The sequence below is a fragment of the Lytechinus pictus genome, chromosome 12 (assembly GCF_037042905.1).
Source record: "Lytechinus pictus isolate F3 Inbred chromosome 12, Lp3.0, whole genome shotgun sequence".
In the NCBI taxonomy this organism is placed as follows: domain Eukaryota; kingdom Metazoa; phylum Echinodermata; class Echinoidea; order Temnopleuroida; family Toxopneustidae; genus Lytechinus; species Lytechinus pictus.
Genome location: NC_087256.1, coordinates 16,606,770 through 16,678,858, shown reverse-complemented (window position 1 = coordinate 16,678,858; position 72,089 = coordinate 16,606,770). Strand labels below are relative to the sequence as shown.

Here is a 72,089-nt window from a genome sequence, read left to right as displayed (position 1 = left end):
ATCTTTAGCCCATTTCGTGCTTGAGAAATTGTTTTTCCCCAATGAGTTATTTGAACGAACATGCGGACTTGATTCTAATTTTAAATCAGTGTCACCTTCAACGTTTGGATTTTAAGGATCAGCAAAGATGTTACTACATCAAAGAAGCTTATGTTTACCTAACACCATTAAATATGTACCATTCGTGCACATTACGGCTTTCCTGATATATACACAATGTTATTTTACATTAATACCCCGCGGTTTCTGCTGGCTTCAAAGATGATGGAGCGTGATTGTGTCTGATTATTAAAGGCTGAAATTGATTGTCTGAAATTGGTGAGACGTTGGTGTACTACCTTGGACATGGTGGAATATTTTGTAAAGCTGGTTAATCTTTCTTAAATATCACTCAAAATTATCAATGATGTTGAGCAAAAAAAATTGAATACATGAGATTATGAACATGTTAAATCGGTTGTGCTGCTTGGACAAGCCAAAATAAAATAAGTTCTTAAGCCCCATCACCACAAAGAAAAGACGAGCAATTTCTGGCAACGATAAAGATATAGGTATAGCAATTAAAGGAGTGTTTAAAGTTTCAAAACAATTATGATATTTTTTTTAGATTCCCTTTGGCTTGTGCCATCATATTGGTTTCTCCGGTCGGGCGATTGCGTAACCGGACCATTCGAGAAAATGGCCCTTAATTCCAGTCAGACGGCAGGTCCCAAGAAAGTGGCTTCTTTCATCCAAGTGATATTCATGACTTGAGATGTTTTGCATATTTAATGAGCTTGATGCGGACCAAACACCTCTTTTCATCAGTCATTGCTGCTCTAATTGTGCATCGAATTTCATGAATTTGGTATCATTGTAAAGAAGAAGAATCATTCTTTCAGGTCATGTGTTTGAATTTATTCAAAGATTTTGTAATATAGGTTAAAATTTTGATCTAAAATATGCTACAAAATAATTATTTTCACCTGACAAAAGCTGCTATTTTCACACTTAATTTTGTTTGAGCCCAAATGATTTTTAAATCATGATAAAGCTGAATATGTATGCTTTAAAATGATATAGGTTTCAAAATAAGAATTGGTTTAATCGGGTCAAGATCAAACTTTTCATTTGCCAAGTACATAAAGCAGCTTGAAAACAAGAATACTGCACTCTGATTGGTCAAAGAGACCATACACTGGCAAATTCCAACGGTTCCAGCGCCTGGGTTCATGGGAAGGTCACACTTCCCATGTGGTAATCTCCTCAAATATCCCGCGCCTGTTGTTCTGTGAACCTTATCCAGCCAATCAGAACTCTGGATTTCATGCCAGTACAAAATTTCAGAAATCTCGTCTTGTACCTTGGTGGGAAAAGTGTGATCTTGACCCGATTAAAAGGTGCCGCATATCATGAGTGGCATTGTGAGAAAGTACAGAAGTTCAGCTTTATGGTGATATAGATATCATTGAGGCTCAAAATAAAAAGTTTTGCACAATTTGCAATAGAAAACCAGAGGAAGAAAATTCAGTTTTGAGGCACATTTTCAGGCCAGAAATTTACTTATTTAACAAAATATTGTATACAAAATAAATGACCAATATGAAAGAGTAACATTTACTCTATCTGATGGTGCAATAATATTTCATTTAACTTGAGATAAAACAGGTAAATTCTTAGAGAAAGAAAATCTCACGAATCACGAGATTTTGCAAGGAGGAGGATTCAGCCACGAGATGATTTGGATGAATCTGGCCTTTTTGCTCATTAGCATAGGGACCTGCGGTCTGACTGATTCCCGAAACATTGGGTCCAGTTTACTCGACCATTCGAGAAATTGGCCCCCTAAAAATTCCCGACAGATCGGGTCCAAGTTACCAGGTCTTTTGTAAAAATCATTAGTCAAATATACAAAAAGTATAGGGTGAACTGGACCAAACGTTACCATGGTTACGGGAACTTAAGGGGGCCCTTTTCTCGAATGGTCGGGTTTCGCAATTAGCCGACCAGACGCGATAACCCGATGTGATTGCACAGGTCATTTCCTTTCGGGTATGATCCCCCGTAAATGGGACAAGAAGAGCATGGAAGCTACTTCAATGTAGAAATATATACGTGAAAAAGAATCATTTCAGCGTTAAAACCCACACCATACCTACATCTCCCCTTGCGTAGAGAACTTGGAAACTCCACATAACGATATGACTAACAGATAAAACATGCAGTTGCACGTAATGATCAGATCCAACCAAGATTGGCGCCGTATAGAAAGCCTCTAAAGTCTAAACAAAAACAACTCAAAACAAATGGTATCTGGATGATTGAAAATGACAACGTGTCGCTTTGCGGTAGAAACAGAAAAATCTTGGTTGGATACGTTGACAATGTTGAAGGAAAAACCTCGTAAAAACTTTCATATGAAAAAGGTAAAATTTAAGTTGACGGAGTGTCTCCAGTCCCGCCTCAAAGGGTTGGGTGATGTTCCTCACGATCTTAATATGCTCTTTATCTTATCTACCCCTTGAGGACTGGAGCAAGGCGCCAGGCTCGCCGGCGTGCAGTTCCGAAGTGAAAGGGTAAGATTCCGTGAGAAAGTCTTGGGAGGCATTACGTTGGAGCCTGAAGTTCTAAAGAATGAGGGATGAAGTTCGATGGGTGAAAATGTACCACACCCCTCCCCGGTATAGTTCGGTTCATCGGGGGGGGGGGGGGGGTAATGTGTAGACGTACTGAAGTGTGTACAGCACAAATGTCTGTGCCATTGGGTGGTCCCAGCCTAAAAGCGAAAGGCTTATCTTTTTTAGCACTGAGATTTTTCTCAACACTTTCATTCTTGTAAAATGTTTTCGCAATCTCATTGATCCATGAATTCAAATCGATTCATGGAAGATTTTTCTTCGGGCAATTTAAAATCTACAGAAGATCTACAAAAGAATTCTGAAATGTAAGAACCCGCCCCCCCCCAAAAAAAAAAAATCAGTATACGTCATCGCTTTGTTCCTAATGCGGAATGGTGCTAATGGTATCAGAGATTACTATTTTTTTTCTTAACAGTATAAATATTCTGACAACTGCAAGTTTTACATCTTCCTTAGATCGCGAGGCTATTAATCTCTGTACTTTTCTAATAGTTGTTTATAAATGCATTCGTTTATTAATGTTGTTTATAGCCATAAGTAAGTCTCATTATACGGAGAATGTATTTATTTACATGAATGTATTTGTGATTTTTGTAAATCTGATTAAAGAATTCAAAGAAGTATATACGTGCAATTAATGACATTGTTATCCTCAATATCTCGGTCACACTGTCGTGCAATCCGTTTCGAACGCCACGATTTGCTTTCCGTAACTGATCGCGACAATTTTTGAACGATTCATTTTCTTTCTGCGGTCAGTACGATTGCCACGACTAATCAAATACGATCACTACGATCAATACAGGATCAAGATCACCGTTTCAGTCGTGGGGCGAATCGTGAAAATGGAAACTAGGTATCAGAATCGTAGCTCATCCTTGATCGCGATCGAGTCGGTCGTATTTTTGTGTGATGAAGTCTTATATAACAGACTTCGTCACTGTCCAGTTAGTTTCGTGTAAATTTATCCTGTTTAATCAAAGTAATAATCACCACCGACCCAATGATTACTCCTCGGAGACTGGATCAATTTTCGGATTTATTTTTATAGGAAGTGGACTTGGGTGTAACAATGACGTCACGTATTTGTAAAACAGTATATTGAAACAAGGACACATGCAGATATATCATATTTAGTGCATTCTGATAACCTGATATTTTTTTTTACCCTGGGAATTCCAACTATAATGAAGTGTCCGAGTCGAAAACATGGAATTTGAACAATGTCGTCTATGTTTATTACACATGTCTTAAAAAGTCAGGATTCTCATCTCTCCCTCACTTGTACTTACTAGCGTTCGGAGTTGAGATGATAGGGTGATAGGGTAGGGTTGATCATACCCACATCTCGATGATCAGAGATCAATCTACCCCCCTTTCCTCCTACAATATCCTCTCTTTGGAGGCCTGCGCCATCAAGGCAGACAGTTAGACATGGTGGATTTCCTCAAGAATGTGAGATACATCCCTGGAGAAGACACGTCTGCAATGATCAGTAGCGTAGCATGGATTCAGAAGTTAGAGGACGCAAGAGCAAAGGGAAAGGGGACATCCAGAGTCGAGGAGTCGAGGAGTCCCTCACTTCATTGATTACATTGGAAAAGGTATACGCAAGTGCGGTGCCTCTGTAAATGTGAGCAGATGCGTTTATGTGTATGTGGGTGTGGTCAAGTGTGCGTGCGTGCGTATGTGCGGCGTGGCTGTATAAGTTTCGCTCTTTCCCCCTTGTCTACCATTTTTGTCGTTCGTTTTGAATAGGGGCTGCGTGCCTCGTTGCCTCTGTCACTGATAAGAATCTGAACATGTGTTGCAAATTTGAAAAATGTTGCCTTTGTTGCGATCGATTTTGATTAAGATCAAACCTATGGAGGGCGTGATAATCAGCTTCAATTCTTCTGTTTCAATAAACGTTTGTTTTATGCGCTCGTTACTTAAGGTATAGCAATTAGACACTTTATGTTTCGGGTTAGGGACAGAAGTTTTGCATTTCACGTAAATGATTTCTTCATTACCATTTTCTGAAACTTCCTGACGGATTTCATTTTGATGAGACCATTCCTTTGTTTTCTGCCGACTGAACTGCGCCATGGGTTACTCATTCATCCTAAGCATTTCTAAATTTTTGATAACTTTATTATTATGTTTTTAAACAAGTGCACACCTAGTTACCAATAATGCATATATCATTTCCATTTATTTGAAAGCAGGATAAAAGAGCCTTACTCACGGGCATAGGTGCCGCGACCGGGGATCGAACCTCGGACTTTCCACGTATAGCCAGGCGCCTTAGACCACTCGGCCATGGCACCTTCTGCTTAACTGCAATGCTTTTCGATAATACACTTGTCTTTAATTGTGGTAATATCGGAATCATAATACATGGGGCCTTCTTGTCTATACATTAATTGTCAGTTCAAGAAAGATGATTTATCTGGAGAAGATGATACCAATATCACGTGTACATTGGATGGGTCACAATTAGGTACCATAATATATATCACCAGGAAAGGACAAATATTGCACGAATCATAGGTGAGTCAAGATTATCATTTTGATAATAATAATAATATACATGTATATATAATGATTATAATAATTCAATACAATATAACATAGATATACTTATGATGATTCACACTTAAGACAGTTTAAGTTACATTTAATGGAAGGGACAACCCTGAAAGCTTGCAACGAGCGCACCGTGAAATGACAAAATACTAAAAATGACCGGAAAGAAATAACTCCCATACAAGGTACAGTGCATACAAAACGGGGAGAAATAAGAACAGACATGAAAAAAATTATAATGAAGGGTAAGAAAAAAATGAAGGCAACTTATATATATTCTGTCAAAAGAAATAGTTAATTAATTAACCATCATCCCACACTGAAACTTGGGAAATCCCTCAATCTGGAGACCGGTCGTATGAAGTAATAATAATAATAATGTAAATCAGAATTCTGTGCAAACGAAAATAAAGTTGAACTTCGCCGCAGGGTTAAGTCTACCTGCCGAAATTAGCGAACGCTGATGACATTTCAAATTGGTGATAACATTATTTATACAGGATCCGTCGAAACACGAGTGCGTCGGAAAGGCTAGCTCAATCGGTCTACTAACTGAGTGAACTCGACACAAATTCGCGTGGTAAATTAATTTTCTCTGAATTATTCCCTCGGTAATTGCTTCAAGTGACAGGTTAGTGACACTGTAATAGTCCGTTCTTGTCTCTACTTTTCCATTATGGCCTTCGAATCGATAGGTGCTCTTTCCAGGTCTCGAGCAATCTAAAGATAATTTGTCGTCCTGTAATGGAATGAATTGGAAATGAACTCTTTTGAGGAAAAGGGTCGTGACAGGCGTAATCTTCCAGTAAATAGATTATGTACACTTCAAAATATGAACAAACTCATGTCTCAACGTTTCCGCTACTGACCACAACTGACCATGGAGGCTGTAGCTGGCTTCCTTGAGGCAGTCTGTTAGCATAGTTAGGAAGCACCTTTCTTCACCCGTGTGCCATTTTTCAATCCTTTCCGTTTCTTTACTATTATTTGTCATAATCCTTTAGTCCAAGTTGTGTGGAATCTTTCTGACGAAATCTTCATTTGCATTATCTACCAGAACAGAAAAGTACTTTTTAATGTTTCTCAATTTCGAGATCTAATAATAATAATAATAATCTATTTTTATGTAGCGCTTAATACATCGGAACGACTTGTCTAAGCGCTTTATAAATATTATTACCAGCACACAATGTATGCACATCCTCCACTCCCTGAGGAGTTTTCCTGTCAGTCACCGGTGAGGCGCACACAGTAACTGGACAAGCTACAATGACAGGGTACCCATTTAGCACCTGGGTCGAGAGTGACAAAGTGTGGATTAACGCCTTGCCAAAAGACGCCAGACAGCGTTGGGATTCGAACACACGATCCTCTGTTTACAAGGCGAGAGTCAGAACCACTACACCACGGCTCTTATCTGTCGTGTAGAGTCCACGCGGTATGTTCTGTGGACCGTTTCATCAACATTTTTGTCCAACAAGTTGTCAGATCTGACATCTTTCCTTGATTCTGATTGGCTTAGAGGCAGTGTTAATATAGTAATTGTCGGATAAACTGGGACTTGTTGGATAAATATGTCCGACAAGTCATTTCATGAAACGCTTCGCTGATCAGCCATCTACTCTATCCCTTTCGTAATCGTAACATGAGAATTTCCAACATTCATGACGCAGGGCCTACAGACACTATCCATACAAATTATGAAGGTTCTCATTGCTAAATCGCGCAACCTTTACACCCCCTTTTTTTTTTACAGAATCATCAGTATGGACACTATTTTATCTAAATATCATGAACAACTTGAATACGGGGTGTTTTTTTTAATCTTCCACCATGCGCAGAGCATGGTCCCTACGCGCAGAGGAACTAGATTTGCATGATTCTGAGAGCTACTGGTCTCTGAACTGATGCCCAATTTCATCGATATAGATCCTTTGTAGGTATACAGTTCTGCAAAGAAGGCCTCATAATATGTTCGTGGCCGATGAACTCAAGGAGTGGTCATGAAGTAATTTAAGATATAATTAGGTTTTCCCCTTTATAGTTTTCAGAAGCAACATACAGGAGAGTGAACGATTATGATTAAACTATATGAAGGATGGTGTCAACTATACTACGGAAAATAATCAATAATAACCGAGGACGACCTTCTTTTTCGGGCAACGTATTCCAGAGTCATCGTAGTGGACACGTTCCAAAGACTTGAATCATCATCTCCTCCTCCATAATCTTGACCGTAGTGTCCTTTTGAAAGAGGACAATGTCCTCTCCATACCTGAAGAGATGATGATCGCCTGATTAGTTTGACAATGACCTTTCGAGGTTGAAAATGGACGAATGGACATTTCTTCATTTGTAATTATTTGACCCCCTTTCCCGGCTCATTAATGGGACATTAGTAGTGTCAGACAACTGCTGCAGAACCACTTGGCATTGCCAGCGTCCATCTATTCTGGAGGGTATGCCTGATGAGGAATTGACCACTGTTTAGACATTGGCAGTATCGGGCGACACTAATGAGGTTTTAATCATGACTGACATCTTTCCAAATAAAGGGAGTGGAGAGACAAACAACTATGCAAGGCATCCACGATCCTTACACGTGAAGGAATTTTGTTCGCAGCTTAGACAATATTTTTTAGTTATCAAATGAATATAATAAATCATGTTGTTCCACGTAAGTCAACATCTACAAGATAAAGCCTATATGTAAAACTTTGGTAAGGTTAAAAAATATGAATTCTAATCTAGCATATCACATTATATCCCAATCTTACAAATGTGTCATCTCGGTAATGTATTGAATGATTAACACTCTTAACAAATAGTGATCGGATGTCTGAAGGCTACAGAGAAAGATTGCCCTAAAAATTAATCTCAGCCCATTCCATCCTTTCCATGTTTGGGAAATGGTGTTATAAATATAAAAAAAAGGAATAAGATAAACGCAGACCGGGCACCCGACCAAAGTAAATTTTAAAGTAAAATCGCAAAATTTATTCAAATATTTTAATAATGTGAGATATACATGTATATACCATAGCTAACATACACGTTATGAATGAGCAATGAATTGGAAAAGTAAGAGGCCCATCCACCTGTAATTGACTCCCCAAAGTGGCGCCATCGATGTTACGGAGACCCTATCCTTGGCAAAAATACAAAAAAAGATGATTTCATAACACATCACATTTTTTTTTTTTACACACTTTCACAGTAGTGTGTGTTTATTCCATCCAGTGCATCGTATGCTGTTCCCCTAATCAGCTAATTGAGAGATTTCTCAGACTTGATAGAGTCTTCACCAAGACTACAAGCATGCCACGCTCTTTCCTATTTCCGCCTCGCGCAATAATACACGTTCCCCTGTTCGAGAAACGCCAAAAAATATTCCATGAAAATAGGTTATGGGGAAGATTGCACTTGTCACCCTAATTTATCCATAATCAATTTGGCTGACCTAGAAAACCAGACCTTGACTCACTTATTTTTTATCAAGGCTACCTGAGCATTTATCCTGACCGATATATTAAATTTCGGGGGTTTTAGGATGTAGGAAAATGTTTCTGCGCAATGGTGTAACAGAAAGTAATTTTGTTTTTACAAATTGATTTGTATAGATTAAGTAGTTCATTGAATGTTTACATAGATTATTAAATCTACATGTTCTTCTTGAATTGAACAAAACATTTGACATATAATTTTTTCTTCAATTCAAGATTTCATTTTTTTTATTCACGTGATGTATTATTAGGCCAAGAGCATTAGTTTTAACATGGACATTTTTATAACAAGCTGATTTTTTCAGGATAGGTCCAGAAATATGTCTACAATAACATACTAAAAGTCCTTATATATCCTCCTTGAGGGTTTTACGTAATCCAAGATGGCGTCCAAAATGGCCACCATTCACAGAAAATGGACATAACCCACTCATCATCCACCTTAGACATCCAATTTTGGTGCATATTTCATGTTAGAGTGAACATAAGCAGACCAGTATACCTAAAAATCCAAGATGGCGTCTAAAATGGCAGCCAAAGCCTGAAAATCCACAATTCATCGATTACTAATATTAGTATCTGTAATTTTGTTTCTATTCATTTCATTTCATTTAGGTTTTATTTCCACAAATCCGTTATGTTACAAAACTTTGATAACTTAACTGACATAACTAAGCTGAGCAACAATTACACACGTATACTATATAAGTATAAATAGCAAGCAATCTTAATCACTACATATTAATACTTGTTTAAGTACATAAAAAACGGAAAAGTGGAGGAAACCTTAGAAGCAGAATACTTGTAGATAAGGTTCCCTTTTTTATACATCACTTTTGATATAACTACTTAGTAATAATACACGTGGCAACATTTTATCAATTAAATTACACCCACAAAAACAACGCAACACAGAAACGTGACAAAAAACAAGGAAAGAAAAAAAGAAACGAAGAAATCAAAGAACAAAAGAAATAAAGTAAGCAGCTGCCATCTAACAGAACTTAAGAAACTTCTGGATAATAAGCTCTGTGGACAAAAATGCAATAGAGCATGCCAATAAATAGCCATTTCAGTTTGTTTCTTTATATCGAAGAAGAAGCTTTGCTTTCAAGTGATGTTTGAAAATATTATAATTTTTTGGTTGCTTAAGTGTCATATCCAAGGAATTCCAATAAACTGGACCAGTATATACTATCGTTCTTTTCCTAAGTACTGTTATCAACCTATGCAAGTGAAAGAATGACGACTGTCGGGTAGGGTAAGTATGCAAATGTTGATTCTTTTGGAATAGTGATGTAAAAGCATGAGGAAGAGCATTTGAGTTCAATTGAAACATGAAACACCCTAAAAAGAAATTATATAAATCATGCACCTTTAATATTTTATTGTTGAAAAATAAAATGTTTATGTGACTTAACCTGTCAGAATGGCAAATTATTCGCAATACCCGTTTTTGAAGAATTAACAATTTATCCAGTTGGTAATTAAACGAATTACCCCATGCAAGTATACCGTAGTTCAGGTAAGGTAGGATAAGTGTTGAGTACAAACCTTTTATAATATGCACAGGAAATGACGATTTTAGTTTATTGATTACCCCAACATTCTTCGCAAGCGTTTTACTTAAATTCAAATTATGCTCTTTCCAGGAAAGTTTATTGTCAATGATAAGACCAAGAAATTTTAACGAATCAGCTATATTTATAACAGTATTATTAATGTAAACATTACCGGGTAACTGTGAGATAGTATTACTGAAAAACATGCATTGAGTTTTATTTATGTTAAGGGAAAGTTTATTTGCGCATATCCATTCTGCAACAAGTCTAAGTTAAATATTAACTGTTTCTAATAGGATATTGGGATTTTTATGGGAAAAGAAAACGGAAAACGGAAGAATCATCAGCAAATAAAGTAAATGACAGGACTCGAGAAGAGTTTTGAAAAAAATAAAAAGTAAAGGTCCAAGGAGAGATCCCTGAGGGTCACCACAAAGTAGCTGTTCAAAAGACGAATTAACACCCTTAATAGAAACGAATTGAGACCTTCCTATGAGATAGCTTCTAAACCACTCCAAGGCCTTTCCACGAATACTATAGTGAAAGAGTTTATGCAGTAATATTTGATGGTCAATGGTATCGAAGGCCTTGAAAAGGTCCAAAAATGACAATGATCATCGTTAGCGGAAGCAACATGATTAATGAATTGTAAAATTGCATGTATCGTGGAATGTTTTGTCTGATACCAAATTGCGAATCTGCGAAAACATTATTACTTACAAGGAACGACATAGTACGATCAAAAATAAGTTTTTCTAACACTTCGGAAATCGACGATAGCAGTGATATTGGCCTATAATTAATGGAGTCTAAAGGATCACCTTTTTTCAATATCGGAATAACTTTAGCGATTTTCATTGCATCCGGTACAACACCTTGACTTATAGATAAATTGAAAATGTGCTCTAGAGGTTCAGTAATTTCATTTATGATATGTTTCAGCAAGAAATTACTAACTTCATCATGTCCTATACTTCGCTTATCTTTCATATGTTTTACAATTCGTAAAATTTCTGATGAATTGGTTGGGTTGAAAAGTATTGAATTCTGATTTTTTTTCTTCAAAAAATTATGAAAACTTTTTTCAACGTTAGGAATTTTCTTAGCCAAATTTGGTCCGTATTTGCAAAGTATTCATTAAAGTAATTGGATATTGATTCATTCTCATCTAAAACGTTATTTCCCTTACGAATTTGGGTTATATCTTTAATAAGACTCCTCCTATTCAAAGCATTATTTATTATACCCCATGTTTGACCTTTTCTTTTCAAACTGATTACAACAATATTTCCTTTTCTCGATCCGTAAAATTCTTGTTAATGTATTTTTATATCTAATATATTTCTCACGACGTTTTGGAGTAGGATTTGCTCTAAGTTTGTAATACATATTGTTTTTTCTGTTAATGGACCTCAATATAGACTTGGAAACCCATGGGTTACGAGGTTCGTGTTTGTAATTTGAAAACTTACACTTCTCCAATGGAATACATTCATCAAGGGCGTCTTTTAGAATGATATTAAGATTATTATAGGAGCCGTTAATATCATTATTATCCAACACCTCTGACCAATTTGAAGTTTCGAGTTTCTCTTTTAAATTAACAATTTTAGGAACCGTAAATTTCCTTATCATTTTTGAGGAGGTAGTTTTGTAGTACCTAAAAAACTATCAATTTTGCAGTAAATTGGACAATGGTCCGAAATATCAGAGAGTATAATACCTGATTCTACCTAAACATGATAAATATTTACAAATATATTATCAATAAGAGAACAAGAGTGTGACGATAACCGTGTAGGTTTTGATATTGCAGGAATAAATGAGTATGAAAGCAATGTGTCCAAAAAATCACGAGAGAACTTATTGTCTTTACATTTTATCATGTCAACATTATAATCACCCATAAAGATACAATGTTTTTTTGAAGGAGAGGATGAACAAGTAAGTGGTGGATTTCGAGTAGAAATTCGGGGTGACTAGAAGATGGTGGGCGATAAATGGTTCCAACAATAATGTTTTTCTTGTTTTCAAGAACTATTTCAATGAAGACTGCTTCCAAAGTTTCATTCATGATATTGAGGTCATTAAGTACATTCAAGTTAAAATGATCAGGAACGTACATTGCAACGTCCCCTCCCCTCTTATTGGTACGATTATTAAATACGAGATTATGATGTGGTGTTACGGGTCAAGTAGTACATTTGGACAAGTTAAAAGGACAGTCAGTGGTAAAGTATGTCCAAAAATCAAAGATTGCTTAAACAATGGGGTTTAAAATGGTTGCTATTACTTACAAATTGACATAGTACATTTAATATCTGCTTGAGATATATGATTGTGGTATCTAAACCATGGTTTAAAGGGTCAAATAATACATTTTTATGTCAATTTTTCAGTAACAGTAGTCAATTTAAACTACATTTTTGGAAGAAATCTTGAACTTTTGGACATACTGGACCACTGACTGTCCTTTTAACCTGTCCTAATGTATTATTTGACTCTTCAAACCATGGTTTAGACACTAAAATGATATCTCTCACGCGGATGTAAAATTAACTATGTCCATTTGTAAGGAATAGCAGCCACTTCAGACTCCATTTTGGAAACCGTCTTGGATTTTTTGACATTCTGGACCAGTGAATCTACTGTTATACTGTCCTAATGTATTATTTGACCCTTTAAATCATAGTTTAGATACCACAATCATATATCCCAGGCAGATATTAAATGTACTCTGTCCATTTGTAAGTAGTTGAAGCCATTTAAGACCCCATTTTTGGAAGAAATCTTGGATTTTCGGACATACTTGACCAGTGACTGTCCTTGTAACTTGTCCAAATGTACTACTTGACCATTAAAACCATTGAATAGAAACAGAATTAAAGATACTAATATAATCAATAGATCACTTGTGGATTTTTAAGCTTTGGCGGCCATGTTAGATGCCATCTTGGATTTTTAGATAGACTGGTCTGCTTATGTTCACTCTAACCTGTATCAATAGCTCTTTTTACACCTTTAAACCATGAAATATGCACCAAAATTCGATGTCTAGGTCGGATAATGAGAGCGCTATGGCCATTTTGGACGCCATCTTGGATTACGTAAAACCCTCAAGGAGGATATATGAGGACTTTTAGTATGTTATTCTAGACATATTCCTGGACCTATCCTGAAAAAAATCAGCTTGTTACCTGAAATTTCCTTTCTTAAGCCTATTTTGGCCTAATGCTCTTGTACTATATGCATATCAAAGTAAAGGCGTTGTGGTCCATTTTTATACTTCCTTAAAAAAATAATCTGAGCGCCAGTGGGAGGATGCGCATAATATTGGAAAATGCTACCATTTCATACATAGGTCAAACTCAAAGAAAGTTATGACATTTTAAAATTTCGCTTGATTTCACAAAACAGTTATATGCACATCCTGGTTGGTATGCAAATGAGGAGACTGATGTGTCATCCACTCACTATTTATTTTGTGTTTTATTATATGAAATATTCTAACTTTCTCTTCATTGACAAGTGAAACAGTAATTAATTCCTACCTGAACATGTGAAATTAGCATTGTTTAATACTATATGGTTCATTCAAGTTGGTCCCTATGGTCGAATCTGTAAAAAAATGAAATATTGTGTAATTCAAATAATAAAAAAAACAAAAGAAATAGTGAATGATGGACATTATCGACTGACTCATTTGCTTGTCACTGAGTTGTGCATATTCCTGTTTTGTGAAAAATAAGCGAAACTTTAAAATTCCACAATTTTCTTATTTTACATCCGATTTTGATGAAATTTTCAGTGTTATGCTAGTTTGATTTTCTCTATTCAAATCAATTTTTGCTGGGGTGGACTTGACCTTTAATATAATTTTCACACATTAGTCCTATAATTATAAGAATTTGATAAGGATATCATTTGAAAAAAAAATAGTTGAATGTAAAAGAAATCCATACACACATGCACCCACCCTACACACATTTTAGCATTTAGCTTTATACAGATAGTCACTTTAATCTGTAATCGAACAGCTGAGGGTCCATTCCGATCGGTATTGATTAAACTCCATGACTTACCACCTGCTAAAATATAATTGCTACTTCACACCCTATAAGTCAACATTGATTAGCATACCTCCTAAAGGAGCATTTAAGATGATGCAGCCCTTTGCTGTGCCGCGGGTAATCCAACATTGAAATGCAAGTAAATAAATAAAAAGTATATTTCACATTAAATATCATTTTGAATATGATCTAACAATTTAATTCATAGTCTAAGTGCTTTCAACATGCTAATGGTCAATATTTTGTTGACATTTAACCTGTGGGGTTAAAACGGAAATTGCATCACGGAGGGGTCATATGAGTACAACAAGGTTATTCATGTTGACATCGGCAGGGGTTGTCGTGCGCGAAAGCGAGCACCCACCCCATTATTGTTCCCTACACAATAAAAGAAATCGAATAGTTTTTTTTTATTGCACACATTAAAGTTCATACAATCATACTTTGGTGGCGTGATAAGTAAAGAAACATTCAAGGGATATGATTTTTTTCATATGATACATGATCTATTTAAAATGAAAGTTGTTAATGCGAGAGAATGAAACAAACTAGTACAAAATGAAATGATGATAGAATCAATTATTTCAATCAAAACTTTGGTAAGTAATTTCATTTCAAGATGTTATAATTGAAACCACACTAAGCGGAACTATTAGTCAGATATTCAGTATAAAAGTAATGCAAATGGGAATTAAACTCGATCCAACAACAAAAATGCCCTCGTTTTGACATATTGGAGAGGTCAGGAGGGGGCGGTCATCCGGTCATCCTCACAATGATGAGAAGAAGAAAGAACATTGGATGCCTCCATAAACATGATAAATCTCTTAAATTTGATTATTTTTCCATTGCTTCATCAAGAACTGACAAAAATGTTAGAAATTGATCACCCTCTCGAGAGTGAAAATGAAAAAAAAACGACCTGTTTTTTTTTATTTTTTTAAATCCCATTAAGATCACCGAGCGTATCTTCCACATTTCCAACGTGTCATGCTGTTGACAGAGCTTTGGATGAACTTTGTCTCTCCTTCTGACCCAATCGCCCATTTTTATTAACAGCACATTGGCCATGCAGAGGAGGAGCAAGCATTGGCCAAACACTTGTACAGATACCTAGTAAAGGTGGAATTTATCAAAATTACGCTAAAGGTTACTCTGAAACGATCTCCCAATTTTACCTCATTTTTCGAGAGGAGGGTGGACGATTTGTTGACCTACCACTTGACATGAAGTACCAATGAGGACGTATTGTATTGGCTGTATTAACATGTTTATAGCACAAAATCTAAGATGTTTCTGTTGGAAGTCAGGGGCGATACAGGAACATTTTAATGGGGCAGTCAAGATGACATAACAGTGACGATGAATTTTTTCTTAATCCAATGATATGGATATGTCTCAAACCTCCACTTGTGTTTTTAATACCTTTCTTTCGTTTTTTCCCCTTCATTTCTTCTCAACCCCCCCCCCGCCTTCCCCCATTTTTATTCAATATTTGAAAGTCATTCGAGCGCAACCCCCCCCCCCCCTTACTCGCCACCCCTGGTTGAAGTTTGGTTCCCGGCATGCATTTTGAATATGAAAGATGTATTTGGAAACTGTTTACACGTTTATTATCCAGTGTTACGTATGGAGTTTACAAACATTCACACGAAAATGGAAAATTATGAGAACTTTAGTCAAGTCTGACTCATGGTATTGCTTCATATCTAATCACATTCAAATGAGACTTCCGAATTCAAGAATTTCCGAAAAATAATTAAAAAATGATAATACAATATTTTTTTTTCAAATATAGTCTAAACTGACCAAACTGTACACAAAACCTGAAATTTTCTTTGTATATAGATGAAGCCTTCTCGCTCGTTCCGCATTCTCACAAACTGAAACTGAAATTTTCATGCATTGATTATTCAAGGCATAATTTACCTCCCAAATAACTCATAAAGTAAACACATGAAGCATATTAAAATGATTAAGAATAAAAATCTTAGCCGAGATGAATAATTGAAGGATCTGGATGTGTACACTGCTAGACTGATGGTCTGATGATGATGATTTGAGGTTTCAGGGCTTCCTTATTGTATTCACATTCAAGAGTCAATATTTTGAATTTATTCATATTAAAACTAACATCACGGACATTTTGCAAATATTTCACATCAACTTTATATTATTATCTTATTTAGTTACTTATTCCTATCATAGCTATCATATTTAGCTGACGTCGGCATTCAGTGTTTTCACGTGAAGCTCTCCAATGTTTTCACGGACGTCAAAACCAAAAAGTCAGGCGCCCTGAAAATGAACCCTAATATAACACGAAGACAGTCTAATCATTTCTGACGATTTTTTTCAATTTCTTATCATTTATCTGAAATTCCTCTGGGGGAATGTAAACATTGAGGAATGGCGAACCAGGTCAAGAATGCCATCCACTATTTTGATAAACATGTCATAATTGGACTGACTTGAGTTCAAAACCTATAGACACAATTATCAAGGCACTGAATAACAGTAAATATTGATACGCGGGGTTCAGGGGGCTTAGGGCTGAATTCAAGAGGAAATGTCACACGCCATTTTTCAACAACACAGAGACATAATAGGTAGCAAGAGGGGACGTCATATACAGAGGGCAGGGGTGTCCCTTCCAAAAAAAACTCAAGCTATGAAAAAACAAGAAAAAGATCCCCCCCCCCGGAAAAAGGATGAATAAACAGAATTGTACTGAAGGAAAGACTAGCCAAGGGAATTATACGACACCCCCTTTTGTTTTACTGGTGAAACCATGGTGCCCTCATGGATACATCATGCCCCCCTTCAAAATACAATGCCCCCTCCCCTCGGACGTAGCATTGCATTGCTCTTATGCCCATGAACAATTTATCGTATCTATATCAAAAATATATTCAATAAACTTTGACCTGCAAAGAGAAAGCAGTGACCGTTTGTTTTATTAGACGACAATGATTTCTGGCATTTATTAATTTTACAAAATTATATCTTGAGTTCCATGGAAAATCTCGCCTTTTCTCAATACCATATTTTGATCATACCTTCAACATAGTTCTCCCAGAAAATGTATTTCAAATACATTCTGATTACGCGATAACAGAATGCGATTTCAACATCACATTTATGTTGCCTGGGGCTGGAATCCTTGTTCGAATTAATCTAGATACTGCGAGAGTTATCCTGGATCTAAGTTATAGATTAAGTGAACATTGAAATGAAGATTTCATGGTTATGGCATGGATGATTGATCGTGTACTTTGTAGTGATCAGGGGGCCCCCATGTCTTTAAATCTCAACTCGTTTATCACTCCATTTCTGCCATCGAAATGAAGCTAGGTTTGGGACGAGCGATGCCTTCCAGTCCGAGAAAGGAGGCGATTATACTAGACGGGGTATGTAGCCCCATCTATAATCACCATCGTATTTCAAGTGTATCAGTTGGAATTAGCGTCGCGGTGTAGCGGTTCTGACTCTCGCCTTATAATCGGAGGGTCGTGTGCTCGAATCCCACCACGGCTTAGCGTCCTCTGGCAAGGCACCAATCCACGATAAACCCTCCACACCCAGGTGTTAAATGGGTACCTGATAGGATGGAAAATAATGTAGCATGCAAAGTGACTGAGTCTTACAAATCTTGCCATGCTTGTTGGAATGCTTCCCAGGGAATGAAGAAAGTGCGTATATCCCATGACCGGGATAACTGTAAATATCTTAAAGACGCCGTTCCGATATCTTAAGAGCTATTATAAAAGCAGATTGTTATTATCATCATATCCCACGACTCTTGGCCTAAACTGTTCTCTTTCCCATCGACACGTTCTCTTTTAACAGAACTTACTGCAAACCACTGTTGAGCGATACTGATACCTATACATGTATATATTTGCGTCATGATATTTGTTCACATTGCCCATTGCTTCGTTTATTTCTTGTAATTTTCTATGTTGCTGACAGTCATGTCTTGCGCGCATCAACTGCTCCAGGGCATTCTTCATTCCGCTTTACGCACGGATTCATGTAGCCATTGCAGAATGTACAATGCGGCAACGTGCATCCAAGGGTGGCGCCTCTTTAGCCAATTACAATGGGAAACAATGTAGTGGTGATCGACTTCTGGTGAGTGACGCCATGTGGGAGAGGATAGATTTCCGTATTTCTGGAGCAGTGGGAACGAAGCATTACGGGTAATACGTTGGCCTTTTTTTACACGCGATGTCGATGCAAATTAGGCCGTTGACGTGAGCCATCTCTCAGGCGTAAAATAATTAAGTGAAGGGGTGACCTTTCTCGCTTTATATGGATTGATCCCAAACGGACCCAGGACATGAGGGGTGAGCGAAAGGTCAGATCTTCCCATCTTCAGGGAAACATACATCTTAAAGATAAAATTGCGCTCGAGATGCTCTACTTTATCTCGGAAGAAACGATGCAAATTTCATTTTTAAGAATCCCCGGCTCATCGTATTTTCGAGTAAAATATTCGGAACATCTACCCGTACGAAAAAAAAATCACGCACCTGTCTCTTGCTCGGCATCTAAGAAGTTCATACAGAAGCCATGTGGTTATGTTACAGAATGATAATGCTAATCGTCTAATTTCTATATTATATTTTAAGTTTCCATTTGAGGTGTTTAAAATATCATTGTGATTATGGCACCTACAAAAAAAAGAGAATTAATGAATTTCGCATGTCATATGTTGCTATTTCTAAACACTGAATTAAAAATAGTCTTATTTTTCATCATGTCTTGATGAAATTGATAATAGAAGTCATTGGTTTCATCCTGAAGTAATCCCGTATAATTGATGAAAACTACCTTTACTGGACGGGTCCACCCCCACCCCTCCCCAATATGCGATTAAACTGATCATTTTGAGTATCTCGGCTACGTGCCGGAAAAATAACTCCAAAAACCTATTAAATGAGGAGCCTATCATCCAAAATATATTTGTCACTCATGAGGTGACGAACAGACGAAAATGATATATTAACAATGGCATTCATGGAACAATTTGATAGGTATGGTATTGATAAAAGCACGAATCAATAAACAAAATAAACTTGTACGTTCTTGATTGTACATAATTTAAAAAAAAAGGTCGCTCGAACTCCCAAAGCAGATGCGGTCTCTTCTTGATGAGAGCAACATGGCGACAAAAAAATTTCATGAGCTTGGAAGAGTATGATTGGAAATCGATTATAAAACTATCATTGAAGTGTTGCTGAATGATTAGGGGGTGCAGATTGTGGTTTAAGGAGGGGGAATACAAACAATAAGTAGCTAATATTAATTATTTGTATTTGTCTACTTTCTTAATCTCATCAAACCAAGCAGTGGCGTAATGAGCCGAAAATTTTGAGGGGGCAAAATATGGCGAATGGGGCAAGTGCTCGAAGGTCCCAAGCGAGAGAAGCGAGTGAGTGAAAATATTGAGCTCTTTATAATGAAAATATGATTTTATGATAGATTTTGAAATGATGTGCAGAAATGAGCTCATATTCCAATCTTTTTTCTTTTAATTCTTTTCTTTCCCTTTTTTGTTTTTCATTGTCGTGGAATATTTATATTACTGAACAGAGATCATTAAATTCTCGTTCATTCTCGTTCTATTTCTGTGAAATTAGAATACATATTTTTATTTGCTTGTACATCATTAGAAAAAAATTATCTTTGTCGATTCTTTTATGGAAATAACGTTAAACAAAGGCACAAAAAACTGTGTGGTCATCGAGTGAACTGCTTTAAACTGATTTTGTAGTATTCATTCATAAGACATCGACCAAATAAAACAAAAAGGCCAGGAAGAAGATATTCCGATTTACATTAGTTGAGGGAAACTTCGGGCACATTCTATGTACTGTCATTAAAATTCACCCACACTTTGCTGGTGGCCCCATGAACGAACATGTCCGTTAGAATCAAGCGATTTAAAAAGATTATCTGATATTAATAAATATGAAATATTATTCAGTTGGGCCCGTATTCTGATGTCGGGTTTGATTTAAACTCTGGTTTTAAGTTGTGGTTTAACTATGGAAAGCCAGTTGTTACATAAATCTCTATCAGTAGACGTTCCAGGTATCAGCTCATTTGACTGGGAATGATAAGTAAGTTGTCTTCACCATCAAAGAATTAGTAAAGAGCACAGTAAACATGAGAAGAATTCACTGTAAACAAAATTTTGAATCGTTTGGCTTCCCATAATTTTAGCACAGAGTTTAGACCATGGTCTAAGTTAAAACCGACTTCAGAATACGGACCCCTGTGTCTTCTTCATTTCTTTTCTCACGAATTTTAAACCCCCTTCTCCCTCTCATTTTTATCTCCACTCCCCCCCCCCCCCCCCATCCAAGTCTAAATTTCTTTACAAGCCCATATACGTATAAAAAGAAGGAGTTTTGGAACACACAGAGACGACTTGCTGGAATATTGAAAACAATCTGTTGTTTATAGCTGACAGTTTTGTACTTTTCAATCCAAGATGATATTCCTTTTCATGACACATTCCTTAGTCCGCCCTCGCATATTGACTTACTGTTGGATCATACATTTTTACGATTTCTAGCTTCTCATAACATGACAAAATAATATCAACCTGTTTATAACAACTTATTTTGACAGCGGGGACAATGAGGGGCCATGCATGGATATAATAAATTCGCTTTAATATGTAATGTGGTTCTTTGTTTTAAAAAAAAGAATGTAGCGTCAGCTATTAACATTGGAAATGATGTTATGTAGGAAGAGGAGAAGAAGAAATGAAGGGTCCTTCAACTCCATTATCCCAACCTTCATCCTACAATGTTTTCTTTTATTAGCAGTTTTATTTGCGATATAGCAATAACTTTACAAAATCTGGGTAAAAATAGAAAATGTCAGACAAATGGGAATGGCCGGCGTCGGAGTCAAATATGCATGTCGTCGAGTGACGCTTGGTATATATATATAAAAAAAAAAAAATGAACAAGTGGAACGCTTCTGGCAGTCTCGCCTGCATTATGCAATTCGATAGTGCTGCCTTTGAAAACAGCTAATGAATAATTACTCACAGAAGGAAACACTAATATGATAATAAAACATTATATCCGTTGCCCCAAAAATGACCTTTGACCATGATCATGCGACCTAAGACACGTGCAAACAATCATGCATACTTGATAACCCTTATGTCGATGTTTCATGAGCTAGATCCATAAACTTTGAAGTTATGATGCCAATTCAACACATACTCCCAACACGGCCAGAGTTCATTGACCTTTAAATGACCTTTGATGTAGTTATCCTTCATTGGAAGCACATACATTTTTTTTCTTCATGAGAGTGATGCATGGACAACCTCTTGGCATCCCTGAATATAGGCTATTCCGAGTTCAAAACCCAGAAGTAGGTCGGGTCAACATCCTGCAATATTGGAACCCTCTTAGGCAAGCAATCCACCAATCGGGCGCGATCGGGGAATAATACAATCAGTACGCCTCATGTTCTGATAATAACGAGAATATTACTGATGCACTTAACCATGGTCATGATGGTGATAGAAGTATTTTGTGGAGAAATCAACGATAGAAATGTACTTCAGTTAATATCTTACGATATGTAAATCAGGGTGTTATAGGACTCTAAATGTGACGTTCTTATATACTATGACCCCTGGCTTCAAGTTAGGACGTATTGTGTTTTCCTTCAATATTCTACAGTTCCATAGAAATTCAATAAAATTTTATTTTCAGGGATTTGTAATTGTCTAGTGGACAGGGGGATCATAAACCAAAAGGTGCAGAATTCGAATATTGCTAGGCAAAACGGTACATTGCACCAACCACCCGGAGGGGGGGGGGGTTGTCAAGTTACAAAATAAACTACCCCAAAATGCCGGGCCTATTTAATATGCAATAATTACACAAATCATTAATATTACGTGTCATCTTTTCACATTTTTAGTTACATTTAGCGACTGGCATAGCCAAGGACACTGGGAGCCGTGGTGCACTCCGTCACATAAAAAAAAAATTACAGACAAAAATAATTAATATCCTCGATTTTATAGTCGCTTCACTTTCTCGCACACATACAACTGAGTGGCTCAGTTGCAAAGTTTTAATGCTTGAAATAATGTGTCACTTTGTACATTTGAGTGTGCAGAAAATTCTAATTTTTATGTACTCATAAAAAAAAAAAATACATTACCGTTGAAGGGAACGTATGTATGTGGGCAATATACTGACATAAACATTTCCTTCTCCACCATCGCTTTCTTCGCTCCCTCGCACTGCGCCCCCCCCCCCCTCCGTTGAAAATTCGTGGGTGTGCCCAAGCTCCTTGGTGTGCCCGTATGTCTTAATTTATGATGAAGGTGTTCCAAAGTGTTGACGATCTCGCAACTAAACCGACAATTTTTGCATTTTTGGTAATAACTGAGGTCAGTGTATCATCGCGTCTTTGCCACAATACATGTCGATAGATTTCTAACAATTTTTTTCTTTTCATGTAATGTAGAAAGCTCACCCTAATACCCCTTGTCTTTGAGAGAGTACATCGCACCCGAAGAGATGTGAATCTAAAATCGAAGGGAAAAATACCCCTCCGGCCACGGAACAGTTAATATGATTTCAACACAGTAGGGACACTTTGTTACACAGCGATATGTACAAGTAGTTCAACTTGGAAAGGTCAACGACCTCCATCAACGATCGGATCATTTTCGGGAATGCGATAGCAAAACTTCCTGCAAGCGACCGCTTGACCCGGGAACGTTGTCCCCTTTTGGCAGGTTCCTCCGATTTTTTTTTACATTGAATGGAATGAGATAAAATTAAAGAAATAACTTTATTCAATTTGTCGGGTGTAACTACCTCCAAAACTCTCTAACATGTATGTCTGCATAAATTCTAACTATGTTAAATGTATATTCTCTTGACTCCTCGAAAACCAGGGGGTGGTTTGGTTAAGTTGATCGTAAGGTATGCACAACTCACGGACTTTGGAAGAGGGGGGCTCTGAAGCACCCCAAATATTTATCTGGGGGTGCTGCGTGTGTTATTCAATACAGGCAACACCCCCTGGAAATGCAATAGGTATGCTAAAAAGTAGAAATTTAACACAAATCACCTTTATTTTTAGTGAAAAACCTTTTTCTGTTTTTTGTCTAATTCTACCTGATAACAATCACCTTTATTTTGTAATAAAAATCTTTTTTGTCATTTGTTTTTCTTACAAACCAGCACCCCTCTATTAAAAAATCGTTCCCAGTGCCCTGACACAACTGAACACACGACTGGTGACATTATCTTAGGACAAATGGCGATTTCCCCTCTTTTTGAATGGGAGTGTATTTCCCATATAAACTCTGGGGCCCGTTGCAGGAAGAGTTGCAATCAATCGCAACTCTAAAAATCATGCGCAACTTGATTTCCAACCAATCAACAGTGCGCATTTGGGACTTGCGATTGATGTTTTGACTTGCGTTTAAAAGCAACGCTTTCTGCAACAGGCCCCTGGTCAAACTTTGAAATAAACAAATAAATACATATGTATGTACATGTACACGTATTTGAACTTCAGCTAATGGGAATCAACATGATTGAGAGATTCCGATTTAGAAACCTAGAAGGCACGAGAGAGTATGGTTAATTTAATGACTTTTAAATATGGTTATACATTTTTATCATAAACCAATCAAAACATCCTTTGCATACTCTGGAGTGAATGTGTGTGTGTGTGGGGGGGGGGGTCATATCCTAGCATCTTTATGAAAGTGGGGGTATAATTTGTACAAAACTTATATATAGGCATACCCTGTACTTCAAGTAAAGTGTAAGATGAGTAACTGAATTTACTTCAATAATCGTGATGTATCCATCTCCAAATATAATCTTAAATATTATTCAAAATCTTTCCATTATGCAATATTGGTTTTTTTTATGTTGTGGCCTGTCATGGCCTATAATCATTTCATAAAGCACCCATACTCTCCGACGATAATTTCATTTCGTTTCATTTATTTGACCATTCAAAATCAACATAGTACATGAACATCATGAAATAAGTATCATACAAATCAATCATTGACAAACAAAATAACAATTAAAAAAATGGCCAGGACCCAAAAGAAGCAAAACTGCTTATAAACTGGGCCCTACATAAAAATACATGTAAAATATTAGAGTATAGTCTGTACACATACACACACCCACCCACGCACTCACGTACATACCCATCCTAATACCTGTACATCCACGCATTAATCCATACACAGCAAACACATAGCTCGAGAGTGATACAAGTAAGCAAGTATAAAAAAAAACTTTAGAAGGTGAAATCCTACTCAGCCATGGACAACAGTTTACTAAATACAAGTTTCTTATACATACACATACATCGATTTATCGTAGTACTGGATCTTATATCGAAATTTAGATTATTCCATTCACGTACCCCAAAAGAAGATAAAGAATTATAAAGTAATGTTGAATGACAAAGAGGAATGTGTAAGTTTTTGCTTTAACGAGTTGGATAATTATGAAATGCAGAATTTGGTTGAAACATACCAATAAAAACAGGCGGTAAAAGGTTTTTGTGAAATTTGAACATGAACATGGATGTATTAAGCTTTATTAAGTAAGTTACAGGAATAATTTTCATTTTTTACAACAGTGGCAAAATTGAGGATAAATTATGACTATTTGTAATTAACCGAGCTATGCGTTTCTGTAACTTATAAATTTTGTCTAGTTTTGTTTTGTATATATTTCCCCAAATAACATTGCAATAATTTAAATGTGGAAGGATTGTTGAATTATAAATTTTCATTAATATGTTCCTTGGGAGAATATTTTTTAATTTATACAAGACACCAGTACTACGAGAAATTTTATAACAGATATAATCAATAAATTCATTTTCTTCTAAAGTGTACGTTGTTGATAATTTACCCTTATCATCCTCTGTAACATATGCCTCTTTATTCTAAACAACTGAAGCCAATCAACTTTTTAGATGCTCGCCTTCTCGCTGCATTTCTCCAATAGTTACAAATCCCTTGGAAGACGATTTTGGTCATCATACTGCTTTCCAACTATTGTAACTTGCTTGGTCGATTCGCTCGCTCGTATAGTGATATTTACTGTAATTCGTTACTTTATATCCCAACGAATCCATTTCATTATAGCCTTGAAAAATCGCGAAAGGCCTTTAACTGGAAGATGGTAGCATTATGTACACAATTACAGTATACTCACGTATACATTGCCCGTGGTATGAAAATTAAAAACTAGTTGAAAGAGGTTTTCGGACACTATGCATTCTGTCTTTCAAATATTAAAAATTTGCTCGCTCGCTTCGCTCGCTCGCATATCTATGTTAACTGTAATTCATTAAACTTACACAACAAATCCATTACCATATAGCCATTGGAAAAGTTGTTCTAGTCCTTTAACTGAAAGATGGTAGTATTATGTAAACGGTTTTATACCCCGTATACAGAGCACTTGGTGTTGGGGTGTCCCCAAAATTTAGAATTTTCATGTCAATATATTGCCCCCCCCCTGCTCAGACCGGATTTACGCCAGTGCTAGAAGGGTCACTAGTTGTGAGTAGACTCGTGTGTAACTTTATAAAACTTACTTTTATCCCAATTACCTTTGCATCACCAATAGTTACACTTTCATTTTTGTGAGTTCTCTAATATAAACTCTGTGCAGAAAGTTGAACAGAAATGGGGAAATTGTGCAACCCTGACGTACTCTAGTGCTGTAGTGATATAACCTAATATATTCACTTATCTATTAGTTATAATGACAGCTATCTGATGATATCAAACTTTCTGAGAGTCTTGCCATCCTCTTTAATCTTGCAATCAGCTTGCAATGGAGAATATGTGTAAAATTATTTAGTTTAGTATGTCGTCTTTTATCTCACATATTCACAAACACCATACTCCATCATACCATTCTAACGTCTGAACCAAACTCAATTCGTTGTGATAGAGCCGTCTAATCTTGTCATTGCATTATTGTTATTTAAGTCTTTGATTGTGTTATTTATACTGTGGGGTTTTTCCCTGATGTCCAGAAATAATCACCCCCCCAAAAAAAAAAAAAAAATAATAATAATAATAAATAAATCTATGCATTTAATATCTCCTCTTGTTTCTCTCTATGCAATGTCTTTCATACAAAAAATATATGTTTTGAGCTTTACTATTGATGACCTTCCTTTTTCATGACTCGTGTGACTGAATAACCTTTACCCCAGAAATAAAAACCTAGCCGAATGTAAAACATATGTTGGTGTTAAGACATAGATTGATTTCATGTGTTTCAATTATGTGCAATGGGATGTGGTGAGTGGCGAAATGTAAAGTAATTTGGGTTAGTCGCCGTACTTTCGATAGCTGAACCTACGGGGGTGACGTCATTTGGTAATTTCTTTTTGACCTGTGTAAGAGTTCAAATATTAGGCCAACGCCAATCATTCTAATACTCTGGAAAGCATCATATTGACAAATCCCGTTTCAAAATTACGGTCACCACCTATGGGAGTATTGTGTGGACTATAGTGGCACAATGGGCCAATAATAGGCCACAAATATGTGTCTTTAATTAACTAATCCGCGAGATATTAAAGGAAATTCGATGAAAGTTATGATATTGAAAAACACATGATTTAATTTATTTAAAAAATCACTCGTATGGTTTTCTAAAGAGGTAAAACAGGTCGAAAATTTGAAGGAAAAAAATCCTGACTCTACAAAACAATGGTTCCTTCGTAAACAAAGCATTCTCTAAACAGCTTCGACCCCGAGTATACACGTAGCTGGTTTCCATGGCAACCAGAGCGTAGTTCAATGACCGCATATTTCCCGAGTCATATTTTCCTCCACGTTTCATCTCACTTTCGTGACGACACAGAAACCAATAAAAAAATGTAGGGTTTTTTGTGTAGTGCCCGAGGGTTCCAATCGTTTGGCCCCCACCAAACGTGACAAAATGATGCAGATTTTGATTAGCATACAAGGCCCATGGGGGTCGTTGGAACTTATCCCTTACTAAATTGTAGAACCCAGATGAACTCCCTCCCACTTTTATTAGCGACATGACGCCCCTGCGTATGCGTTCTTGGGGTTAACCATTTGGGTCGACGCAGATTCGCTTTCGCTTTTTCTTTGGAATCAGATTTCATGTTTGTCAACAGGGAAGCTATCATGCGCAAGTGACTGTCAGGTAGTAATTTAAGGGTAGGAATTTGAACATGAACATACATCCATGGTCGTTCACAACTTAAAGGACAAGTCCACCCCAACAAAAAGTTGATTTAAATAAATTAAGAAATATCCAACAAGCATAACACTGAAAATTTCATCAAAATCGGATGTAAAATAAGAAAGTTGTGACATTTTAAAGTTTCGCTTAATTTCACAAAACAGTTATATGCACATCCTATACAGTATGCAAATGAGGAGACTGATGACGTCATCCACTATTACATGAAATATTCTAATTTTCTCCTCACTGTCAAGTGAAACAAAATTTGATTCCTCCATGAACATGCGGAATTTGCGTTGTTTTAATACTTTGTTTTAATGGTTCAGTCAAGTTGGTCCTTATTGTTAAATCTGTAAAAAAAATGAAATATTGTATAATTCAAACAATAAAAAACAAAAGGAATAGTGAGTGATGGACATCATCGACTGTCTCATTTGCATGTCACTGAGATGTGCATCTGTATTTTGTGAAAAATAAGCGAAACTTTATAAATTGTCATAACTTTATAAATTGTCATAACTTTCTTATTTTACATCTGATTTTGATGAAATGTTTAGCGTTTTGCTAGTTTGATTTTTCTCTATTTATTTAAATCATCGTTTTTCTGGAGTGGACTTGACCTTTAAACAAAAAGTGTTTAAAAATTAGTATGAAATAAGAGTTCCACATTTTTTTATCAGATCAGCTCCCTTCCTCTCAGTACTCAGCGCTAGTATTAGCACGAAACATAATTTTTGCCCCAGATCGTTTCTTTTGGGACCAGAATACATGTACATTTATTTTAGTTGTCGGAAACATTTTTGTCTTCAATGTTATCCTTGCCTGTGGATCTACGATTTGCAAATAAGACTAACCATGATAATTTATTTAATGACTTTTGATGCACATCGCAAATGACAGGTTGCTATATCATGTTACACTCTCTCTACTTGACAATATATGATTGTTCTACATTAAGTGACAAAATTCATGTAATCCTCTTTAAAAAAAAATGTTTCGGGAATGCACATTTTCGATCGAATGCGTTTATAATTTGAAGCAACATATCTTTTGGAAAGACAGGGGGCTGCACTGTACATAAACAACTACCAACAACATTTCTAAACCCAAAAAAATGATTCGGGAATGCACATTTTCGATCGAATGTGTTTATAATTTGAAGCAAAATATCTTTTGGAAAGACAGGGGGCTGCACTGTACATAAACAAATACCAACAACATTTCTAAACCCTTTGAAGGTGCCTATTGCTACTGAGGACAATAGTTTGTCAGGAGCGCTGTATCCCCACGAGTATGCCATCTTTCATTCACCTGTGCACATTGGAAAATTATGGCCCCTGTACGCCCCCATTTCACAAGTATGTCCGCTTCCGTTTTCTGAATTCCAGAGCAACGTGACCCCGTGTCATACCGGACATGGGAAGGGTAGAATGACATTTTCTTCTCGTTTATCCTTTGATATCTGATGAGTTATTGTTATTTACAAGCTATAAATCACATTGCGTCCCACGGTTGATGGATTGAACTCAACATTTTGTTGTTGTTGTTATTGTTTTTCCCTTCCTTATGGGTCTTGATTTGCATCACATCCGAATCTTTATAATGAATATAGACTACCCCTCTCCGCCATCATATTTATCCCTTTTCTTTCAATAATTGTGTGATTACTTTGTGTGTTGATATATATATCATAAATTGATGTAACGAAAATATGATCACAACGTATAATGATATTGACGGTGAGTGGTGTAATGCCGGGCCAAGCATTTTGAGGGGGCCAGACATGGTACAGGGGGCAAAAAGTGTAGAAACATGCGACCGAGCGAAACAATTACGAATCTCATATTGACATGATATTCGGAATATGATATGTAATTTCATCCTTTTCCTTTCCCTTTCTTTCCTTTTTCTACTTTTTTCTTGTTCTAGAAATTTTTTTGAGGGCCCATTGCCTCCAAGCCCCCCCCCCCCACCATTCCCATCTGCATGCCAGTTGTGACAGTAATAATAATGATCGTAAAATTGACACGTAAAGCAATATTACGGCGTATAGGATCGTGGGTATTTTTTGAAAACCTAATAAAAAAGATGGATTGCTATACTCCGGAAGTGTAACGAGTACTGTCATTTTTTAACTAATATTCCTTACTTTTTTGCTCGTAACGTATTACTGTTCATTTTAGCTAGAATAATAAGTACTTCTGATCCTTAATTATTTTGTACGGTAGTGACAAATAGAAAACTATCAGAGAACACTGATTTTTACAAATGAAAAAATAGACTTGAACCGTGAATTAAGATTTTAGAGTTGGATTCTTAGAACCCATAGCATCTTCATTCGCATCGTCATCACTTTGCGCGGTTACACTTCGTAATTCCGAAGGTTCGTAATTTCGAAGGTTCTTTATTCCGAAGGTTCGTAATTCCGAAGCACGTAAATTGCCTATACCTCGATGTTCGTTAATCCGAAAACGTAAAAGGGTTCGTTAATCTGAACATTTCTGGCGTTATTCCGAAGGTTCGTTATTCCGAAGGTTCGATAATCCGAAAACGAAATAAGGTTCGATGTTCCGAAGGTTCGTTAATCCGAAAACGAAATAAGGTTCGTTGTTCCGAAGGTTCGTTAGTCCGAAAACGAAATAAGGATCGTTGTTCCGAAGGTTCGTTAGTCCGAAAACGAAATAAGGTTCGTTAATCATGATCGTTTTCGGACTAACGAACCTTCGGAATTACGAACCTCATTTCGTTTTCGGATTAACGAACCTTCGGAATTACGAACCTTCGGAAATACGAATCTTCGGAATAACTGAACCTTCGGAATAACGAAGCTTCGGAATTACGAATGTATGCGACTTTGCGCATTGTCATATTAGGGTAATGTTGAATTGGAAGGGGAGCAATAGATCCCCCGTCATCTCCCCCTCTTCGCCAATGAAGAGACAATCACTATCCATCGGCAAATTAAACATCCGATATTCTTCATTTGAACTCGATTTGAACCGTCAATAATAATCTCAAAACAGAGTATGTTGCCAATATTATGTGGACATTTATTGAAGTCTGGGTGTGCAGATGTTTTTTAGCGGAAACAAAGATGACAGGGGAAAATTCAGAGATTTATCTAGAGATATCTTGATATGTTTGATAGTTTCAAATCTAACCAACCTAATCTAATCGTAGATATTGTGATATTGACATTATGGTGGGTGAATCGGTGCCGATTAAATTTTCAGAAGAAAAAAAAGTTGGAAAATGACGGACATTCTATTTTGCCTTATTACTGCCAATTTGATATTATTTATGTTCTTTCTTCTTCTTTTTTTCATTTTTAGTGTGATTACGATTTTCAAAAATAATGACCATTTTATCTTTATTCAAATAAAAATGCTCGGAATGGAGCATATTTTGGTTACTCTTGCTTCTTACCAAATTAGTGTGATTTGAATGTTGTGGAGATTGTGGATTCTCGGAAAACGTTTATCTCGAACCTGAAAGGGATGTGTTTCACTGAATGATTGATAAGAAATTGATTCACCAATGCAGTGCTCGACTTACAATAACGTACAGATAACTTACTTCTCAGTAAGTTTAAACAACGGAATTCAAATTTTAAGAACACGATTCTGCTGAGTGTGCTGTACATAATCTACACAGAACATATTTAATAATTGGAGGCATATTCTTGCTCACAAGAGACGGAATTATATTTGACTGTACCACTAGAAATGTTTCCGTTAGCAGTGGTGTGTGTGGGTGGGGGCAGGGGTGCGTGCTCTTTCAGGGGCCGCATGAAGAAAAAAAAGACAAAATGTGATGGTATTTACAAACAAGACCTGGTGTCAGAAGGTAAAAGGAACATGGTTTCAGAAATGCACTTTTTTTCGAAGGCGGCTATCAAACAATGTTACATAAATTTGAGATCTTCGTCAATTGATTGATTGATTGCTATGATTTTTCAGGCCTATCCAATGGTTGGATATTCGATGATGATGATAATAATAGTAATAAAAAAAAAATAATAATAATAGCCATTTATGAAGCGCCATCTATCTAGAAATATTCTATTCCGAGGCGCGTTGTTACCATTATTACCCCGGCTTTAGCTCGAGCTGCCTTTCAGCGCTCATGCATTCAAGGAATTAATCCTGCCGGGTACCCATTCACCTCACCTGGGTTGAGTGCGGCACAATGTGGATACATTTCTTGCTGAAGGTAATTACGCCATGGCCGGGATTCGAACCCACAACCCTCTGTTTCAAAGTCAGAAGACTAATCCACTGGGCCACAACGCTCGATGTGACAAGTGATCAACAAAAATACAAGGTATACAAATTGAGCAAAAATTCTGATGACCAGAAATAGTCACATATAGCTCAATCAATAATTAAATGAATAAGTAATTGTCATTATTGTAGATCTGCTCATTTATGACAACAGAGAGCCTGGAAGCGAGACTAGTCGTGTGGATATGTGACCAGTGGAAGACCCTTCTTCTTCCTCTTGTATTCTCACGAAACGAAAGTGCATCTAAGTCCAAGGGCAATTTATAAGGGATGCTGCCAAACTATGGGTGGGGGAGGGGCAGGAAAGGAGGTGTCAGTAGGGGGTATCAAGGGGATGGGAGAAAGGAAGACGGAGAGAGAGCGAGAAAAAGGGAGAGAACTACATAGATTGAGAGAGAGGGGTAAGACGCGCGCACACACACACACACACCCTCTCCACACCGTTTCACACATAGGGGAGAGGCGGGGGAAGTGAATAAATACTCGTTATTTAGTATGCCCACCTGCCCACCATTGAAATGACGAGACTACGCGGGGAGATTTCGATGGAAAAATGTGACAGGGTATGTTTGTATGTGTGTGTGTACGCGCGCATGTGCACTGCAAAAACTGTGGTGTTAAAACTGACACCAGTTGGTGTTTTAATAGAGGACCACACCCTGAGGTGTTAAAATTGCAGCCTAGAGATTGAACATAACACCAAGGAGTGTAAATGTAACAACCAAAGGTGTTGTAATAACACCTACACGTGTTAAACCAACACTGTCAATTTAACACCGGTGTAAAATAATTGGTGTGGTCCTCTATGTACACCCGTTATAACCAAAGTTTTTCAATGTGGGTGTAAATGTGACTTTTGTATGGACGTTTGTGTGTAAACAACGCCACTTCCACGGCCTGTACAAATAAAAATAAACAATTACGCGGGGAAAAAGGGGAACTATATTTCAAAGTTTAAATATACCCATGGTCGCACGGGCCTAATCACAACTGGCAGGCCATAGATATTCATTCGAGCCAACCCATTGCTCAATTTTTAAATTTGATATTGCTGATTGACAAAAATGAATGAATATGACTGACAATCTAACACTGATTCTAGGGAGGGTACCTACTGAACTTACTTTTTCCAAATTGGAAAGATATATCACCATTATGAAACTATATTTTTACTGGCGGAAGAATTAGGGTCATTTTACTCTCTCAAGTGATGAATTTGGTCCCGGCAGGTGTAGTCTTCATAAATGCGGATTTATTTTTAAAATGAGCCGGTCGAGGTACCCTTTTCTGGTCAGATATGGAATGTCGGACATTTATCCTATCCACTGGTAGTAAACATTCAACCCTCGAATTTCCTCCTTATTTTTTATGAATTATTTTTAAGTGCCACTTTAACACACGAGTCTATGGGAAATGAATTAGGCCTGTGAGCCCCCATACAAGGAACATAAAAGAATTCGCCTGCATTACGAATTGGAAGTGGCGCGATTTCAGCGCTTTCCTTCGTCATCAGAATGTTGGAAAGGCCACGCGCTTGCCCACGGTAAGAAATGAACTTTAGGGGGTTTTTGCTCAGGGAGGTACGGATGATTCGAAAACACTATAAATGTATTCAAAATGCCGTCAAACAAAATGCTGGAAGGGCTCTGTCGAAAATAGGTAAACCACGGTTCGTCCTATCCCTACTGGAAAAAAAATCCGGGTGTCCCACAGTGCGTTCCACAGCGTGTTCACAATGTGGAACACAATGTGAAATCAACTTCACATTTTTGAATTTGAGGATTCCAACAGTGTGAATCACATATTCATTTAGTCGAACATGTGAACACACTATGAACAGTCACACTGGCGAGGTGTCCACATTGTGAAAATATCTTTCACACTGTTGAATTAATAATAACATTATCATGTTAAGCAGGGCCCATTACTATTATTATTATTATCATTATTCTTCTTCTTATTGTTATTATTATCATTATTCTTCTTCTTATTGTTATTATTATCATTATTATTATTCTTATCACTATTATTATTATTACTATCATTATTATTATTATCATCATCATTATTTTTGTTATTATTATTATTATCATTATTATTATTATTATAGTCCACTATGTGAACACACAGTGTCACAATGTGTTCTTTTCAGCAGGGTATGTTTCAGAGCTGCCGTAAAATTGCAAATATGTCAATTTTCCAGAACGAAACTGCTGTTTTGATTCACCAATTTTCGACAAAGACATCTGCGTTGTTCTTTATCATGACGGGCATTTTACAATAAATTTACTCCATTCTTGAATAAAATGTTACGTCGGTGAGCGAGAACTCTCTAATTAAGCGATGAATTGACATAACCATTGTTTAAGTGAAGAATCCTCTCTATTTTCTAGCCTCCATGACATCACATTCGACACTTTTCAATCAACTCTTTTCAAACTTCGATTTTGGGGATGCGCTGATTGATAACGTCCCCACGTATTACAGGTACATTCATCTGTATTTGCTGGTCTTTACCCAGGTATCTCCGAGATGATGGAGAGTATGTATGTGTTGAAGCGTGTGTGCAGGATTGGTGGCGCAGTATAGAGTCACAAGGGAGGCATTCGGACAGCTTAGGGCTGGGGTGGCTGGAAGCGTTGTGAGGATAGGATATCGTACAAAACACTCTGTATAGTCATATGAAGCGGGTCCCTATAAATGGACAGTTGAACAATTAGTATGGTATCTTCAGAAAGATATTTGTTGTCTTGTTTGAATAGATCACTGATTTTTACCGTTCATGGCAACAGTTAATTTCACTCTACCATTTCGATTCCTTCATAGCCAAATTTTATTTTGATGAATTCTGAGTCATAGGATCATTTCTCTTAAAACCCTAAAGACCCTACCTTTTACATTTGATGAGTTCGATGTTATCGTGTTGGCATGTTTTGGCTCGGACTTACACGAACATCACTATTTCTGGCTTGGATGGAGGATTGGGGGCGGACAAAGGGCAATAAATGAGCGAGGGGTGACAGGGACAGGGGGGCGACGGATGCAACACATGAAAATATCTCGACGGCTGCCACGGCAACCCGCCCCCTTCAGAATAGCAAACTACGCCCATCCTCCAGCTGTACCAAACAATATATCCAATCAAATTTTTAAAGGTTTGTGGTGTTTATTTCTCGAGAACGGTTCATTCACATGTTGATGTTGATGATGGTGTTGACGATGACGAAGAACGCATATGCCTTTCTACTGTTGACATGGTGCCCTTTGTTCACAGTCTTAAACTCATGATACAAAGATGATGATACCGATGACAATGATTGTGAAACTGACGATGATGATGATGATGATAATGACGATGATGATGATGATGTTGCTGATGCTGATGGTGATCGTGATAATGATGAATTTTATTTTATAAATTAATTTTTTTTAACGGTCTTACATCATCATGGTCCTTACGATGGTGATGATGATGATGATGATGATGTTCACAATGATGTGCATGAAAATGGCAATGCTCCTAAAGATGGTGGTGATCATTTTTACGAAGATGACTGCAATGGAAATCACTTGCCACGAGCAGGAAAAGAAGTCCACGATCAGGAAAAGAAGAAAGCTTACGAAGGGAAAGGATGAGAAAGGAAAAGGGTAAAAATGAAGAAAAAATAAAACTTTAATACAAAAAATCTATCGCAAATTAAATTGAAATTTGTTTTAAAGCCGAATCTTTCGTTCACTCGCGACTGTTTTTTAAAGATTTGTCTGATATACGCGATGTTGTGCAGCTCATGTTTTTCCTGATTACGACAACGATGGAAATGAACATTGTTGATGATGTCAGTGGTTGAATAAATGTTTTAACGAGGGTATATTATGACGACGACGATGATGATGATAGTACCAAAATATTTTACGATGAACCCTATAATCAGTATCTAATTGATCACGCTTTACGTAGGAGAAGAGTGATTGTAGTTGGGGACTCTGAATATGATGATGCGAAACTCAAAATACTGTTTTGCCTTTTTCTCCGAAGATTGTGCGGTTCTGCAACTGTTTTATAATCATCAAGTATACAGTTTATTAACAATTAGGAAGAATGTTTACTCCTTTTTAAAATTAAATATTTTGATATATTTTCCCTCATGAGCTCCTAAATCATCGTAAAATTTCTGAAGCTGAATATCAACTTCAGACATTTGAACTTCTGACTCTTCATTTGAATCTGTCTCTGAATGGTAGCCAAGTGTATGGGTTAAGAGTTGATAATATTAGATGCAAACGAGTAATCATTTCCGCTTATAAATCAGCCCGTGAAGAGAAAGTACAGTCAAGTCCAAGGTCGAAACCTTGTGTGGGGTGCCAATATGGCCCAGGTTCAGAAGGGTAGGGCCGTTTAGGGGTGCATGAGGCGCCACGATGAGAGGAGTGTCCGAGACGGGACGAAAGGGTGATGCTGGACTTACGTTTCTTTGGTCATCCAGATTTCAGGTTTGCCCATCTCGATTAAGTATGAAGCTCCGTCAGGAATTGTGACATGGAACAATATGCAACCATATTTTAGGAGCTATACCTTTTGCGAATGACGTTAGAACGCTTTGTCCTGAGACTTCTATCACTTAACCGTGTCTTAGGGGAAACCCGATCTACATCGCCTTTAAAAAAATTAATTTGACGATCGCTGAAATATTTTGCATCAGTTTACATCAAACATTTTAGAGTTTCCGCCATTTCATACCTTCTGCTTCAGGTTTGGCCTGCTTTGCCTTGACATTTTGAATTACATATTTTATTTCATAATTTTGCTTATTCATACAGTAGTTTCAATAAAACGATAGTTTTGTAATGGTAAAAGAATCGTATTGTTTTCATAAAGTGCACCATCCCTAACTCTCACTCCTTTTCATCCTCTCACTACGTTAACGTTTCATCCTCTCCAACTTGTTCAAGTCTTACAACGCTCTGATCTGTATTTAGCAGACAGAGGTATACTGATTAGTGGCTGTTAAATATATTTCATTGAGCTACTGATGGCGCTGTTGCGTAATGAAATGACAGGGTTGCAAACTATGTCATGGATCTTGGTGAATATTACCATAAATTTCATCCCCCGGGTCTTCATGTTTGACTGAATATCTAAGTGCTACTCCCCATCACAGCGAGTAATTTCTCGTTTCTGTCCAAGATGGGGATTCTTTGTATTAAATTGCTTATATCCTGTAATCGCGCTAAGATAATTTTTGTACATGTATTTTCTGTTTGACTATTGGTCATAATTATGTACCCATACAGGGGCGGTGCCGTAGAATGCGAATGGGGCGATTGTATATTGTTCAAGTAGTGAACATTGAACAGGAGGGGGGATAAGAAAATAAAAGAAAGGCCTGTCTCGTGTATGTCTTGCCCCTAATATTCGAAAGAGACAAACTTAGATGACTTTTAGGTCGCCTTTCCCTCCCCACAAGCCCTTATATCAGTCCAACACAAAGCATGACACTGCCAATCATCCCATATCAATTACCATCTGTATTCGTGGTATTGATCGGTCTCTGATGCAGGCTTATTTTGTCACATTGAAACATGGTCATTGCTTCCTGTTATCGGTTTCTCAATATCGTTCCATTGTTGCCATACTTTTCCGATTTCCGGTGAAGATGTTTCCTCTTTGAGTCGGAAATTCACTTTGAATCGCCAAATATGGATAAAATGAATATATTTGTACTTGATTCTAAAATAGTCAACCTCCGGATCTACATACCACTTCCCTACATGTGTTCAAAACGGGGTTTGTGTGGATGAGTCGAAGGCATTGAGCCACAAATCTGACCACATCATAATGGTCACATGATAAAAAAAATACACATATATTTTCAAATTAGATTATACGTTTTCTTTTGTGATAATTTCCAATGCAAAAAAAAAACTATGAATGAGCAGAGGGATATCTTTGGCAAAAATATCAGACATTTACATGAGTCAACGATTTGCAAGCAAGTGTGATTCATTCTCAAGACTAATTGCAATAATGAAAATGGTGATGTTGAATAATTGATGATGGCGATCTTCGTAATGTTGATGACAAAAAATAAAATCAAACAGCACGGCGGTCTTATGAGATCGTGAGATTGTAGTCTCTCAAGGAGGAGGACGGGGGGCGAGATGACCCTGTCACTTGGCCTGGCTGCTGTACGAATTCAGAATTATATGGGTAGACGTTCCCTGCCCCCCCCCCCCCGATCGCCATCCATGATAACCATAACAATGTGATTGGCAAAAGATGGAAATAATAATGAAAATTATATTTAAAAAACACCTGTATAACATCTATCGGACGCTGTATTTGCATTCATATTTAGAAACATTAGCCTGTATAGCCGTCATCATGTAAGATATTAAAGTATTTTTTGAATAAAAATGAAAAAGAAACATTATTTGTGTTCTCTAGTCATCCATATCGCCTTATCCCTCTCAAACCTCATGCATATCAGACTAAGTACGACATGGACGTTAATTCTGAACAATTTGAGGAAATTTTATCCAAACGGCGAATAAGAAATGCAATTCAGCCTTTAATTCCTCTTGAAAGTCGAAGAGCACGGCCCCATTTGTCTCAATTTAGAGTTGATTTGAAGTTGATTTCCTTCCAGCGTTCCATTATAGAACTTCCATCGCCCGGAATTATTTTGTCTGATTCATTTCCGTACCACTAGCCGCTATCATTGATATCATATTCTCTATTAGCGGCCCTCTTCTTCTCTTTCCTATTCTTGTTTTCTTCTTTTTGACGGTGATAAAATATTTCATTATCACGTCATGCTTACGGCACTCCCGAAGTGATTTTCTTGACCTGGTCAAAAGGGGAATCTGAGTTTAAGGCTTTCGATATCAGATCACCATGACTCAGTTTGGTTTAAAGGTACTGATGATTGTTCCTGTCATTCAAAATCAATGATATCCCCTTTCTTGGCAGGGTTTTCTGACTTGACGTAACCATGCGTCATTAGATGATTGGCGCATAACGTTAGCGTAAAATGACAAAAATTTGTTACTTGAATGCCGCATTTCCCTGACAGAATTGGACACCGGTTTGTGACAAGGAATTGAAAGGTGACTCGAGACTCCAGTGAAGCGTTACTTTTTTGAGAGTTTTATCCAACAAGTTTTATTTTTGTCCGACAGTTACCATAGTAATAATTCTTCTTAGCCAATCAAAATCAAGGACAATATTTAGATCTTACAATTCGTCATACACCAAAATGTTATTGGAAAACTCCCCAGAATTTTACCCACAAGGCATTTCTGATGCATCAATGTGTATAAGAGAGCGTCAGCGGCGTTTTAGCGCAGAACGTTAATCGAGTATTTAGCAGTTCAACGATGAATATTGTCCAAACTTGTAGTAGGATTGTATTTGATTTCTTCAGAACATACTCATGGGGGCTTTGGGGCTGTCGCCCCCGATGAAAATACCCACAAAAAATTGTGTTTGAATTAGAAATGGTATCGTTTAAATTCCCAACATCATCAATTTTGATTGATTGTCCTGGACGGTGTGGAAAATCTCATTTTCACCTGCCAAATCTCTGACAGATTGAATTATCTTTGACATAAAAAAATAATGAAAAAAAAAATTATCTGCTCTAATTTGACAAACAAAATTTGTGCAGCGGATACAAAACTCAGCCATGTCAATCATGTTGCCTCATCCCGGCAATATTTCATTATAATTAGAAATACCATGAGGCATATTGTAATAAGTTTCATCAAAAGAATATTACGAAAAGGATATTAATCAGTATTAAAAAAACATTAATTTATTTTTTTTGTTCCTTTCTTAGACTCCATCTTTGTGCCTTGGAAGCGATATTTGAAAGTCATTTGAACCCCAAGCCTGGTTTTCGTGTGTATCTGTGTTTGTGGGGGGGGGGGGGTAGGCTGGGGTGTGAGTGTGTGAGATGGTGGGTGTGAGAAACTTTTCTTTTGCATTTGTAGGGCAACTTACACTGAAATATCACATTGTAGCCGAATGCCGTCAAAAGCGTCGAAACATAATCATAACGCAAAGAGAAAAATACCTTTGATTTGATATAAAAGTAGGATTTATTTTTAAAGGAGTGGTGTCTGGTGAAAGAATTTCTCCGAGGATAATGTTACAATATTTTGTTTTGTTTTCATAACAATAGCTTGGTTGTCACGGGTCGTAGCTAAAAACGCAAATGTATAGAATTTGAAGAATTTTTGACAGGATACAAATATCAAAACAGATTTCGTGGGAAAGTCAGGTATTTTGAAGCCACGTTGAGTCTCAAATTTGTTGATGGATGGTGTGCGAGGATTCATAGGATCTGTCTTACAAGGAATTCGCGCCTGATCCAATCAGTCTCAACTATGGAGAGCTATTGATGTCATGATTCTTCCCACAGGAGTCTTGTATGTATTTTAATTCGTGCACAAAACAGAACAAGCTAATTGGTGAAAGCAATGACGCATGCGCGATAATACGACGGATCGTCGTCTCAGTCGAACGGCGATACATCATGTACGGTGGTGTTGCTCAATTTCCATATACGATTTATTTGATCAATTGCAATTCTTTGTAAGATATGGCTCTAATAAACGAAAGTGTGAAATTTGGGTCTGTGATAGTTTTGTACATATATTTTCACAATATGCAAATTACTATGACGTAACACTCGTTGCCAATGAGAGGAGCGAAGAAGGCGAAGAAGAAAAATAAGAAGAAGAAGAAGAGGAGGAGGAAGAAGAAGAAGAAGAAGAGGAGGAGGAAGAAGAAGAAGAAGAAGAGGAGGAGGAGGAAGAAGAAGACGAAGAAGAAACCGATGTCTTGTTTTCCAATGTAAAAAAAAGAAAATACCTTTAAAAAGATAAGAATACGAGTTCGTTGAGATAAACTTTCTTCACATAATAGAGCAACCTTAATTATTTCAATCGCACAAACCCGTTCCCGTATTGGAATAGAAAGTGATTTCTAAGGAAATTTACATGGAAATTCATTTTTAACAATTTCCGTCAACTCTTCGCAGATTCGATGACAAATGAAAGGTCGGGCAAGGGTTAGTGGGTCATGCAACGGTTTCTAGTTTAATCTCACAGTGATACACATTTTGCCGTTAAATGAAAAATGAAAGAAACCAGAATCTGAAGGATTTCTTAAATTGTTGTATCCCCAAATAGTTCAAACATTTAAACATTGCATAATAATTGTATAGCATAAAAAGAGACCAATGGGAGTCACTAATTATTATTATCGATTGTTCGTTTCTTGATCTTTTTTCAGTTGCTGTTTGTTGCGTGTTTCTTAGTTACATTCGTTGTATTTTTTGATAATTCCCAAAGTAAAAAGAGGTTATTTAAGGAAGGAGTGAGTGATGGGGGCAGCTAAGGAGCAGGAACAGACATGGATAAGAAGGTGACTGTGTAGGGACAAGAGGACTTAAAAAAATATAATGATCGAGCATGAAAATGTAAATGGATAGATGCAAATGTTTTGACTTATTTGTTTCCATAATTGTATTACCAATGTAAATTACTCAGCGTTTTGCTCTGTGAATTTTACTCTATTTATTGAACTATAAATATCTTCAGCTTCGAGCATCCCTTTAAGCTCTATTACAATTATGATTAAAATGAGTTTTAATGACAATGTGTCTTTTTTTCGTCTGGCCTGTCGAACAATTTTTCTACAGAACATGAGATTTGATGTTCGTTACTCTACTTCAGAATATTGCCACCAACTCATCGAGTAAAAGAAAATATATGTATCTATAGGCAGTAATTGATATATTAAATAATTCATATATTATACATGGACATGCATAAAAGGTCAAGAAATACATTGGGGTATCAAAATAAAAAGTGTTATAAAGAATAAAGAATAAATGAAGAATAAAAAAAATGTCAGTTGACCGTCCTCCCCTGAAAGCAATGTCTGAAATTTTGAATTTCTAATGCAATCTTAAAGAAATCCCTTGGCAGTATTTCGAGAGGCCAGCTCGTTTTATCCGTTGAGTAATAAGTCTGTAAATGCAACATCACCGTTCAAGTGTCCAAGCATCTACCTTAATCGTCCCCAGCAATCGATGACTAGTTTTAAAGATATAGTTCGTGTTCTGATCTGACTTTAAGTTATTGTTAAAAGACTGATTGAAAATTGATATGTTTTTTAATTTATAGATTGAGTATTCATCGTGGTTGAGTGGTTGGTTGATTGACAATTGAGTGACACTGATATTGATTAGTTGATTGATTGATTGATTGATTGATTGATTGATTGATTGACTGACTGACTGACTGACTGACTGACTGACTGACTGACTGACTGACTGACTGACTGACTGACTGACTGACTGACTGATTGATTGATTGATTGATTGATTGATTGATTGATTGATTGATTGATTGATTGATTGATTGATTGATTGATTGATTGATCGAAGGATTAATTGAGTAGTTGTTCGATCGATCGATAGAGGGATATGTTGGTATAGTTTCATATACATGTATAAATAGCTTGATAGCTTGATACAGTAATTTACTGAGAGAGTAAGAGATTACTGACTTTTTCTTTCACATCTCTTTTATGATATGTTTGCCGATACCCAATTTTAATTTGTAAAAATTTGGTAAAAATAATGATTACAAGATACATGTATATAACTTTTTTTTCCAGGAACACGCTGGTCATAAAAACTAAAGTTAAACACACATTACATCTTCTCCACAGACCTGGTTACTGGGAATATTGGCATACTACTAGAGGGCACAACAGCATTCACTTGGATTTGAATCCCAGACTTTATGGTCTTGAGCCCTTTGGAAGACCATGTTTCCTGCACAAAGATATGGCATTCTTCATCAAAATACCAGGAACTCTCGTCGGGAGATGAATACGACTTCAGGTACCAAATTTGTATTCTTAATTTAAGTGTTTCGTTTTTTCCAAACATCTGAGCAACAAGCTTGTCTCAGCCAAAATGCCCCCAAAGGCCCACCCAATTTTATGAAATAATATGAGAGACCAAATCTTATCTAGCAATTAAAGGAAAGGAGTGAAAGAAATGAAAGAATAGTGAGCATTGACATTAAAACATAATTTAACATAAGGGAGGTCTGTAATTAAATAGACATTGCAAATTAGGAATACCAAAATTAGGATACCAATCCATCAATGAGGGACGGCATCAAGACGACGTATAGGATGACGTCCCTTTGGCGCCTTTTCTACATACAAGTCACTGGCAAAGCTCAATCTACCCTAACACAAATTTCCCCCAAACATGTGAAAAATGAAAAAGTGAAAAATTTAAAAGAACCATTGAATGCTGGTCTCGATAGCCATAGGCCTATCATTTCTTTAAAGCGAGCTAGAGGTGCGGTTCAATAGAAGGTCACGGCCAGCGAAATGCGATAGGATGACGATCTATCGCCCGCAGGTAATTGAACGGATCAAATTATAACACCATTATTCGATAAAAAAGGTCAAGACCAAAGTCAAGTTCAAATGCTCCCTCGATTCTTCTTTCTTTAAACATGTTAAAGGGCTACTGCTCCGAACGGCACCATGGGCTGCAATTTCAGGTGTGGGATATAATTTTTGATGAAAATGAAGTCGGGTAGGAGACTCGGGTTTGGAAGAGGGTTTAGTTTTTGCTCGCCTGCATAGCAGAGCGAGACTATAAGCGCCGCTTTTCCGACGGCGACGACGGCGGCGGCGTCACCATCAAATCTTAACCAAAGGTTCAGTTTTTGAAATGTCATCATTACTTAGAACGTATATGGATCTAGTTCATGAAACTTAGACATATGTGTTATCAAGTATTACTGAATATCCTGACTGAGTTTCAGGTCACATTACCAAGGTCAAGGATCATTTAGGGTCAATGAACTTAGACCATGTTAAAAGAATCAACATCAAAATCTTAACCGAAGGTTAAGTTTTTGAAATGTAATCATAACTTAGAAAGTATATGGACCTAGTTCATTACATAAGGGTAATGAAGTATTACTAAACATCCTGCCCGAGTTTCAGAACACATGATAGAGGTCAAAGGTCATTTAGGGTCAATTAACTTTGGCCATGTTGGGGGTATTTGTTTGATTACCATCGTAACTTTGAAAGTTTAGGGATCTAGCCCATAAAACCTGGACATTTAAGGGTACTCAAATATCACTAAAACGTCCCTTGCGAGTTTCAAGTCACATGATCAAGGTCAACGGTCATTTAGGGTCAATGAACTTTTGCTGTGTTGAGGGTAATCGTTGAATTGCCATCATAACTTTGAAAGTTGAGCGATGTAGTTCATGAAATGTGGACATATGGGTAAATTAAATATGACTGATCATCTTGCACAAGTCTTCGGTCTCATGATCAAGGTCAAACGTCATTTAGGGTCAATGAACGTAGAATATCATTATATGAATTTTTTGGTGAATAATTATTAGAAAGTTGTTTTCAAAGTCAGCACTGGTAATGCAGGTGAGACTGCCAGAGACGCTCCACTTGTTTCATGAAATTCCATTCGGTTGGAGAAAGCCATGAGAAGACGTATAATTGATTAAGAGGAAAAGGTTTATTTATGATTTAAAGAGCAAACGAAAAGTATGACTGACGCCCTGAATGGTGGGAAAGAAAATTCGTCAATAATTTGGGATTCTTTTATGAAGACGGGTTCTCGCGGCCGGAGAAATGACGAATATTATCCCGCACGCAATCCCCGTGTTCATCATCATGAAACAATCTGTGCCGTCGGGCTCGGGGATGAGGATAAGCTCAGAAATAACACATAGCAAAAACATGAAATTGAATCTTTCCTCAACGCATAATTGGCGGTAACGCTTGACATGTGTCTTTATTCCCTCGTTCAGGTGATACACGCTGATCGGTTTATCGGTAGAAAGGTGACGTTGATCGATGCGAGACTGCATCCAATCTCCAACAAATGGTTTAAAAGACGAAATTATCCAAGGGATATCATTGACCCTGGCCCTCCTTTATCATGTTTATGTAATGCAATATATGAAACATAACTATCGAAATCATTGAGAAATATAAAACATGATAGAAACTGTGCTGTTCATGAGGTCCGATAAAAGTACAGTAGGTCTACTTTTAAAAAGTGAAAATTCAAATGGGATAATGGGAAAGAGTTGCTGATCCTTCAAAATCAATCAGTGAATCTCAATTCGATTTAACTATTTCTACCTTCTTGATTTAACGGTGTGGTTATTATTTTGGGTTTGCGTCTTTGGGTACTAGTATTATACTCAGGCCGTTCAGACTGTTCCCCGCCACCCGGGGGAAGGGGGAGAGAAATCGACCGTCCATACATCCCCCGGTGTCCGGGGAGATTGGCACCGGGGGATGAGTGGGCTAGGTCATCGGCAAAGACCTCATCGGCATGGTTACGTAAGGCGCGCCCGCACATGATAACGCAGGAAATGCAATTACTTGCAGCTAGCCCAGCACTAGCACAATACTGAGCGGAAGCAGTTCTCTTGACACCACATTTCGCGCATGCGCACTTATGATTAAAACAGGTGCGCGATATCGGATTGCGAGCCAAGGTCGCTCTTCCTTCGAAAAACCCGGGGGATAGAACCGGGAGACGGAGGACAATCCTCCAGACCGTTCAGACTGTCAATTTTCCGGGGGATGTCCCGGGTACCGGGGGATCCCCCGTGGGATGTCCCGGGTGACGGGGGGCAGTCTGAACAGGGGGACTATGCCGCCTTTGGTTCTTTATCTAAAATATTATGTTACTGTAAATTGATTATGTAACGGTTGCTTAATTACTTTTTTTATGAAAACCCGAAATAAGGTCAACAAATTTTTCTTAAATAATGAAGTGAAATGAAATATCAGTGTATTATACCCCTTACATAAACCCATCATACAATTAGCCGCCTAGAATGACGAAGACATCCTAAAATGAAATAATATCAATCTAGAGTTAGAGATAGAAAAGCCGGTTTGCAAAGGAGAACGATATAATAGTTCACGGGTCATATTACACCTTAATCATGCAATAAGGCCCAGAAATCTTTATTGTAATCCCGCCCTCTCCTCGGAGGCCAGTGCCCCTAAAATGGCCTTTCGTGTGCTTGCATATTTTTACATGTACAGTATCATTGTCTGACCCTAATTATATGAACATGAGAGGTGACAAGTTCATGACTTCATACAACATTTTGAAGACGTTTCACTTCACGTTTCGAGAAGGAATATTTAACGATGCTCTTTTTAAGTCCATAGCATTATATCATGATTTTATGCACATTTTCCGTTCAATGTGGTTTTGGTAGAAGAGACTTTTGTGGCACTCCGTAGGGTAATAAACTTTGCAACCCTTCTCATCGTAAAATGGTAACGGTGGTTCTTTGTAAGAAGATCATGAAAGACAGAGTGGGCAACAAGACTCGGAGAATGTGAAAGAAGATCTTCATAATAACCCTTAAACTTTAATTCAAATTTGACCCCTGCTGGAGTTGATTTTTATTAATTCATGATATTACTTTTTAAAGTTTCATTTTCATTTAATATTTCTTTAATATTTATTCCTTTAATCATTTTATATATTTATTTATCAATTTATTTTATTTTATTTTTTTAGTTATTTATTTATGCATTTTTGGAAATATATTTTAATTCTTCCCTCTTCTTCAACGTTTTTTTTTATTAATTGAATTTATAATTTTGAATTATTTGCATTTATTATTCATTCATTTATCAGTATTTTTTAGATCTATTTATCTATCAATTTATTTATCATTATATGTTTTTATTCATTTATTTTTTTCTGAATGAGAGTTCTGCAACGGGTTCTGCAGTCCCATTTTATATTTCATATTTTGATTGACGCTGATACATGTACTTCAACCTCTATCGCTTGTTTTAAAGGGTAAGGGTGTATGTTCTTTATATATATATATATATATATATATATATATATATATATATATATATATATATATATATATATATATATATATTTATATATATATACTATATACACACACATATGTATACACACACACATACACACCCTCACATACACACCCACGCACACACACACACACACTCATATATACATCGAACTTATGCATATAGGCATACTTAAACCGTTAAACATTATTTCCTATAATGTTTGTTTAACAATATGTGCGAAATAAGAAAAAAAATAATAGAAAATTGAATAAAATGGGATAAAAGTGACTATTGCTTGTAGTGATGATATACATAATTCCTTTAATATGTCTAAATGTGAATGGCATCAATGATGATTGCTACGTGTTTTCACGTCGATAGTTATAATACGTGATTGACGACTTTAAAAGCCTAACATAAATCAAATGCAATTAGATCGTTGTCAACGAAACTTTTAAGTGCTTTTGTGATACTTATATTTCTCCTTTGTCCCCAAATGGAATAATAGATATGGATCACCTATAAAATTGCGATCCACTAAATATTTTGATCTTTAAATCCGAATCTGTTTATTGTTCGGGTGACTAAAGTATTGCAACGTATTCATGAATTATAAACAACAACAAATTGAACGCATGCTGGGTTTAACTCAACTACTTGTTACACCGATCATAAAAACGACACAAGTGCCCCTGTTTATTACATGATTTATTACATTTTCAACTGCTTGTGTTATTTTTGTACACTTTCCAAAAAATAAAGTCCCCGTCGTGGGGACGAAAATAGAACTATTGTTATCTCTTCTTTTGTTTTTATCTCCCCCTCTTAAGATTACCGAAGGTACCAACTGGAAGATTTAATGCGTCCTTTGGACCACCGTTTTTGACGAATTTCGTTAGAAAGCCGATTGATTTACGGAGAACTTGGTTTAACCTCATATATCACCCCGACAGTATATCATAGTAATTTCAATTATCATTTTAGTGGAGTCCGAATAAATATGCAATCAATATAAACGCCTATTAGGTCTATTTGACCGTCGCTTTTTAATGAGGCGTGGGCAACACGAAAAGTTTGGTAAACTTGGGAGGAAGGGTAAAAGGTAAAAGTACTATAGGCCTACTTTGAAAAAAAATGTAATAGATTGAAGTAAGATGTTAGGTGTGTAGAGGTACATTGGATAGTTGGCCTGAGCACAGTGGCATATATTTTCTTGGGAGGGGGGAGGGTGCACGAGCAATATTGAAGAAAAGTCCCCAAACGTGCAGGGAAAACCCCCCAATGGTTACTGTTCAAAATGAGGTACCAACAGTCATGAGAGGTACCAGGGTAGCTATATGACCAACAGGTGATTTATTTTTTCTATTGAACATGGGTAAAAAATGATATGAAATCGCACCACCGAAACCTATATATTTTTGTATTTGCTTTTTTATTTTTCCCATTTCCCCATGTTTAAAAATCATGAGGGTGGTCGACCCCCCCCCCCCCCCCAGTGGCGACACCCTCTTGCTTACATCGTATGAAATATAAGAACCATATATCTCTTTATTTTGATAACACCAATCAGGGTCCATGAAATGGTTTTGAATGAGGGTGGGGGGAGGGGCTCTGTACACTATATCAGATCACTGGGGCTGACCGTCAAAAAGACATACAAACCGCTAGTCATTTTTACGTTTGTGTACACGGTTGTTGAAGAGGTGGGGGAGGAGTTGAAGTCCCCGCCCCCGGGTCCCTGCACCTATAAAGGAATATGTTTCTCCGATGAGACGAACTATACGTACTGATCCAACTTTCAAGTCGGGTTTGACTTACTGATGCTACGTGAAAGCAAGCAAACTTTTTGCGAAAACTTTGTTATCTCTCACGGTGCCCAATAACAACTTTCTAAAGGTACTGGATAGTATTTTTTTTAAACCATATCTACTAGCGAGTAAGTATTTAAAGTTATTCTTGGCTTATTCAAATTGAAGGCAAAACGAATGAAAGTGGTCACTTTTCAAGAACGAAAATCACACTTGAGCTAATGAAACATGAATTAAGAGTTCCAAACTAAAAGGTTCATAAAGTTTGAAACTATTTTACATCTTACTTTTTTTCAAAATACGAGAAAGAGAGACGCGGAATGGTCCAGAAGCTTCTGTTTCTGTTTGTGGTAACTCCCGTAGGAACTCGGCAGGACAGCATTTTTGCTGGTAAACGCCAAGCTGGTTTGTAACCAATTACCTATAAAACATTTTACGTCTAGGTTTATCAGTCATAGTGGCTGACGTTATAGACGACAGATATCACTCTTGGCCTTTTTATCAAAGTGGAGACAATGGCAGAGTTGGGATTCGAACTCACAACCTTGCGATTATGAGTCCAATGCTCTAACCACTGGACCACACGACCCGTATAAGCTGAAGTTGAATAACTTGAACAAAAAGCGATTGTTAACTGTCTAATTTGTTAATTATTATGTTATAACCATTTGGGTTACATTGCATTTTCAATTGACAATTACCATAATCTCCTGGGCTATTTATTTTGTTAATTGTTTAATTTGATACTTGGTTTTTTTTTCTATGCATACGTAAATTACGTATGACTTCATCTCATCGTCGTCAAATGGTTAGACGTTGTTGAAGTCCTACTTACGAAAGTGACTGGCGCGTTAGCACCATCATATTCAACTACTACTTTTACTATTACTACTACTCAGTAGCGGACCGTGACCTGGAGGAGACAAAGCATTGGAGGGGCACTGTATTGTTTGTGAACAATGCTGTGCCCCCCCCGATGCTTTGTCTCCTCCGGGTCACGGTCCGCCACTGCTACTACTACTTCTACTACTTCTACTACTACTACTACTACTACTACTACTACTACTACTACTACTACTACTACTACTACTACTACTACTACTACAACTACTACTACTTCTACTTCTACTACTACTGCTGCTTCTACTACTACTACTACTACTACTACTACTACTACTACTACCATTACTACCATTACTATTACTGCTACTACTGCTACTACTTCTACTGCTACTTGCTACTACTACTACTACTACTACTACTACTACTACTACTACTACAACAACAACAACAAAAACAACAACAACAACTATTACTACTACTACTACTACTACTACTACCATTACTACCATTACTACTATTACTGCTACTACTGCTGCTACTGCTATTACTTCTACTGCTACTACTACTACTACTACAACAACAACGACGACAACAACAACAACTACTACTACTACTAGTACTTCTACTACAAGAACAACAAAAACAACAACAACTACTACTACTACTACTACTACTACTAATTAATATTCTATTCAAACACAATGTATAGTAAGGGTAGCGTAAGACGACCTAAATTGTGACGTGTTTTTTAAATCTATGAAATTTTTGATAAATACCTCAGAGGTTTTTTAGTTCTTATTTCTTTTTCCTTCCCTCTCATGTATATTCTTGTTCATTTTCCTTTCTCCTCCTTTTTATTTCATTACTTGAAAAATCATTGGGCGATCGCCCCTGCCCGCTGTACCGCCAACCAATTAAGGATGCAGTAATGATATATTCAATGCGAAATATAAAAAAATTTGAGGGGGGATGGGTCGTATTCCATTGCTTTAGAAGTGGTTTTATACATTTTGATCGTAAATTTAAAAAAATACAAGCATCTCACACAAACTTGTGTTTTATTTTATACTCTTTCATTATTTTATCTGACTTCGAATCCAGACTTTGAAAATAAATAATGATTAGGTTTACCCGAACCTGATATAGGGTCACACGGGCCTAACTACAACTGGCAGGCCAAAGATATTCATTCGAGCCAATGAGCCAATTTTGAAATTTGATATTGCTGATTGACAAAAATGAATGAATATGATTGACAATCTAACACTGATTCAAGGGAGGGTACCTACTGAACTTCCTTTTTCCAAATTGGAAAGATATATCACTACTTTGGAACTATTTTTTTACTGGTGGAATAAATTTTATCAGGGCCATTTTACTCTCTCAAGTGATGAATTTGTTGTTGTTGTTGTTGTTTTAGCTTATACGGCGCGTATCATTCAGTAGTGAATATTTGCGCCAATTTGATCCTGTCAGGAGTAGTCTTCATAAATGCCGATTTATCTTTAAAATGAGCCGGTCGAGGTACCCTTTTCTGGTCAGATATGGAATGTCAGACATATTTTTGCTGTCCACTGGTAGTAAACAGTCAACCCTCGAATTTCTTCCTTATTTTTTATGAATTTTTTTGAAGTGCCACTTTAACACACGAGTCTATGGGAAATGAATTAGGCCTGTGATACCATAGGGTTTGCGTTATCTGTATGCTTTGGTTTTAAGGAAGACAAGGAGTACAGATGGCGCTTGAATTATATTTTGACAAACTGGGCTTGAGTCTCGCAGAGAGAATGGCATGTATACTTTGATTTTAAATCAAGGTGCAATTTAAACGATACGTTAATATAGATCATGGATACTTGGTGGGTAAAAAAAAATCATGTAAAACATTTTTACATGAATTTGACTGCCTGACTGGTTAGGACAGTCATAGATAAATTCCTATTTCTGTTTTTCTTTTTCTTTATTGGCGTACGCTAAATGAAAAGAAAACAAATCAGAGATATGGCAAAATTTGAGGGCAGTACCGAACGTGGGTAAGGGCATGAGAAGGGGGAGGGGCGATATTAGAGGTTTTTTTTAATACCTTTTATTAACCTTTTCTCCCCCCCCCCCCCTTTCCCCTATTTTCCCCATGATTGTTTATCTCTAATTGTATCCCATTTCATGTGCAAATCATGATTATTGTTGATTCAATAAAACACACAATTTACACCCCAAATTTATTTTGTACGTGGCGTCCTATTTTTCCCAAGGCACGTGCGTGTGAGAAAATCGTTATTAAAATTTTGGGATAGATTTTTCATTATATATTTAACGAATGATACCCTACTTCACAGTTTTCCCTTCCTGTTTCTTTCCTTTTTCCTTTTCATCCTTTTGTTAGTAGTGGAAACAATTTATTTGGATGGGGAGACCATGCACACAAATCGAAGAATCGGTCCTATTCATTCACCCGTATCACAGTTCGTAACCGGAAAAGCCCCTCGCGATATTTTTGTTGTTGTTCATTCATGGAGGGAAATGACCATTTACAGTACAAAGAATACATATCGTAATTATGCTCTCTAAAAAGGACTACGTATTCTTAAATAATACCGACCATAATTTTAGTCTTTTCTGAGCCCCCCCCCCCCCCCCCCCAGTACAGAAGGCCCACTGAAGAAAATCATAATACTTAAGACAAAGTACAAAAATTGTGTCCTACAGCTTCATCAAATGGCCAAATTGTGAAGATCTATTATTACTGAGAACCAATGTCATCGTTTATTTTTTATAATTAACTATTATGATCAGTAAACGACGCGTAATTTAAAGAACACTGAAATCGATCCTTTCTGATTATCTGAAAAGAACAGAGCCATACATTTCGTCTTTAAATGTAATCATTGTTTATCCAGTCATTACAAGGCGACGCTATCTTTATTAACCCCCATGTAAATGAGGATAGCTTATCAATTAAGTATGTAGTTACACAGTAGGTCGTCTGGATTACTCGCCCCACTCACAATATGCCGAAAGGCGATATTATGCTCGTGTGGCAATCACACCGAGTATCCATCTAGTCAAATCTAACCTTTAGTTTTTATTTTCATTTTAAAGAAAACAAGAAAAAATCCCAAACAACAACAAAAGCAAAAGTGCACACATAATAACCAAGAATACATATAGCATTTCCATTTATTTGAATGTAGGATAATATTAAAAAGGCATTGAAGATTAAAAAACATGCTCACGGGCTAAGGTTCTGTGGTTCTGTGGCTGGGGATCGATTCCCAGACTTTCAAAAGTCCAGTCAGGCGGCTTAAATCACTCAGAAATTGTACATTTTACAAGCAAAAAAGGGCTTTCTGTCAATTTTTGGGTCATTTTGTCATATCGTACAGAATTCATGGGGCGCTGCCAATGGAAAATAATACACGCGGCACCCCAGGGAAGATTTTGGGGTGCTTTATCACCCCCAGCACCCCCGCTTCCAGGGCCATGTGTGCAATTAATAATTTACGCACGCCTTTCGTCACCACCCCAAAAAACAAAAAAAAATTGTGAAGATCCCCGTCACATACTTTATTATTATTTTCTGCCTCTTTAAACGATTCCGTCTGAACTTAATTAAGATTTAAAACATTTAGGCACACTATGAATATTTCCTAATTTTGAAACGACTAGCATCACATGTCAATGTGCCAATATCTTGTAACATTTTCAAACTACCACAAGTGCAATGTTTAAAAAGACAGAAACGCACTCCCTTCTTAGACGGGTCGTTAGAGAGGAATTTAAAATACACTGACGAAAGAGTTAATTTGCAATCGGATAAGAGTAACTGTGTTTTGTGTGGCTGGGGTATTATCCGAAGACGTTTGTGGCTTTTTTTCAATGAGCAAGACCAGTGTTTAATCTCTAATCTACGATCAATACTGCAGTGTGGAGTAAATGCATCAGTGGGTCTCGTAAGAAAAGAGATCAGGTTCCCATTGTGTGTACTGACACGTATGTAGGTATACGTTGACCAAGACAGAAAAATGGCGCTTTACGTTTCTACAAGTCTTCAGAACGGTGAAAGTGGTTCCTGGTTTCCAGACACAGTCGGCTGTAACCAAACAGCATGAAATAACCTGAAACAACTTGGCACTGAAGCTGGAAATGGTTTAAAGACAACTCTTATTTATAGGACTGGTATTGCTACGAAAGTTGATCCAGATCGTACGGGAAGGAAAGACCAATTGATGACACAGTTGTTTATTGCAAGTGTGAATACGGATGAGAAAGTGACGAACAATGCTGAAGTTATGCATTGAGAACGTCGGTGCTTAATGGCGACCTTCTGTAGGCATACATGTACAAGCTGAAGAGGATACGACACCACGAACGGTTAGTATTTTCCCTGTTTAATTCACTGAAGATTGAATATCCTTGGCCGTACCCAGCGGGGGCAGGGGGGGCAGAACTTTTGAAAACTTACATTTTTTAATTGATAATATTAACAAAATTCACGAAATCTTTTAATTCTACTTTAGGACAATTCCATAAATTATGTACGTCCGACCCCCTATATGTGGGACCTTCAAGAAATTTTCTGTCTCTGATTTGTTGTTCTTTTGACAGTCTGTAATGTTCTCAAAGGACCATGACTTTGTCAGTTTATGAAGTGAAGTAAAACTTTAGAAAAATGGGGGTCGAACGTAGTCTTGAGGACTCCGTGAGCTTATGACAATATCAAAATCATAAAAAATATGCTCACGGAGTCCTCAAGACTAGGTCGAACATACAAGAAGGTTGATCATTTGTTATGGAACTGCCCTTTACAAAATGCAAATGCGTCCAAGTGACAAGCACGGTCGCTTTGCTCTTCATAAATCTACTTTGGATTGTAATATGGTACATTGTATAGGTGGTGGGAGGTGCGCGGCACGTAATTAGACTTTAGATGTATTAGTCCGGGTTATAACTGAGCAAGGTGCCACTTGGAGAAGGAGAAATTTTCATATAGTGCCTCTAGACCAGTTTTTCACGCTGAATATGAATATATGAGGTAAACAGGCTGTATCCTGAAAATTAACCTGTGAGGGCGCTTTTTTCAAAATGGCCGCCATATTTTCCGAAAATTTGAATTTTCGTACATAGATTTTGACATAAGCATTAAATTGCCATAAAATTAGTGTCATATGAAAGCCAAATAAATTCCCTACAATTTTGTACTATTTACAGGGGATAAGTAGGTCATTTGGCTAAGATTTTAAGTAGAAAATTTGATTTTTTAATTTTGTTTCCCAAAAATAATTTTTTTTGCATACACATGATTTTACATAATTCTAAGAAAAATGAATCAATTACTTTGAAATGTTCCAGAAAACATTATTGATATACTATTATCATGTGGATGAAATTCTTACTCTGTATCATTCTGTTTAGCAAATTTATAAGGTGTCAAACTTGACTACTTCAATTTCAGAAATGTCGCTTTTTGTATGCACTATTTCCATAGATTAATACGTATAACATGTATAATACATGTATGTATAATGTATAGTTAAAACTTAAATGCAATTATCTCCGCTTGTAATCACTTGCAGAGTTAAGAGTAGGCTTTTTTCTATCAGCTACATAAAACAAAAATCGAAGCCTAACATTCTCAGGGGGTGGGGTGTCGAAGTCTCCCCCCCCCCCCCCGTGGCTATATCATGTTGTTGTATATTGCCTATTTATTGGAAAATCACTATTTTTTTAAGTCCCCATTGAGGCAAAGGCATTTCTGTTATACAGTACAGCCACTTTAATTACTTTAAAACCTTTTGGAGAGGAAAAGAGTAGGCTTTGTTCTACCAGCTACATCAAAAGAAGTAGCACATCGAAGCCTACCCCTCTCGGGAGGGGGGGGGGGCTGTGGAAGTCACCCTCCCCCTTTTGCTTCTTGCTAATTTATTTGGAAATTCACCATTTTGGACCCAACATTGAGGCAAAAAAGCGTTTGTGCTTTATAGTACATTTTATTGATTTGAAACAGTTCTACCAGTTACATAAATAAGCGCAAGCACATCGAACGCTAGCCCTCTCAGGTGCTGTCTAAGTCGCCCCCCTCCTCTATATCATGTATATTGCCTATTTATTGGTAATTTCACCATTTTGGATCACCCACTGAGGCATAAGGGCATTTCTACTATATCTCATACAGCCAATTTTATTTTGTTGCTATTACTTGGAGAGGAAAGCATGGGCTTTGGTCTTTCAGCTACATTATTAAGAAGCGCTTGCACATCGAAACCTAGCCCTCTCAGGGGCTGTCTTAGTCAACCTCTCCCCCTCTATATTATGTTTATTGCCTATTTATTGGCAATTTCACAATTTTTAATCACCCATTGAGGCAAAAGGGCATTTCTACTATATAGTACAGCCAATTTTATTTTCTTGCAATGACTTGGATAGGAAAGAGTAGGCTTTGCTCTATCAGCTATATATTAACAAGTGCTGGCAAATAAAAACCTACCCTCTCCGGGATGCAGTTGAAATCACCCCATCCCTTTTGCATTATCGTCTATTTATTGGAAAATTCACAATTTTGGAGCCCCCATTTATGCAAAAAGGCGTTCTGATATATAGTTCTACCACTTTTACTGCCTTGAAACCACTTAGGGGTTTTGCCTTATCAGGCACATATAAAGAAGTGCTGGAAAATAAAAGCCTACCCCCTCCGAGAGGCTGTCGAAATTACCCCATCATTTTTGCATTATTGCCTATTTATTGAAAAATTCACCATTTTGAAGCCCCCATTGAGGCAAAAAGTCATTTCTGATTATAATTCTGCCTTTTTTACTACCTTGAAACCACCTGGAGAGGAACGAATAGCCTTTGCTATATCAGCTACATCTAAAGATGTGCTGGCAAATAAAAGCCTACTCCCTTCAGGGGACTGTCAAAATTACCCTCCTCTTGAAATTCACCATTTTGGAGCCCCCATTGAGGCAAAAAGGCATTTCTGATATATAGTTCTGCCTTTTTTCACCCTTTAAACCACTTGGAGAGAAAAGAATAAAGGCTTTGCTTTAACAGCTACATATATAAAGACATGCTCGAAAATAAAAGCATATCCCCATCAGAGGGCTGTTGAAATCACCCCGCCCCTTTTTCATTATTGCTTATTTATTTGAAAATTCACCATTTTGGAGCCCCCATTGAGACAAAAAGGCGGTTCTGATAAATAGTTCTGCCACTATTACCGCCTTGAAACGACTTGGACAGGAAAGAGTAGGCTTTCCTCTATCAGCTATAATACAAAGAAGTGGCTCTACTATATACCAGAAACACCTTTTTTGCCTCAATGGGGGCTCCAAAATGGTGAGTTTTCCAATAAATTGGCAAAAATCGTAAAAAAAAGGTGGGGTATCTATAGTCCCCTGAAGTGGGTCAGGCTTCGATATGGCAGCAATTCGACATAAATAGCTGAAAGAGGGGAACCTACTCTTTCCTCTCCAAATGGTTTCAAGAAAATTAAATCGGGTGTTTATACAGCAGAAATGCATATTGCCTCAATGGGGGCTCAAAAATTGTGAATTTTCAAATAATTAGGCAATAATGCAAAAGGGGTGGGATGGTTTGACAGATGGGTAACCGTCAATGTGCCAGCACTTCTTTATAGGTAGCTGATAGAGCAAAGCATATTCTGTCCTCCTTAATTGGTTTCAAGGCAGTAAAAGTGGCAAAACTATATATCAGAGATGCCTTTTTAACCTTAATGGGGGCTCAAAATTTGTGAATTTTCCAATACATAGGCAATAATGCAAAGGGGGGAGGGGGTGATTTCGACAGCCCCCGAAAGGGGGTAGGCTTTTATTTGCCAGCACATCTTTATAGCTGATAAAGCAAAGCCTATTCTTTCCTCTCTAAGCGGTTTCAAGGCAATAAAAGTGGCAGAACTATATATCAGCGACGCCTTTTTGCTTCAATGGGGGCTCCAAAATGGTGAATTTTCAACAAGTAGCCAAATACCGAAAATTAGTGGGGTAACTTTTACAGCCGCCTGAAGGAGATAGGCTTCGATTTGCTAATACTTTTTTATATGGAGCTTATAGAGCAAAGCCTACTCTTTCATCTCCAAGTCATTGCAAGAAAATATAATTTGCTGTACTATATAGTAGAAACGCCCTTTTGCCTTAATGGGTGATCCAAAATTGTGAAATATCCAATAAAATAGGCAATATGCATGATATAGAGGGGGGTTGACTTAGACAGCACCTGAGAGGGCTAGGGTTCGACGTGCCAGCGCCTATTTATATGTAGCTGGTAAACTCTACTCTTTCCTCTCTAAGTGGTCTCAAATCAATAAAATGGGGTGTGCAACAAAGCACAAACGCTTTTTGGCCTCAATGTTGGGTCCAAAATTGTGAATTTTCAAATAAATTGGCAATATTAAGCAAAAGTTCCCCCCCCCCCCCCCCCGAGAGGGGTAGGCTTCGATGTGCCACTTCTTTAGATGTAGCTGGTAGAACAAAGCCTATTCTTTCCTCTCCAAGTGGTTTCAAAGCAATCAAAGTGGCTGTACTGTATAGCAGAAATGCCTGTTTTTGCCTCCATTGGTACTAAAAAAAACCCAGTTATTTTTCTTACAAATAAGCAATATACAACAACATGATATAGCAAGGGCAGGGGGGGGGGGGTGAATTCGACACCCCCACCCCATGAGAGGATCAGGCCTTGATGTGCCAACTTTTTTTTATGTAGCTGATAAAGAAACGCCTACTCTTAACTATCCAAGTGGTTAAAAAGTGGAGATAATTGCATTTAATTTGTAGATACCGGTATACATTATGCATACATGTATTATACGTGTTATACGTATTAGTCTACGGAAATGCATACAAAAAGTGACATTTCTGATATTGAAGAATTCAAGTTTGATACCTTATAAATTTGCTTAAAAAATGATACAGAGTTTAAATTTCATCCACATGATAATAGTATATCAATAATGTTTTCTGGAACATTTCAAGGTAAGTAATTAATTTTTCTTAGAATTATGTAAAATCATGTATTTGCAAAATTTTCAATTTTTGAAAAAAAAATACAAAAAATGCAGTTTTCTACTTGAAATCTCAGTCAAATGACCTACTTATCCCCTATAAATAGTACCTAATTGTAGGAAATTTAATTGGCTTTTATATGACACTAATTTCATGGTAATTGGATTCTTATGTCAAAATCTATGTACGAATATTCAAATTTTATAAAAATTCGGCAGCCATTAAAAAAAAAGCGCCCTCACAGGTTAATTTTCAGGATACAGCCTGTTTACCTCAAATATTCATATTCAGCGTAAAAAAATGGTCTAGGAGCACTATATGAAAATTTCTCCTTCTCCGAGTGGCACCTTGCTCAATTATAACCCGGACTATATAGATAAGTTGAGACTTGAGAGCAAGCTAAAACTATTCACGAGTAAGGTTTTTTTTGCTGGTTGATGAATAATCCATACTCTTTAAGTACCCTTATCAGAATATTGTTTTTGCAAGTACATGCTGTATTAAATACAAATATTTAATCATGTTTTGGTGCATAATTAAACCTTAGGATCAGGTAGACCTTTATCAGTGTTTACGGGTAGAATCTAATGAATCATCCAATGTCTAAACTGATACAATGAACTATGGACGCTTGAAACCTGTACTATGAAAATCTAAAGACGATTATTTTTAATACTTCAATTTATTATCAGATAAAATTATCTTGGGTATAATTCCATTAAAATACCTTTTTGCACGTGCATACCCCATTTTCTTACATTTTTTTAAAACCTCAATTTGCGAACTGTCGAAGCAATAATAATTCACAGCATTACAATTTTAGTACATGTACACAGCAAAAACTGTGAGGTTAACCGGTGTACGGAGGACCACACCAGTTATTTTACACCGGTGTTAAATTGGCGTTGTTAGTTTAGCACCTGTAGGTTTTATTACAACACCTTTGGTTGTTACGTTTACACTCTTTGGTGTTATGTTCAAGCTCTAAGGTGTAATCTTAACACCTCTGGGTGTGGTCCTCTATTAACACCAACTGGTGTCAGTTTTAACACCACAATTTTCAGTGTATAAGGGAATTTTCACATCCACGACGCAAGACGAAGGCAAGAACATTAAAAAATTATTGTCAAATGCCCTTCATGACAGTGGACATCGAATAAGTCTTTGTCGGAAATTGCTGAATCAAGACAGCAGGTTCGTTCTGGACTATAAACTGAGGACATATTTGCCAGTTTTCGTCAGCTCCGAATCTGAGGACGAAACTGCTCTGCCGGTTCACCTACCAAAGACCTAATTCCTATAATCTAATAAAAAGCTGAGTTAAATTCTCATAAAGAATCAGTACAATTTAGTCACTTCATACACTCTACTAATAAAATTTCGTCCAATATGATTTGAAATGTTGAACCTTTACCAAAGTTTAAAAGGACATTGCCTTCCTTTTTCTTCTATAAAGATTAAGACATCATAATATTATACATGTATTAAAAAATAAAGTGCTATAATCATATCAACCTAAACACATCCATGCATTAAATGTGAGTGTTCACTTCTGGCATGCCCATTTTTTTTAAATAGGAAAATTAGTTTACTCATTTTGATCATTAAACCGTAAATACGTGCACAGGTAACATGTCACAATTATAGTTATTTTTCTTCTTGATTGATATTTTACAGGTTAAAGAACCAAGGCAGATTTTGGATCTGAGCTCTTTTAGGACCGGCATCATGGTACTCCGGACCAGTGTAATCGAGTGCCTCCTGTTCCTCCTCGTCGTCATCTACATGGCGAAGGTAATGGTGGTGATGACGTACCTTGATGCGTCAAAGGAAGCCCTCATGGGACGACGTGATTCTGCAGAGGTTATCAGGGGCCAGGAGGGCGCCCTACATGTCAATCCGAAAGTACGATCCATCCTGCAGGACAGCGTGAAGATGCCTGAAGTCCGCATTGCAGAACCCGACAGTGCAGTCATTAGTAATGAGGAAGAGAAGAAACCGGACATCCCCGATGTGGATGATCAACATAACATAATTAAAGAGGATGGTGCCATGGAGAAGGAAAATGATAATATCTCTGGTGTCGTAGAGGACGATAAAGACGACGATGAAGACGATGACTTTGCAGGGATGAATGCCGAATTGTTTTCAAAGGTTCTGAAAACGCAGTATGATCATTCAACAAAATGTTCCGAAGAGAATTTGTTTCTGATATTGCTGATCAATTCCAAACCTGAGAACTTGGACTTCCGGATAATGATCCGGGAAACTTGGGCAAATGCTCCTGACGCTGAGACACAAGGAGTGCTTGCTATGTTTGTTTTTGGAAAACCACGAGATCGACCAAGGTTAGATGCTACAATCTATGAAGAAAACGATCGTTATGATGATATCATCTTGGGAGACTTCTATGAAGATTTCAGAAATTCGTCCTTGAAAGTACTTACAGGTATGAAGTGGGTGTCTTCACATTGCTCCTCGGCGAAATTTGTATTTATGGGAGATGACCATATCTATCTAAACATGAACAGACTGGTCAAGTCTCTGCGAACCCTCCATGTTCAAGAAAACGACAAGAGTATGTGGCGTGGACGGATTAGAAGTACATCGAGAGCAATCCGTGACAAAAACAGTTTGTACTATGTATCAGAGCGCCTTTACGAACGATCCGTATATCCTCCATTCTGTACCCTTGATGCTGGCTTCGTTCTGTCTATGTCCGCTGTTCATGAGCTCTACCGTGACTCCTTCGATAGATCTATAGTACCATTCGGAGATGTCCTCATAGGAATCGTTGCTGACGAAATGAAATGGAACGTTGTAGAAGATAGTCTTTTCAACTACAGAGATTATGAAAGCATTTGTGAATTTGGTAAGGTCTTTACTTTGAGAGGGATGTCGACACCTGACAAAATAAAAACTGTCTTTGACAAGATAAGTAACGAGACGTTTCTGCGTGAATGTCCAGATCCAGACCTTGACCTTGTGTTGACGGGTCTGGCTGATAATGAACCTTACTTAAACACCGTCCTGCAGATGGTTCACGACCATCCAAAATACTGTTACAATGATCAGGGTCGGGAGGACAAAATATTCATCCTTAATTTAGTGAGCTCTCTTCCACGTCATTTTGAAGCCCGACAGGCGATTCGAGAAACGTGGGGTAGTCAGGATGAGATACTTGGTGAGAAGGTGAAGACGTTGTTTGTGATGGGCCTAACACAGAGGGACACGGAAGAGATTCAGAAGCAGGTTCAGATAGAGGATGACACCAATGGCGATATCATCCAAGCAGAATTTCAGGAGTCCTTCGGGAACCTCACCCTGAAGGTTGTCATGGGTTTGAAGTGGGTGACTCAGAACTGTCCTCACGCCACGTACATCTACAAAGGAGACGACGACATGTTCGTCAATTTCCCGAACATCATTAATTATCTGAAGAAGGAGCGAAGCAGTGGCAAAGCCTTAAAAAAGTACTTCATGGGATCGGTACTTTTCAGGAGTGTCCGCATCACCCGGAAAGACTCCAAGTATTACGTGAATGAGAAGTTCTACAGCGGTCGTTATTTCCCGCCGTACTGTTCGGGTGGTGGGTATATCATATCAACAGACGTAGTGCCTCCTATGTACGAGCAAGCACTGAAGACCGCCTTCATCCCGATCGACGATGCCTACCAGGGCATCTTGGCGAAGAAGGTGGGAGTTGTCCCCCAGTATAATGGGGGATTTAAAAACTGGGGTGAGAAGAGTGATACATGTTCTCTGAGAAGAGAAGAACTGATGACGATTCATGGGTTTAAGGACCCGGACGCCATGCACGAAGTCTGGCGAAACTTCACAGACACTTCCGTGAAGTGTGGGCACGATCGGAGGTGACGAAAATAGTTTGAAGATCAGAGAGGTATATTATCATGAATATGCATTATCAAGTTATCTATTGAATAAAACATGACTTGAACAGATGAACAATAAGTGATTTCGTAAATATGAATCTACGAATGTTCTTATCATTGATATTTGCTTTCATATTAATTTTAATGACGTACTACATGTACATATAGCTTAGCTCAAATTTGGTCTTTCTCAACCTTTGCACTTGTATCAAAACGTTAATTTAAATTCTTACTTGTAATTTAATTTTGTATGATCGATGTGTAGGAAGTTATCGTGCAATATAGCGCCATCGTGCGACGAAGTCCACCAGTGTATGAGAAGGGATTTTTGGTATTCTGGTAAATACAGTCTTCGGCTTGGAGGGAACGAGCGGGGGGGGGGTACGAGCTCATACCTGATAATTTTGGTTATCAGAAAATTAATTAAATCTGTCAGAGGTTATCCCCCCCCCCCCCCCCCCCAAAAAAAAAAAAAAAAAAAAAAAAAAAAGCAGAAGAATCACAATTTCATTTTCTTTTATTGAAAGATGCTGGATATTTGTGACAATTTTTTATTAAAACATACAGAATGCAAGCTAATAAATGACACAAGCCATACTCTATAAGTGTGGTACTGTATAACATATAATTATCGGAATATCAGGGACAAACCATTGATTGGATCAACACGCATTGTTGCTTATCTTTCAAATCGGAGATGTTCAACACGAAGAAGTGCTTGAGCATGAGTTTAAAGTACTATTAAAATATTGGTATTATTCATTATCGTTATGATCATCATCACCCCCACGATCATCATCATTATCATTATCGTCATCATTATCATCACCACCACCACCACCACCATAATTATCGTCATTATCACCACCACCATCATCATCATCCTTATCATTATCGGCATCATCTTCTTCACCACTACCATTATCATCATGAATCGGCGATGTTCAGCACGAAGAAGTGTTTGATAATGAGTTTCAAATACTATTGAAATATTGATATTATTCATTATCGTTATGATCATCATCCCCAACACCATCATTATCGGCATCATCATCACCACCACTATTATCGTCATCATCATTATTATCACCACCACCATCATCATCATTATCGTCATCATCTTCATCACCACCACCATCATTATCATGAACATCATCTTCATCTTCAACAATATCATCAACATCATTATCACTAACGACAATCAACATAATTAACAGTTATATACATCGCCACCTCGCTATCAACAACATTATCATCAACATCATCATCATCAGCAGCAGCATTCATGATAATGTTAACATTAGAAGACGTATGTAAGAGCATACATAAAGACTGCCACACGTGGCCATTTTTGTTCAGTGTCTGTAAATACATACATCACGGTATGTTTCATTTTAATATAAGCGCTGAAATTATTATGCTCATCTTTATTTTAACTCGTATTCAATTTTGATAGCAGTAGGATTCTTTTGAATAAAATTCAAACATGAATGTTCATGTATTACTTACTCAGTCATTCGTTATTGTTTGAATGACGTTATTGGTATTGTATGAATAACGTTACGTTATTGTAACATAACGTTGTTGTATAAATTTGTAAAGGTGGACCACAGAGTCAGAAGAAGGCTTTCTCGAAAAGGTGGCCTTTATGTTCATTATTTAAATTACCTTTGATTATTAGTCGATTGAAGTCATTGGTATTAATGATCCCTACTTTGTTCATATAGTGTGATATTTTGTGAGAATAAATTTTTATTGCAACGCTCGTAAGAATGTGAGCCTTATTTTGAGAATTCCAGGCGTTATCATCCCAAGTTTAAACATTGTCAAAAGGTATGTATAGATAGGGAGAAAGGTGAGAGGGAGAGAGAGGGGGAGAAAGAGGGGTACATAGAATGGGATGGTAAAAAGATAAGTGGAAATGGGCGCCAGGCAGTGGCGTACCTGGCATATTTCGTCAGGGGGGCAAGTGACAAGAATGAGCAAGGTGGGGGGTAGTAGGCATGGACGTATGTAGGCACAATTTTTTTCAAGGGGGGCTGATAATAATTGCCCAAATAACAACTTCACAATTTTTAATTTTCTAGCGAGCAAAGCGAGCGAACCTTTTTTTTAATTATTACTTAGCCTTATTACATGATGTGAAACGTGCAGAAACTATACATTCGGTCATAAAATTACCAATACACGAGGATATTTGGGCACCTCGCAGTCCTCGTTGCCCTGCATTTTGCAGCCCACCCCCCATACACGTTTGGATGTGTAGGTCTGGCAGTGGCACTGAAGGTGGGAAAGGTTACCCAGGGGTACCCAATAAAACAGTTTGGATCTTGCTACTACTGATATTTGTTATCGGGCGATTGCACTTTATTGTCGAAATTAATTCTTTTTTTGTATATCATTCCAGAAATGAAATGTATTGGATCGTGATCGATATATTTCTAATCAAGTGGTAATTGCAATGTTTATATAAACTTTCATACTTCTTTCATTCCTCTGAAGGTGTTTACATTATGTTCCCAATTCTGCTGATTTGGAGACGTTATAAAAAAAGGTATTTGACATTGAAATCAGTTAAAAATAATAATATAAAAATGATAATTGCGAGCTGATTTTTTTCAAAAAAAATTCGACCTGAAACGATACATTTTGTGCCCTTAATTATTAATACGATGGGTATCTTCCTTAATAAATCATGCGAGCGCGAAGCGCGAGCTAAAAATTTTGATATCCCTAACTGGACACTAGACATTCTAAGTAGTTTGACATGATGGGTATCTAAACAGTCGTGCGGGCGCGAAGCGTGAGCTAAATCTTTTGATATTCCGACTTAAGAACTTGATATTCTAAGCACTTTTAGAAACCATGAACAAATTGGTTTCTAACTGAATAATAAATAGATGCGAGCTGAAAATTTGAGATATTCCCCCTGAAAAGTGGGCATTCTAAGCACCTTTTTTTTTTAACTTTGAACAAGATGGTAGTTAAAACAATTAAATTTTTAATATTTCGACCTGAAAACTTTTCATTCTGAGCACTTCATTTAAAGGTCAAGTCCACCTCGTATAAATGTTGATTCGAATCAATAGAGAAAAATCAGACAAGCATTATGCTGAAAATTTCATCAAAATCGGATGCAAAATAAGAAAGTTATGACATTTTAAAGTTTCGCTTATTTTTCACAAAATAGTTATATGCACAATTTAGTCACATGCAAACGAGAGAATCGATGATGCCCCTCACTATTTCTTTTTGTTTTTCATTGTTCGAATTATACATTATTTCAATTTTAGCAGATTTGACAATAAGGAGTTACCAGTGGCGTAACTACGGGGGGCATGGGGGGGGGCACGTGCCCCCCCAATCGGCTGGCAAAAAAAAAAAAAAAAAAAAAACGGGGAGAAAGAGAAAAAGAGGGAGAAAGTGAGAGAAACGTAGTGGGAAGGAAGAACTTATTGTTAATTATGTTATATTATATTATAATTATGTTATGTTATATTACATTAAAATAAAAAAAATCATAACTTTATGAAACATAATTTGCTCAGGGCCTATGTTTTCATTGTTCCTGATGCTCGCATTGTCTGTTTAACGAGATATATACTCCTGTTGTACTAAAACCTCCCGTTTTCAAGTCAATATACACCAAATATATTTCCTCGCACTTCGAATTATTATTGTTTTATGTAGTAAAATATCATTTTAAGGTCTTAATATAAAACATTTCCCGTCCGTGCTTACGTTCGCATTAGTGGATTAGTGATATATGTCTGCTCTTCATGAATTCCTAAAATCAGTCCTTAAAATGTCCCTTTTTCTGATCTGCATATCAAAACTTACAGCGTGCGCTCGCATCATTTGATTAGTGAAATACGCATGGTCTACTTGAATTCCTACAAACAAGCCTTAGAATGCCCCTCTTCAGGTGTGAATTTCCTAATTTTTCTCCTCGCGCTTCGCGCTCGCAATATTTGACTATTGAGATGCGTATGATAATCATGACTTCTATGACTACAAAAAGTATGTCTTTAGGTGTAATTCTAACAAAATCAGCATGCGCTTGGCACTCGCATTAGATGACTATGGTGAGATATGTGTACTCTTAATGGATTCTTTTAAGAAATAGTCCTTAAAATATCCATGTTTGGGGTCAATATATACAAAAATTTCAGCTCGCGCTTCGCGCTCGCTTCATTTGGTTAATGAAAATTCGTATGGTCTTCGTGAATTCCTACAAACAAGCCTTAAAATGTCCCTATTCCATGTATTCAGGTCTGAATTTCCTAAATTTTCAGCTCGCGCTTCACGCTCGCAATATTTGATTAGTGAGATGCGCATGTTAATCATGATTACAATGACTACACGTGCTTTATGTGTTTGGATGCATATAATTCTAACAAAATCAGCAAGCGCTTTGCACTCGCATTAGATTACTATGGTGAGATATGTATACTCTTAATAGATTCCTAAAATATAGTCCTTAAAATGTCCGTTTGGGGTCAATATATACAAAAATTTCAGCTCGCGCTTCGCGCTCGCATTGTTTGTTTAGCGAGACAGATACACATCATGATTACAAATATTTGCTTATAATGTCCCTTTTTTAGGTCTGAATATCAAAAATTTTCAGCTCGCGCTTCGCGCTCGCATTATGTGATCAGTGACATACATATCCGTTTAATGACACTGTCCTTAAAATGTCTCTATTAGGTCAGCATACCTAGCAACTGAGCGCGCGAAGCGCGCTCACTAGGTGACTCAAAATTTTTGCTGGTGCCCCCCCCCCAATGCCGTGACCCACGGTACGCCACTGATAAGGACCAACTTGACTGAACCATAAATGTTAAGCAATGGTAATTCAACATCTTCAGGGAGAAATAAAACTTTGTTTCACAAGGACAATGAGGAGAAATTAGAATATTTCATATAATAAAATACAAAAGAGATAGTGAGTGATGTCCATCAGTTCCCTCATTTGCATACCGACCGGGATGTGCATATAACTGTTTTGTGAAATTGAGCGAAACTTTAAAATATCATAACTTTCATATTTTACATCCGATTTTGATGAAATTTTCAGTGTTATGCTTGTTGGATTTTTCACTTTTTATTCAAATCAAAATTTTGTTGGAGTGTACTTGTCCTTTAATTATGAACAAGATGGAATTTTATGCGTTTGCGAAGCTAGAGCTGATATTCCGACCTAACTTGATATTCTAAGCAATTTTTTGTAACAGTGAACAAATTGGTTTCTAATGATATATTTTTTATTTTTTATATTCCGACCTGAAAACCGGACATTCTAAACACTTCATTTAATTGTGAACAGGATGGAGATACCTATAAACAGTTATATGTGAGCACGAAGTGCGAGCTGAAATTTTTGATATTCCGGCCTAAGAACTGGATATTATAAGCACTTTTTGTAACCGTGAACAAATTGGTTTCTAACTAATCAATTGACGCGAGCGCAAGTGTGAGCTGAAAATTTTTGATATTTTAACCTGAAGACTAGACATTTATTTTAGGTATCCAAATAAAAAATTGATGCGAGCGCTTAGCGCGAGCGAAATTTTTATTTTTAATTGCATTACCTAAAAGGTGTTCTGTGCCTTTTTCCTGTCCCTGGTCAGCGCAGTCCGTACTCACTGTCGGTACAGAGAGCTCTAAAAGTCGCATTGCGTAAAAATCACAATTTACCGATAAAAGTGTATAGTTTAATTGTCATTTACCGACAAAGATGGTTGAACTAAAAATCCGATTCAGTTGGAACAGCCCCGTGTGCCCGACAGTTTATATTTTTTTCTGACAGTCTGTAGTCTAGTTTTTGTTTTCCCCTTTCTCTTAAACTCTTCTTTTTCCCCTTCCCCCTTTTTTCTCTCTTTCCTTTTCCTCTTTTCTTTTTTCTTTCCCTTTTTTCGCTTCCTTTTTTTTTTTTGCTTGTGACTCGTCAGGGGGAGGGGGGCAGTCTGCCCCCCCTGCCCCCCCTTAGGTACGCTAGTGGCGCCAGGGTATAATATGGCGTAATTTTTGTCTCGTCTGCATAGCAGAGCGAGACCATAATAGGCGCCGCTTTTCCGACGGCGGCGGCGTCGTCAACATTGAAATCTTAACCAAGGTTAAGTTTTTGAAATGTCGTCATAACCCCTTGGAAAGTATTTGGACCTAGCTCATAAAACTTGGACATAAGGATGATAGTGTATCACTGAAGCTCCTGCCTGAGTTTTAGGTCACATAACCAAGGTCAACGGTCACTTAGGGTCAACGAACTTTGACCATGTTTGGGTATGTGTGGAATTGTCATCATAACTTTGAAATTTTATGGATCTAGATCATGAAACTTAGACATGAGAGTAACCATGTATCCCTGAATATCCTGTGCGTATTTCAGGTCACATGACCAAGATCAAAAGTCATTTAAGGTCAATGAACTTTGTCCGTGTTTGGGGTATGTGTCGAATTGGCATCAGAACTTAGAAAGTTTATGGATCTACACATGTAGTTCATGAAACATAGATATAAGGGTAATCAAGTATGAATGATTGTTTTGCACATGTCTTAGGTCACATGATCATATTCAAAGGTCATGTTGGGTTAACGGACATAATATTTTATTATCATATGAGTGTTTTCTATTGTGAATAATTATTTAATAGCTGTTTTCAAAGTCAGCACTGCTGCTTTATTGAATCGCGTAATGCAGGCGAGACAGCCAGAGGCGTTCCACTTGTTTTAAGAGTGGTATTTAACCAGATTCCTTTCTTTAAATATTTCTTTCCCCTAATTTCTTTTTAAAAAATACACATGAAAATGGGCTGCCACACCCTCCCACTACGTGGCTCCACCCATGAAGGCAATTGTAGGTGTGACAAAGAGGCATGGAAGGGGTACGTTTTGAGAAATAGAGAGAAGGGGGGGGGGTAGGGAGTGGGGGTGTAGGATGGTTTTCTTAGAGGGGTCGCGTGCCTCCGGGCATCAGTATTGAATTTATTTCATAACGAATAGCAATTTGTCAATCTTTTTATTAAGCATATGGATTTCCGATAAAGTGATAAAATCATGAAACAGAAGAAAGATAACTCTTTTATTTCATTTACAGAATGTATTTGTTTTTAATGGTTATTTTTTTGTTGGTGTCTCGCATGCAAAGCAGAGCGAGCATGACTACAGGCGTGGCTTTTATGACGGCGTCGGGGTCGTCAACATTATAAGTTTATCAAATGTCATCATAACCTTAAAATATTTAAAAAAAAATCATAAAACTTTAAATAAGGACAACCAAGCATCGCTTTTCATCTTGCGGGAATTTCAGGTCACATTGTCAAGGTCAAAGGCCATTTGGGGTCAATGGCCATGTTTGTTTGTTTGTTTGTTTTATTTCCGCATATAAAATAACAAATACACAGTACATACAAATACATATATCATGAGATGATGAGGTCAAGGTTAAGATACAACAATAAAAGGTAAGGAGTAAAGTAAATTATACGGCTGGTATATATTCAGCTGCAATAATGCATTGCTGCTGGTCTTCCATGGAGCCAGTTTACTTGCAAAAAAGGCTATGATTACCATAATGTAAAGGACGTTGACCATCAGACATAAAATTGAAATCATTAAAAACAGAGAAAAATCACATAACCTACACCTACCCCCCCCCCCCCTCCCCCCGGTACAAATCAGTGATTTAATTTCATTTAGCACAGATATATTTCAAAAATGTATTTAAAAAAAAATTAAAAGTGGTGACATTTCGCACGCACAAAGGGATTCTGTTGTATTCAAAGGCAGCTCGGTAAGAGAAAGATTTTTTACAACTATTGGTTCTAGGTCTGGGTAAACATATATTATTTTCATTTCTAAGAGGGTAAGGAGTATCTTTTGTATGAAACATATTTTTCATATATTCAGTGGACATGTTGTTACTAATCTTATACATGAATAATATCAAGTGAGTATACTGTATCTTTTGAATAGTGTCCCAACCCAGAATAGAATGAATTTGAGAGGTTGAAGTGTGTAAATAGGGGTCAATTTTCAAAATTATTGGGGGTTACAAGTTACAACATTATTCTTAACCAAGGACAAATTTTTGAAATGTCATAACTTTGAAAAATATGTTGACCTATGTCATAAAACTTGAACAAATGGGCAATGAAGTATATCTGATCATATTGCACGAGTTTCAGATCACATTGCCAAGTTAATAGGTCATTTAGGGTACATGAAAATAGTATTTTTATCATATGAATGGTGTTTTGTGATCAACTATTCATCTTCTTTGTTTTTCTTCTACATATTGTTGTCGTTAAATTACTCGAATTTATTTTCCTGTAAAAATAAATAAAATAAATGCAAGAATCTCACAAAATGAAAATATACGAGTTGAAAAAAAAACAGTTGCACGATGAAAATGTGTGTTTTGCGATCTTATAGGACGTAGGTTCTAGAAAGACATCAAAATTGTATTTCAACACCCACCTCCATTAACATGAAATATGTTTCTGGTTATTGCTTATGACGCGTTATGACTTGGAAGAACATCACCAAAGGTCATTTCTAATGTCACTCATTCCCTGATAATGAGTATGGCAATGTAATGAAATAACATATGTACTTGGTCCAATGCTCTAGTGCTACATACCCGATGCACAAGCTTCATACTCCAAATACGCACTTAAACAGAATACATTGCACACTGACACTCACGTACTGATCCAACCACTGCCCCCCCCCCCCTCTCCAAAAAAGAAAATCACAGTAGTGGTATTGTTTATTAAATGTTTTATTTATTGTATTCTCAAAACAATTTTTATATGATTTTCCCCCTTCAAATCTGGCTGATCTTATCAGTCCAAATTTATTGCATATTAATTGTTGATTTAGAAAGGAAATCATTTTTTGGCTCTCTGCAGAGGTTCATAAGGTTCATGGGCGATTCCATGCTAGAAAAATCAGCTATTTTCACAACATTTTTCAACCTATTGTCCAAACAAATGAAGAACTTCAATTTGTTTTGTGGTAACTATAGAGTACTACTGGGTAGACATATGAAAAAATGACAACCAACAAAAATATGCTGTCCATGGGTGAATTAGAGGTGAAAATGTTGCGTGTCGTACGGGACATTTCTTAGTCCTGTACGACACACAACATTTTCGCCCTTAATTCAGCCATAATCAAATATTTTTTGTTGGTAATCAGTTTTTCACATGACTACCCACTATAACTTTATTATTGACCAAAAATGATTTTTCATTGCTCAAGCAATCAGCTAAAAGACAAGAAATTGTTTACAAAATGTCCCGTACGACACATATGGAATCGCCCTTATATAAAGGAAGTATTTATTGTCCAAATAAATAAATAAGTGGAAATTTGCATTTTACATGGTATTGAACATACATAACATAGCATGGAAAATGAACATATTTACAAAAAATCAAACAATCACATACAGACAATTATGATATACACGTGCGTAGAATTTGAAACAATTATTGACATTAAAATTAAGAGTGAAATGGAGATTGGAACTGAAAGTAAGATATTGTATATTGAAATGAAATTGACATTAGAATTAAGATAAAAATCGGTACTATAAATCTTCACAGCATTGTCCACTTGTAATTGTTATTGTTATCAGTATTTACATATTACTTTTATTTTCAATATTGTTGTTGTTTTACAGAATTAACAT

The 72,089-nt window shown here is 37.0% G+C and overlaps 1 protein-coding gene across 1 annotated transcript; it reads left to right on the top strand.

Annotated features, from left to right (window-relative positions):
• Nucleotides 1-53,167: 53,167 nt before the first annotated feature.
• Nucleotides 53,168-64,162, top strand: LOC129273609 (uncharacterized). Its single transcript, XM_054910670.2, has 2 exons — nucleotides 53,168-53,853; nucleotides 60,174-64,162. The coding sequence occupies exon 2, from the start codon at nucleotides 60,225-60,227 to the stop codon at nucleotides 62,370-62,372; it is 2,148 nt and encodes a 715-aa protein (XP_054766645.2). The 5' UTR covers nucleotides 53,168-53,853; nucleotides 60,174-60,224; the 3' UTR covers nucleotides 62,373-64,162.
• Nucleotides 64,163-72,089: the final 7,927 nt, after the last annotated feature.

Bases quoted from the DNA above. Each gene is read 5' to 3' on its own strand.
- LOC129273609 (XM_054910670.2), top strand. From the start codon at position 60,225: ATGGTACTCCGGACCAGTGTAATCGAGTGCCTCCTGTTCCTCCTCGTC.